General features: G+C 38.7%; 3 protein-coding genes and 2 pseudogenes across 5 annotated transcripts in view; 4 read left to right on the top strand and 1 right to left on the bottom strand.

The window, feature by feature from the left end:
- The window catches only part of KBTBD2 (kelch repeat and BTB domain containing 2), a 19889-nt gene extending 6665 nt beyond the window's left edge, over window positions 1-13224 (top strand). For both annotated transcript variants that reach the window (XM_039862704.1, XM_039862705.1), the window contains exons 2-4: window positions 2652-3166; window positions 8737-8902; window positions 10515-13224. In XM_039862704.1, the coding sequence (XP_039718638.1) occupies window positions 2997-3166; window positions 8737-8902; window positions 10515-12050 (1872 nt within the window). In that variant the 5' untranslated portion in view covers window positions 2652-2996 and the 3' untranslated portion in view covers window positions 12051-13224. The remainder of the gene's footprint in view (window positions 1-2651; window positions 3167-8736; window positions 8903-10514) is intronic.
- Window positions 13225-20555: 7331 nt separating this feature from the next.
- On the bottom strand, window positions 20556-59278 carry AVL9 (AVL9 cell migration associated). Of its 2 annotated transcripts, XM_039862689.1 has the most exons (16): window positions 58948-59276; window positions 54114-54234; window positions 52681-52766; window positions 50854-50925; window positions 47945-48034; window positions 47135-47201; window positions 45928-45968; window positions 45160-45198; window positions 41306-41375; window positions 40472-41010; window positions 34784-34918; window positions 33428-33647; window positions 29925-30042; window positions 27265-27318; window positions 26697-26785; window positions 20556-25031 (listed from the first exon to the last, which is right to left on the bottom strand). In XM_039862689.1, exons 1-16 carry the CDS (start codon window positions 59038-59040, stop codon window positions 24916-24918), a joined length of 1950 nt encoding a protein of 649 aa, XP_039718623.1. In that variant the 5' UTR covers window positions 59041-59276; the 3' UTR covers window positions 20556-24915. The 2 variants fall into 2 exon arrangements, with proteins under 2 accessions (XP_039718623.1, XP_039718624.1); XM_039862690.1 differs by lacking the exon at window positions 34784-34918 and having other exon boundaries at window positions 58948-59278.
- LOC120602527 (uncharacterized) lies at window positions 48846-48964 on the top strand (annotated as a pseudogene).
- Window positions 59279-64457: 5179 nt separating the features above from the next.
- Window positions 64458-67706, top strand: LSM5 (LSM5 homolog, U6 small nuclear RNA and mRNA degradation associated). Its single transcript, XM_039862687.1, has 5 exons — window positions 64458-64662; window positions 65846-65941; window positions 66235-66262; window positions 66986-67058; window positions 67447-67706. The coding sequence occupies exons 1-5, from the start codon at window positions 64473-64475 to the stop codon at window positions 67477-67479; spliced, it is 420 nt and encodes a 139-aa protein (XP_039718621.1). The 5' UTR covers window positions 64458-64472; the 3' UTR covers window positions 67480-67706.
- A 3160-nt stretch (window positions 67707-70866) lies between these two features.
- LOC120602670 (uncharacterized) lies at window positions 70867-70949 on the top strand (annotated as a pseudogene).
- The last annotated feature ends 1140 nt before the right edge of the window (window positions 70950-72089 follow it).

Genomic DNA, 72089 nt, shown 5'->3' with positions numbered 1-72089 from the left:
ACAGTACGAACTTTGTGAAATGTTTCAGAGTATTTAGGATATTGATTTCAAATTTTGTTTTTAGGAGAGAAGGAATCTTGTAGAAAATGTTACAGGCATTTGAAGGCTTTTGGTTGATCATCATAAGCTTTGCAACTTTTCACATTTTTAGTTAATAAATTTTGAAGGCCGTGTTTCCAGAGAAGCAACATTTGAATTGTACTAGACACAGATCTGTTTAAATTATTAAGTTTATTTGCTTAATATGATATCTGAATGACCTAACTTTTTATGCTTATTTTAATGTTAAGATATCCTAAATAAAAGTTATCAGGAAGAACTTGTACCCTACATTACAGAAGAAGAGGATGGGAAATAAAGATGTGTAAATCAGTGGTAATGAGGATTACATAAAGTTGGCTTACTGTAATTTTCTAAAGGCAGGCTTCAGTTGTTTTAACAGTTTCATGCATGTGATTTGAAAAATCAAATCTAGTAAAACCCGGACATAAATTAAGTGGGGCCCAAAAAAGTCACTGCAAAAAATCAGATCATAGTATGAGGTTAAAGAAATTAGCAGAGTGAACCTGTACAGCTAGCCTGCAAGGAATTCTGGGGTCTAGGTGTGTGATCCAGATCTCTCCCTGCCCTGGCCGCTAGTTCTTTCACCTGGTTTAAATATGGATGGGGACGATTTGGGGCCCTGTAGCTGGGACAGGTTAGGACTTTCAGTTTATTAATGCATGCATTTCTGTAAGATAAATTTCTAGAAGTAGAATTGATAGATTGACTGATTAAACATTTACAGTGCCAGATATGCCCTCTATAATGTCACTTGCAATTCTGAAATTCAGAAAGCTCTTAAAATCAAGTTGTTAATAAAACTGCCTGCACAACCTGATCTGAAGTAACATGAGGCTATATGTAGTATTTTCACAGTTCTTATTTTCTGCAGTAAAGATAGTAATATGTTTAAGGAGTGCTGCCTGCGACTCTTTGCAAGAGTCTTGTAATACATGACATATGTGCCATATTACCTCTATAAAATGTGAAAAATTCAAAATTCCAGAACATGTCTAGCTCCAGGAGTTTTGAATAAGGCCTCGTAGTTGTGTATCAACTTACACTCCAGTATAAGAATGTTCGTATCCCCACGCCCTCACTAACGCTGGGCCTTGCTGCATTATTAAGATGTGAAAATGGCCAGTGATATTAGGTATTATTAACCTTAGAGGTAGTAGATCTTAAATTTATAGTGTAACTTTGAGATCTGGAAGAGCGTAGTCATTACCTTGCATGACCTAAGGTCTCACTCTGCCTTTGCACCTGTTTTAGTTACTTCCATGGTTAACTTGGCTGGAAATTTGACAGTTTATATCAGGTTAGCAGTTCCTGTTATAGTGTAGTCGGGCAGGAAGTACAACATGATCTCTTTGACATATGGATATTTGTGAGAAAAAGTATTAGTGATTCCAGTGATACTCATATTTATAGGTTTCATGCCAACAGCACTTTGTGATTATGGAAACTGAGTCATCTAATTAGAAAAGAGTTAATTTTTAACTATTACTAGCATTCTACCTGGGGTTTCCTCTTCCTTATTTGTAATTTCTTTGCCATGTGTTGTAAATACTGATTTCCAAATAACATTTTAAAGTTAAACTTTAATTCAGCTGGAGTTTTCTTTTGATGAACCATATGCAGTCTGACTGAAACCTAGGTTTTTGTTTCGAGTGGTTAGCCAGTTGTTCCAACATTATTTGTTGAAATAAGCTAGTCTTTATTTGAAATGCCATGTTTATATTTATTGTATCTCATTTTCGTATGTTTACTTGGGTTTGTTGTAATTTATAACACATTTTAATATTTGATAAGTCATGAGGAAAAACTTGACCTCCCCCCCAAATATTTTGGCAACTCTTTTGCATTCTTTCAAAGGAATCTTCTGCAAATAGGGTTTAGATTGGATTTGTATTAAATTTACATATTGTGAGAGCATTCATATTTGTTTAATATGGAGTCTTCCATATAAGAACACAAGTCTGTTTTATCAAGTTTTGTTGGTTTTTTTCCCTGTATGCTTTTATAAAGATTTCTAGGAAGGAAACACTATATGAAGTTAAGTTTACTATGTATACTTCCTTTGTAGAATTGAACTGCAGATTTTAAAAATATATAATTTATACTTTGGAAATCAATTGAGTCTACCATGTAGTTTAATAATGTAAATTAAATATAAAGCTTTTGTGAATGCATTTAAAATGTATCCCCAAAATGAGAATTTCTGCATGAGAAAGGTTTTATTTCCCCCACTTAAATCATGGTCGTGGTCATGTACTGCCACTAAACAACTGGGAGATATGGCTTTGTGGTAATTTAAATTCTTTCTTTTAAAAATGTATGCCTATTATGTGCTCCTTATTTTCTAGAATGTTTATATATTGTATGGAAGGCAAAAAGTTAAAAATACAAATGTTAATTTCCTCCAGTCTGTTTTTTATTTTAAATGTAATAGACTTTTAAAAATGTTTCTTTTCTCACGTTTCATTTTTATGGTAACGAGTAAAGTTGAACTTCATATAAATATAATTTTTATTTAAGTCTGCCATTTAAAAAATGTATTCTAAAATACACTGGCCTGGATGCTCTAACTGAACTTACTTTCTTTTTAGTTACTTCAGAAGATTCACGGAACATAGGATGTTGCCACGAAATCTACCTCGTGTGTTACTCCCTCTCGCTCATGAGCTGCACAACAGTTGCAAATTTGAGCAAGATGTCTGCAGACTGTGTTGAAAAACTCTGAAGAACCTAATTAACACAGGATGACCTAGGAGTGATTTTAAGTCTCTAACAAGATACTATTCATTAGTGAATGTGTCAGTCTTGGTTCTGAATGCTGCAGATAACAGCAAGCAGAGTTTCTCCTTTCTTTATTTCTGAAGCATTCACTTGACCTTCCATCACTAAGACTGACTTTTCTAATCTACTCCTGGAGATATTAATGGAATACAGTCATGTCCACTCAAGACGAGAGGCAGATCAATACTGAGTATGCTGTGTCCTTGTTGGAACAGTTAAAACTGTTTTATGAGCAGCAGTTGTTTACTGACATAGTGTTAATTGTTGAGGGCACTGAATTCCCTTGTCATAAGATGGTTCTTGCAACATGTAGCTCTTATTTTAGGTAAGTACTATAATCTTGATTAGTTTGTATTTCAGATGCAAAACATTAGCTTATTTTAATGTTTTAATAGGAATTCTTTTTTAATTTTATTGGGGGTGATATTGGTTAATACATTATATAAGTTTCAAATGTACAGTTATATAATACATCATCTGTATAACGCATTGTACGCTCACCACCCAAAGTCTAGTATTTAGTCCCCTTTAGGAATTCTTTTAAGCATCATTTAAATTAAAAAAAAAAAAATAGACGTCAATGTTTGGCTTAAATTTTCTGTTAGGGTGATGTGCTTTCTAAATCTCTCCCTCACGTGTATAAGTAAGGAACAGGTGAAAAAAGTTTTTACAACAGTTTAAATACAAGAAATTTGTTGAAATGGACTAGGGAAAAGCTTTAATGATGGAGGCAGAAAAATTCGGAATGTTATTTTACCTTTAAAAAAATGAATGGTATAATTTTTATTTACTTGAGATTTTAAAATAATTAAACTAGTCATTATAAATTAAAGTACAGTAGGCTCAATAATAACTTTTAGAGGATAATTCGTACTTTTAAAACATGTTAAAGACATTTCTTTTGCAAAATATTTCTCCCTTTTTCTTACTGTTACCACTTGTGATCCTTTAGCCTTACCAGACTTCTTGCCAGATTAAACTATTTAATAAATAACAACATTGTTGTTTTTCTCTATGCCTCAGAATTTAGAAGGTGATTTGGTTATTTGCTAATGACAAATAAGTAAAGCTTAACTTTATATGGTCTTTTGCAACTTTTAATCTTTTTAAGTGGATTTCTCTTTATTATGTGTTTCATGAGAGGAATAGAAGCCAAGGCATAGAAATTCCTTTATTTGTTTTCTACTTTTAGGTTGAATTTTTACTTAATACTCGAAAGGGACAGGGTGAGTAAAGGTGAATTAAATGTGGACCACTGTATTTCTCCTACAAATATTAGTAGTCATAAGTGTAGATCAGCAGTGAATGTTAATTTCTCCTGTTCTTTTTCTTTAATTTTATTATTCGTTTCAAGTATACAATACATTGGTTAGACATTTATATAGTTTATGAAATGATCCCCTTGATTTCTCTTTTTCCCTCTTCTGGCTCTACACACAGCCATTACATTACTGCCGATAGCATTCCCTGTGCCATCATTTATCAGCTACTAGTATTTCTTTAATCCTTCACCCGTTTCTCCCAGCACCCCCTACCCCTCTCCCCTTTGGCCATCACCAGATTGTCCTCTATATTTGTGAGTCTGTTTTTAATTAATTTGTTCTTTTGTTCCTTAGATTCCACATATAAGTGAAATCATATGGCATTTATCTTTCTCTGACTTACTTCACTCAGCAGAATAACTCTAGGTCCATCCATGTCGTTGCAAATGATAGGATTTCATTTTTTCTTTTTGGCTAATACTCTTGTGCACATGAACCATAACTTCTTTATCCAATTGTCCATTGATGGGTCTGCTGTTCTTTAATGGCAGCTGTGGAGAGGACAGGTTTAATCTTCATGTACATAGAAGGTGTAGAAACCTCACCTTCCTCAGTGCAACACACATCACGATGATTACAGAAGATAAAGCCCAAAGGCCAGTTGCCTTTGCTGTATCTGCAATTGTTTCAGGTTAAGCTACGGATTTTTCATGTATTTCAGACACTGATTTTCTTTTCTTAGCATGGCATCTTTGCAAACAGTGGTCCTTTCGGTTGCTTTTACAAAGAGAGATTCTTGGATTTCAAACCAAGAATTTCTGGTTCAGTGGGTCTGGCTGGGTTAGAGTTTCAGAATTTGTGTATTTAAAAGCTTCTCAAATGATTGCGATGGTCTTTTTTTTTTTTCCCCACCACATCTGTTGGTTTAGTAAATGGTGTTAGAAATTCGAGGTTTCGTAATCAGTCAATACTTAAGCCCATTAGCTTTCCCTTTATAATGGCCATTAATTATAAATTGATTACCCCTTATTGGAAAGAGCTTTATGCCTTAACTGTGGTTTTTCAGATTGACATTTATAATCAGTAGAATCTTTTGTGGTAGTAATCTTAGCAGTCATCTAGTCTAACTTTTAAACTTACGCAGAAATTCTGTCTGATATTTTCAGTATCATCATCTTTATCAGGTAGTAACACATGAGTTTATTTAGATGTCTTCTCCTTTTTTTCTCATTTAGTTTATTTGTGATTATATAAATAACACTTCTTTCAATTCTCTAGTTATGAGGTTATTATTTATCTTTAACTGATTGGGTTAGAATTGATTTTCCTTAAGACCAAGAAACTTAAATCTTTCATTAATGTTACAGTCTTAAAGGTAGCACAGTTGTTTTAAGGCTACTATTATTTCCTTTTCACTAGCTAGTTCTCTTCTTTAGCATCCTTCATCTTCTGAGAGAATATATTCTCCCTAAAGCAAAACAGATAATTCAAATAGAAATAATAATAAGTAAAATTGTTTAATACGTGTTTAAGATTAAAGTTACTCATCTTTAAAATCCTGTGCCTGAGCCAGTTTCACAATCCACAATACAAAAACACATTAATTTTTTTCTCTGACATACCTTTTCTCTGGACCGGGTAGATTATTATATACTCCCACAATAATAATTTGATCTTTTCCCAGGTATTCTTCAACTGGATTTTACTTCTAGGTTTATAGATTTCAGTATTTTTACATATACATAATGTTGCTATCAGTCTTTATCACTAGAAATTTGCTATTAGAAATTTTGCCTGTTGAACTAGATACATTCTTCCCTTTGTAGTTTGAGTTACCAGTTAGGTCCCACCAAGAATCAGTAGAACATATGAAATCAGAAGAACCACTGAAATAGTAGTTTCTACTTCTTGGTAACATTTACAGTTCATTTTAGACCCCTAATGAGAGAATTACTCAACATCTCTTTCATTGTGGTACTTTAGCCTATTATAATATGTAATTCAGTATTTTGTCTTAAAAACGTTTGTTTAAAATATTCATGATCAGGTTAGCTTTGGTGTTTAGGAAGCACAGTTTCCTTTACGGCAGTCCATTCTGGTGTTATAAGCCATAGCCTTGGATAACCTGTCTCAGTGTCATCTGTATAGTCAGCCGTTCCCATGCCCTACTTCCTCTTCCACAGTTACTACCATCTACTGGAATAGACATAAAAACTACTGTGACTCCTAAATCTTTTTTTTTTTCTCAGAGCTCTTAGAGTTCTTTTTCAGGTTTCTTTTGGTTATCTCCCATTCTCCCATGTCAAACAGATGAAGCCAGTAGCAGTTTTTAGAGGGTTTCTTGTCATGTCTTGGATGTTTTTCAAGAACACTTTCTGCTCTCCATTACTTGGTAGGGTTTATTTATGACCATCCTGTATTCTTCGGGAGGAAATCATCAACCACCCTGATTGATGTGGTTTGTGCCACTCTTCCACCCGCTGGCTGCCTGAAGCTTAGCTGTTGTCCTTCTGGACGACACTGGGCATCACCAGTGACTACCTAAGTGCTTTAGCAGTGATTGTTACCCTTGACTCCACGGTTGACACCCCACCTCTCTTGCCCTGAGTAGCATTGTACTGGTCTGGTGGTTATTTTTCTGATGAATCTTTCTCAGCCTTCGGTCATTCATTTTTCTTTTTTTATCCTAATTGAATTCTATTCAGATTGGTCCTTGGGATTCTGCCTGGGTTTTTCTTTTAGGTTTTAGTTTCCCTCAGATAACTTTTTCAGCTTTAACACATGTCATGTGGTAGATAATTCACAGTTCACCACATTAATGCCTGACCTCCTAAGTCTGGTAATGTTAAATAGTTAACTGATTATTGTATGAATTCCATTTGACTCAACTACTTTTACCTGAAAATAACTATCTAAAATTTAACTCGCCATTTTCCCAGGATTAACTTTCTTCCTTGATCTTACAATTTTTCTCTCAATAGTGAACAATATTTTTCAGGCACTTCTTTGAAAATGAAGAGAGACTTTTGATTCTTTCCTTGTCTATTTCCTACTTTTTCCTATTCCCTTTGTTGATTAAATGACCAGATCTTGTTGGTTCTTTGTCATATGTAGCTTTTGTATCCATTTCTGCCACTGTAGCTCAGGTTCTTCTCATTTAGGTTATTGCAATAGTAGCCTCAGGACCAGTTTTCCTGTCTCTAGCCTATGGCAGTTGAAGTCTATCAGTATATAAAGTACTCATCCTAGAATACATTTTATTATGTAATAAATCCATGTTCAAAACCCTTTGGTGTGCTCCACTATCTACAAGAAAAAACTTAGACTGTTATGTCTCATTTTGAGAGCCCTCTGTGATCTGATTTCCTCTCATCTTTCCAGTTCACTTTCTAGTCTCCTGTATTAGCCCTTATTTTCAGCCATGCCCCTGGAATAATAAGTGGGTCTTATGTTCTCCCTGGAGTCATGATTTTATCTGTTTTGGATGCCTTCCTCATCATCTTCATCTTCCTCATCTTCTGAAGGGGCCCAAGCTAGTGACTTGTGAAACCGGCTTTTGATCACTATAGACACTTCTCTTCTTTACATACAGTAATAGTCTTTGCATTGTTATTCACCTGTCACCAATAAATGGCCATTCTACTTTGTATTCTCTACAATGCTAATTCCTTTTCCAGCATAGTTTCCTCTATATAATAGATTCTGCATATTTTTAGGGAATCATTTGTGTAAATTAAATTTTTAACAGCTTCATTGAGATGAGTTTACATACCATAAAATCCACCTATTTTAAGCCTATAACTAAATGAATTTTAGTAGATTCACAGAGATAGTACAACCATCTCTACAGTCTAATTTGAAAGTTCCATCATCTTGTACCCATTTACAGTCACCATTCTTACCCATAGCCCTCGGTAACTACTAATCTCCCTTTTGTCCCTCTATGTATTTGCTTTTTTTGGACATTTCATGTAAATGAAATCATTTAATATGTAGTCTTTTGTATCTGGCTTCTTTTACTGAGCATAATGTTTTTGAAATTCATTTGTGTTTAATGCATATCAATAGTTCCTTTTTATTGCTAAATAGTATTTCATTTTATGAACATAAGGAGTTACAAACATACTGCGGAGATGTCATGGGTTTGGTTCCAGACTACTGCAATAAAGCAGATATAATAAAGCGAGTCAGACGATTTTTTGGTTTCCCAGTGCATAAAAGTTACGTTTACATTATACTGCAGTCTATTTAAAGTGTACAGTTGTGTTATGTCTAAAAAAATTGTACATACCTTAATTAAAAAAAGCTCCATTGCTAAAAAATGCTAACCATCACCTGAGCCTTCAGCAGGTTGTAATCTTATCGCTGGTAGAGGGTCTTCCGTTTGTAAAAAACAGAATTTCTGCAAAGTGCAATAAAACAAGGTATGCCCGAAATGAATTTTGATGATATTCACTCAGAACGGCATGGTGGGATGGTTTGGTATACCTGTCTCCCTCAAAAGTTTTCCTAATAAGTTTTCCAGTAGCAAATATCCTAAATAAACATCCCATGTTGTCTACTTTTTCTTTTTAGCTCTAAATTTGTTTTACACTAAACCATAAGCTTTGTTTTTTCCCCCTCTCTGCTGTAGGGCCATGTTCATGAGTGGACTAAGTGAAAGCAAACAGACCCACGTACACCTGAGGAATGTAGATGCAGCCACCTTACAGATTATAATAACTTACGCATACACGGGTAACTTGGCAATAAATGACAGCACTGTAGAACAGCTTTATGAAACAGCTTGCTTCCTGCAGGTAAGCAGTTTTCTCTGTTATATACATTAACCGTGGTTTATTTATTCAAGAAATATTTCATCAGTGATTTCCCGTATCTGTGTAATTTTCTTGTTGCAGATTTTAGTTAAGTAAAAGTTTTCTTGTCTTTTTAAAATGTGTTAAGGGGAAAACAATAGGATTTGATCACCCAGTTATCTCAATTAGTCTTATGATGGGAATGAATTTAAAAGATAAGTGAAAATTTCATACTAGTTTCATATTCTGCCTAATATACCTGAGAATTTAGATTTCAAGTAAAAGTAATTTTTAACAGTGTTCATTAAAGTGCTTCAGTTTTTTTGCTAAATGCTTAGATGTACTAATTTTCAGTGGTATAGCTTTTTACGGATAATTTCAGGATTCTTCTGGAAATTATCAAATTTAAATATGTAGGATAGCCATGTGCCCATATTGATCTCTTAAAGAGAAGTATTGAAACTAAGCTAAAATACTGTACCTATAGTAGATACCTATAACTGGGGAAACTGAGGCCATAGTAGGTAGCTTCCTGGTGCTTCAGAATCAAAGGCATTCATGTCATAAATCCAAACTCAAAACGGAAATGCCTACTATGTAAGCGTTGTCTTTCCATAGCTTGTAAGTTTTCGTTAACTTTTTTAAAGCCAGGAACTAAAAGCAAGTGGTTTTTTTTAGAATTGCTAAACAAATTGAGGAATTTAAGGAAATTTAGATTCCAGAACACTTTGTTACTGTAAATAGTGACACTGTTCCTTATAATTGTGTTCCTACCATGTTAATGAAACCCATATGCATATTGTTGGCCACATACAAAATAAGACTGCCTCATGGACTGGGTTGCCCTGGCTAGACTTGGCTGGTTCTATGACTTCCACTATTAACCACATGAAATGTTACTGTACTTTGCTTTATATGGGTTTTCATCTGAGCTTTACAATAATCATTTGTAAGGATTTCCCCATTTTATCCAAGAGAAAACTGAGGCTGAGAGAAGTGGAGCCACTTGTGTAATATTGTACAAGTACTGAATGGCCAATCCAGGTTTTGAATCCGTAAATTGCTTCTAGTTGACCACTATGATGTGACTAAGTATAGTAGGTAGCACTTAAGACTCAACCGAGATCTACTTTTCCTTCGTAAAAGTAGATAATTCGTACATAATTTTCTGGTTTTATTTGACTATCTTGTCCATGTTCATAAAACCAGATTCCAGCTATTCAGTAATAATCATTTCTTGTACTGTGATTTATTTCTCGTTTTCATTTGGTTCTCTTAATTATATATTTTTAAAGCCTAGAAAAGTGTGTAATTTATAAGTGAATTTCCTGACCTTTTCCTTAAGTCCATTTAGTTTTTTGAAAGCATATTTAATGTTATACTAATACCTTGTAAATAGGGCAGTTAGTTAAGTAGGCCACTGCACAGGAAGAAGAAATGCAAAGCAATGCATAGTCTTCTAATTTTATTACTATGAAGACATTATCTCTTAGCCCAAACATACATATCAAAAAATAAAGACTACAGTATTGGGATCTGATTAATACATCTGTGTGTTACACAAAAATAAAATTTGTCTTTCCTGCCTTTATCCTTTTTTGTTTTTTCATTTTAGGTAGAAGATGTGTTACAGCGTTGTCGAGAATATTTAATTAAAAAAATAAATGCAGAAAATTGTGTGCGATTGTTGAGTTTTGCTGACCTGTTCAGTTGTGAGGAATTAAAACAAAGTGCTAAAAGAATGGTGGAGCACAAGTTCACTGCCGTGTATCACCAGGAAGCGTTCATGCAGCTGTCACATGACCTACTGATAGACATTCTCAGTAGTGACAATTTAAATGTGGAAAAGGAGGAGACAGTCCGTGAGGCTGCTATGCTGTGGCTAGAGTACAACACAGAATCACGATCCCAGTATTTGTCTTCAGTTCTCAGCCAAATCAGAATCGATGCACTTTCAGAAGTAACGCAGAGAGCTTGGTTTCAGGGTCTGCCACCCAATGATAAGTCTGTAGTGGTTCAAGGTCTGTATAAGTCCATGCCCAAGTTTTTCAAACCGAGACTTGGAATGACGAAAGAGGAAATGATGATTTTCATTGAAGCATCTTCAGAAAATTCTTGTAGTCTTTACTCTTCTGTCTGTTACAGCCCCCAAGCAGAAAAAGTTTACAAGCTCTGCAGCCCACCAGCTGATTTGCATAAAGTGGGGACCGTTGTGACTCCTGATAATGATATCTATATAGCAGGTGGTCAGATTCCTTTGAAAAACACAAAAACAAATCACAGTAAAACCAGCAAACTTCAGACTGCCTTCAGAACTGTGAATTGCTTTTATTGGTTTGATGCACAGCAAAATACCTGGTTTCCAAAGACCCCGATGCTTTTCGTCCGCGTAAAGCCGTCTCTGGTTTGCTGTGAGGGCTACATCTATGCAATCGGAGGAGACAGCGTAGGTGGAGAACTTAACCGGAGGACTGTAGAGAGGTATGACACCGAGAAGGACGAGTGGACAATGGTAAGCCCTTTGCCTTGCGCTTGGCAGTGGAGCGCAGCAGTGGTGGTTCACGACTGCATTTATGTGATGACACTGAACCTCATGTACTGTTACTTTCCAAGGTCTGATTCGTGGGTAGAAATGGCCATGAGACAGACTAGCAGGTCTTTTGCTTCAGCCGCAGCTTTCGGTGATAAAATTTTCTATATTGGAGGGTTGCACATTGCCACCAATTCTGGCGTGAGACTCCCGTCTGGCCCTGTAGATGGGTCTTCGGTAACTGTGGAAATTTATGATGTGAATAAAAATGAGTGGAAAATGGCAGCCAACATCCCTGCCAAGAGGTACTCAGACCCTTGTGTCAGAGCTGTAGTGATCTCAAATTCTCTGTGTGTGTTTATGCGAGAAACCCACTTAAATGAGAGAGCTAAATACGTCACCTACCAGTATGATTTGGAACTTGACCGGTGGTCTCTGCGGCAGCATATATCGGAACGTGTACTGTGGGACTTAGGGAGAGATTTTCGATGCACTGTGGGGAAACTTTATCCGTCCTGCCTTGAAGAATCTCCATGGAAACCACCAACCTATCTCTTTTCACCGGATGGGACAGAGGAGTTTGAACTGGACGGAGACATGGTTGCACTACCATCTGTATAGTTGGGAGTTCAAGGACTGCACGCCTGATTTGTGCTTTGTCATTTTCTTTGCTAAACAAGAGAGGCTATGAAAGGACTAAATATGAGTACATAAAAATCTATCTTTGATAAATTTTATTTTTATGCCCTACTTAATATTTGCATCAGTATAATATATATCAGTGAGTCTTACAGAAAGATATGCTTCCATAATATGAAATAGATTATCCAATAATTGAGAAACTTTTATGTGTATCACGAGAACATAGAATCTGGATTATCTAACATTGTTAGCCCTGTGTATGTACAGTTCAAAAAGTTCACTTATTAAAATAGTTTCCTGTTCCTAGTGTGGTATATCACAAATTGTGCTGAGGTTTTTTTAGTATATGTATTTCATTCCTGTGCTTCTGTTCCGAAGTCCTGGAATACAGTTTTTTTTTTTTTTCAGTGTAATTAATTCATCTGCACTTAACACTAATGTCCATGTTGGTATAGAAATGTCTAAATCCTATACTATAGTCGAGGAAGATCTTCCACTTTATGGTGTTGCACAGGGAAAGCTGTGACTGCAGGATCAGTCTAACTATACTATTAGGTGCATGTATTCTCTTTTCACTAACTTATACTTGTCTAGAATACAGGTCTTCCAATCAGCTGGTCATTTACCAGATGTGGACTTAAGTTGCTGGGCTTGCAGTAAGGATTGCTAGTCCCTCGTTGTGCGGGTCTGAGTGGAGCTTTAATCAGTAAATGCCTCCACTTTCTGTATTACATTAACATGGGCTCATGCATTTAACTACCTGCTGCTGTTGTATTTCTCCATCTTAAAGATTTAGAGTGGGTTAACCAGGTCATTACATCTTAATTTAATAACAAGCATTACTGTAGAGTGATTGTGTATAGATACCCATTAGCTGTCAGGGTGTGTTTTTTTTAACCTGTTGTGTGTGGGGGGTAGGATTAGAAAGGTGAACTGTTCAGGAATTCTCTGCCCCAGCTGTGCAGATGAGCAGCTAGCCAGTGCTGCTCTGGCATTAATCCCAGGAACCACTAGCAGGAGCGGGGCGCCGTCAATCTACCATGAGCACAGGTGCTTCATGACAAACATTACTAGCATGTTCAACTGCATAATGTTCTGGCACTGTATTTTGAATGACATTAATTTATTAAATAAACGAATTGTATATATTCAATATTTGTTTTCCTTTTGTGATGGGAATGGTGTAATGGTGTGCTTTTAATTTTACTGGGTCAGTTTAGCTTGCTATTTGTGATTTCTTCAAAATTTTGTTTGAGGTCTGTGTATGTATATACACACAAATACACGTGTGCGTGTGGCTTTCCTTTTTTTGTGTGTGTGATTTGAGCCTTACTGTATCAACATAAACTACAGATCAAAGTCAAGGTTATTCAACCTTAGTTGTATATTGGAATCATCTGAGGTGCTTTTAAAAGCTTGGGGTGATGCCTGAGCCTCATCCCAGACAAAACAAAGCACAATCTGATGGGTGGACCCAGGAACAGGATCTTTCAAAGCACACAGGTGATTGGCTTATGCAGTCCCATTGAGAACCATTAGTTTAGGCCTTTGATACATCCATACCTCAGAGAGACTGCGGGTTTGGTTCCAGGCCACTGCAGTAAAGGGAGCCAATCTTCCTGCTAGTGGAAGGGGTTACCTTCGGTTTATAAAAACTGGAACATCTGCGAAGTGCAATAAAACGTGGAATGTCTGTACGTGGATTAGCTTCTGGACCACCAGTCTTCCTAGAACACATCCTTGATCATGTGTACAGACTTCATCTGCTTTCCACTGTCTACTTAATGAAGTCCAAATTCTTAGCACATTTAAGGCTCCCTTGTAATCTGGCTTTAGATTACGTTGTTTTCCCACAAACTTTAATCAGGTTTTTGTTATACTTTTCTGCCTTTACCTAGACCGTTTGCTTTAAACTCAGAATGGTTTTTTTCATCCCAACTCGGCCTGTGGCTATTATCCAAGGTGTGTTTAAGGTAGTTTTTAAGTGCTTCCCTGATGACTACTTACCCTGTGAAGACTCCCTTCTCACATCCTCAGTACCTTGTACTTGACCTGTTTGTAGGTCATTCTGTTGAGTATCTTTATGTATAAAGTGTCGATGTTTTTGAGAGTAGGAACTTTCTCGTGTAGGGTTGCATATCCCTATAGTGTAGCATAGTTGGTGATAAAAGTGTTGAATGTGGGGTGGCTCCATAGTGTAATGGTTAACACGTCTGCTTTACACACGGAAAGTCCTAGATTCACACCCCCAGGTGGAGCCACGGACCATGCCCCAGGGGCGGGTGTCAAGGCTCCAGGGGGAGTGGGGGGGTTGCGGTGTCAGGCCCCGGGGGCACCAGGCCCCAGTGCACACCGCGAGCGTGTGGGAGCGTGTGGGAGGGGACGCCGTGCCTTAAGAGATTCAGTTCTTAAGGGGAAATGGCAACATCCATAGGTCAAGGGTGGAAGTGTGGGGGACGGAATTAAAGAAGGGAATAATCAGGTATAGGCAAAGGGCCTTGGAGAGTTTGAGATACTCAAACCCCATATACGAAATTCTCCATTCTCATTAGAAGTTTCATTAGTCACCTTTTTTTTCACTTAACTCTCCATCTGTCTTAGACCTAACACTTCTGCCACTCTTGGCAATATCCTTTGCCTTACTATTTTATTATTTTATAACTGTGGGAAAACTTGTGTCTTAGATAAGTATGAAAGGTCTTGACTTATTTGTAATAGCTAAACTTCAGTTTCCCTTCACGTGAGTTTCAGTGCTCACATGATTCTGAAAGTTATTTCTATTGGAGGGATTTGATAATGGAAACCTTGTTTTAGGCCTTGAATGCTGGGTGAACATGGGGAAAACTGACTGAGGTTGGTCAAGTTCATGGAAAGGGCATGGGAGCCTAGTTTCTCTTGAGGCCTGAGAACTGTTATTTTCTCGCATCGGAGTGTCCTCACGCACGGCACCGCAGTGGCTCTTCCCTGTTTCCTAAAGGCTTACGTAGTTATGCAGATCAGCATCCTGAGCCTCCTTTTTGCCCTTGGACAGAACTTTCTGAACTGCCAGATCTCCAGATGAGAACTGTTTATTCTGGATCAGACTTAATTTGGTCAGCTGAATTCTCTTGGGTATGGGGAGTTTTTCTTACCCTTGGCCTACTTTTCGTGGTGCTAAATATCCTTTTGCAGCTTCACCCTGCATTCTGTAAAACAAATAGTTGAAAGCACTGCTTTCTGTTACTGTTTCCGTATGTCCGTTCCATCGTGCTTCTTGGAAAGCTGTAGGCACAGAGCCTTGCGTTAGAAAGGAGGGTTTCGTTCCCATCGTGACATTCGTCAAGTGCCTGTGGTGTGCCAGGCTCCCTGTCCTCACACACAGTTCATTATAAAACCAGTTCCCCCGAGTCTGCTTTCCTCCTCAGTTCTCTAGCATCGCTCCCTACCACTTCCTAGAGGTTCACTCACTCTGTATTCCTCTCCTGCATCACAGGCATGGGGCCCCCTACAGTGGGTTCGAAATCTGCTCTCATCTATTCTGCCTCTTCCAAATTTTACCATCTTCACTCAAGGAGCATCACAAATGCCACCTCCTCCTGGAAGCCTTGTCTGATTGTTCCAGCTGAAAGGACTGCCATGGCACTTCACTGGACCTCTCAAGACACTCATCGCTTTATATCAAATTTCTGACCAGGTTTCTTGTCTTCTGGACCTCAGAGAGTACCTCACCCACATAAGCAGCTTTGTGACTGCGTAAAGGTGTACTTCCATCCTGGGGCTGGGGCTGTAGCTGAGGCGAGCTCTGTTTTCACCTGTCGGGTTGTGAGGTGACACTCTTTTTTTGTCTGTTGCAGAGCATTTCAGTTCTCTAGCACCTTTATACGATGCTTTCATGTGTACTCTGGCTCGGATGTGCAGAAATCTGTGAGTTGAGACACAGCTCGTGTAAACATTACTCACATAGGAACCCCCGTTCCGTGTTAGGAATTGTGTTAGAAGCTTTGGAAACAGCCTGCTCTTCAAGGGAGCATCGTCACAGGATTTAACTCGATAACTTAAAATAACACTTTTTCCAACCAGAGGAGGAGTGACTAGTACCCTTCGTTTCCAGCAAGTCCCCAAAAGAAAACTTCTAAGGCGTCATTAATCCCAGATGCCAAGGAGTGGAATTAATGGCATTCACTTCGAGTCTCAAAATGAGGGGACCATTACTCATTAAAAAAACACACTTTAAAGGTTGTAAAAATAGGTGAGATTTAAAGATTCCAGGCCCACTGGCCTGGTGCTTTTAAATGACCATAAAGTAGGTGAGAAAAAAAATTCTCATTCGTCTTCATCTGTTAAGACTTTACCTGGGAATTTCCATTCTGAAGGCATTTGGGGGAGTGAAGATCGGGCACGGAGGCTTCGGTGTCTGGTGGATGATCTTGTACAAAGAAGTGATTCAGGGTCGCCTCACGGAGGACGGTGTAGTTTCACTTCTGTCTCCGTGGTTTCTGGGAAGTGCTGCTGAGTGTTTTCTAGGGCACATAAAGCCAGGAGGGGGCAGATGGAAAGGCTACTTTTAAAATTCTCCATTGGCCTACTTGGACCTAGCCATTCCCCAAAGTTAGCATACGATTTGTCTGGCAAAGTTTATCAGAAGAAACTCCATGGGTTGGATCGAATATAAGTGCAAATCCAGATGTTAACTGCAGATGGCCATCTTCGATATACAAATTACTCCCTTCCTGCCTGTAAACTACACGAAGAAAAAGTGAGTTTTCCCCACGTTTAAACACATCGACACAGCCCCCGATGGCACCTGTCTCCTGGGTTCTCCACTCTGACAAGTAATTTAGATGCTAACGTGTCCTCCAAGGCACTGTATTGCCCCAAATTACTTTCTAGTCGCTTTTCATTGACAAGCCCCACTAACCTAAGCTCTGGCCAGATCAAAGGAAAACACATGCTTTTTTGACTGAGGGCCCAGTTTTGTTCTTGGGTCTATGGTTTGGGACTAAGGTGATTTAAAGTCGGTGGAAAGCTGGGAGACTGGGCCATTGAGGAAAGGGAAGGGGCGGCTGTGGAGTTCAGAGAAACATCACTGACTGCATAGCGCACGGCAAGACAAATGCAAGGGTGCCATGTCCATAATGAGCTTTTTCAAATTCTGCACCCAACCTGCCTGTGGGGAAGCCCTTCGAGGGTTTCTCTGGCCTTTTAGATCAAGTCCACACCCCCTGGCCAGGCTGACGGGGCTCTCCCCGTCCTGACCTGGCCTCGTTTCCCAGCCTCATCTTTTGCCCATCCCTCATCATTTAGGTTCTAGCCACACCAAAGAACATGTGCTGCTTCCAAGTCTTTGCCTATTCTGTTCTCCTAGGTCCCAGAGACCATCAGATCTTATGACCTCTTTCTCCACCTCTACCTCACCCCGAAAACTATCACTTAAACTTCAGTGAGTTTAAGTGAACTTAGGCTCTCAGGGGAAGAGACACCTACTTGTCCCTCTCAAAAAGAAGTTAGCCACCGTGACGTGACCGAACTCACCCCGCCTTACCCTTGACCCGGCCCTCTTTACCTTCTGTGGTAATTGTCCATCTCCCCTGTGGAACAGCAAGCTCTAGGAACTGCGTATATGGCATGTACTGTGTGTACATATAGGCACTTGAATATTTGATGAGGAGAAGGCGGGGCTTAAAAGGTAGTGTGAGGGACTTGCTTTAGTCTTAAGAGTGACTTCCCAGCACAGGTAGCCAAAGACATGCAAATCTTGGGTCTCTGGAAGACAGTGTGAGTTTCTGGTGTAGTGTTGAAAGTCCTGAGGGTTTGTGGCTGTCCAGGACAGTTCTTGAGACACTGGACACATATGTGATTGTTAGACTTGGGGAACATCAGCTCTTCAGAGTGAAAATATAAGGTTCCTTCATCCATCTCCATGAACTGGTGCTGAGGCAACGCTTTGCACAGGACCTGTAACAAAATGGGAAAAATAAGGACAAATTGAACTAGTACAATTCAGTTATTTGATTTAAAGGGTTCTTCATTACTCTGACCCTGTACTCTTCCCATGTTTTGATATTAAAATGTCATTGTGGGAAGTGAATAGGAGAATGTAGTTTAAAAAAGAGTCCTTTCTTGGCTAAATGAGAAATATCAAAACGTTCTAACTATATTGGGGGTGGGGGTGGAGAACTTTGACTCCTACTCCACACCATTCTAAAAAAACAATTCCAGGTAGATAAAGTCCTAAATGTGAAAGTCAAACTAAAAAACTTCTAGGAAATTACAGAAAATATCTTCATGACTTGGAGGTATAGAGGGTTTCTTAAATAAGACGCAAGAAGATATTTCACCTAATCATAAGAGGAAAGATAAATTTGACTACATTAAAAACCATTTATCAAAAGACGTCATAAAGAATGAAGTCACAGAATGAGATATTTGTAACACATAATTAATGAAAAGTATGTAGAATATAATAGAAAAATGAGTAAAAGACTTGGATGGGCATTTTGTAAAAGTAGAAAATCTAAATGGTCAATAAATAAATGAAAAAACACTCAACCTTATTGGTACTCAGGGAAATGCAAATTAAAACCCGTAGTGAGATACTATTTCACACACACCAGATCAGCAAAATTCAAATTCCTGGTGATACCAAAGCATTGGACACAATGTGGGAACAATGACATTCTGATGCCATGCTGCTGGGAAGTAAAAAGGTAGCATCACTTTGAAAAAGAAGTTAGCATTAACTATAAAGGTCGAAGATGTACATATTCCTGTGACCCCGCAGTGTCACCTCCTCCAGCATGATCGAGGCAGCACTGCCGTTCACATTAGCCCCAAAGTAGAAACAGCCTGTGTCTACCTGTGGCAGGCTGGATAAATGATGGCAGAGTGTACAATGGGGACAGTAAGACAGGGGTGAAAAGAATGATAGCCTAAAAACCAAGACAAACCAGAAAAGACATAATACAAGTGGTGTGATTCCATTTATACGAGTTCAAAGACAGACAAAAAATAGACTGCTTTTGGAATACAAACGAAGGAGGAAGGAGGTAAAATTACAAAGAAATGATGATCTCAAGTCAGAGTACCAAATAATTCTAGAGGAGGAGTTATGATTTGGGAGAGACACAAGGGGTGAGGTTTTTTAAGGTGCTGGCACTATTCTGCTCATTCCCCAGGTCCTGGCTGCATGAATTGCTACTTTATATTTATTTCAATGTATACATTTCTTGCTCTTTATGTGTTTTTTACACTTAAGTTGCCCATCTCCATTCTCAAAAGTTTTACAGATTGTAAATCTCGAAGACTGGGATGTGCCTATTCATGCAGTGCTCAGTAAGGGCTGAGGCCGAGGGTTTCAGAAAGGACTCAAGGCAGCCCTGGGGGAGACCTTCGGGAAGAGGCTGGAGCTGGTCTTCCATTGGCGACTCTTAGGGTTCTCTCCATAATGCTTCTCCAACAACCAGAGGCAGGGAAAGCAACAGCCACAGCAAGGGTTTCTGGTGGCCAGGGGCCCATGGAGTCCAAGGTGTCAGCAGAGAAGCCAACAGGGTGCAGGTTACGGCATGGTGGCACCGGAGGGCCTGATTTAGGAATCTGGATTTAATCCTGTGGACAGTCATAGATGCTGAGGGTTACTGTGCAGTGTGAGTGAAGTGAAAATTAAAAATAAGGACAAATTTTAATGTTTTAAGATGAATCTGGGCAAAGAAGGTAGGGTTGACTGGAAACAGGGAAACAGTGAAGGGTCAGGCAAAATACCCTGGGAAACGATGGAGCGAAGCCAGGAAGAGATGGGACTGAGACATGTTACCCGGGAAGAGTGAGAACTTAGTGCTGAGTAACCAATAGCAGGCCCCAGAAAACAGGGGTGAGGCCCGTGGAGCTGGGCTCTGGGACTCCCAGCCGCCTCATCATCAGCTCTGGGGTTAACCGTCCCAGTCAGAGAACACCAGCACCTCAAATGAACCCTGCACTCAGAAGCACGCCACCTCAGGGGACAAAGAAATTTGCCCATTTCTTCTGTGAGGCACATCCCAAAGCTCCTGGTTCGTAGAACAGCTGCGAGAAAATCTCAGTGCACAGAGACATAGATATGAATGAAAATATGCCAGGAGTCAAGGAAGTCAAGGGCTATTTTGACTTACCAGTCTGGGTGGAAAAATGGCCTGCTCGTGACAATGTCCTATTATTCCCCCGGGGGTCTGTCAGTGAGCATGCGATGAGGTATTATCGCACAACCAACTCCCACTGTGTGGTGTGGCCCCATGCACTTAGCATTCCCTAGAAACCAAGGGATTCTTCCTGCGGGGGTCACCACCTTAAAAACTGAGGTGCCATCGCAAGCAACATCAAAATGAGAGATTAAATCAGCAGTGAGTCCTCTGCTTCATTCGGCGTGCTGCTTCCTTCGAAGCTGGCACAGCTGTCCCACTGCGCAGCAGGCTCCAACCCCGCAGACGACAGACAGTGTGGAGGGCGCTTCCAGAAGGATGGGTCAAGCACAACTGTGCGCGGGATCATTTTATTCTCATTTTTCTTTAAAATAAAGTTACAGAAGTTTTACAATTCAGTTCGATTAGACGTGATTTATCCATTTCACATTCTTTTTAAACAAATGACAACAGAAACAACTAGTACAAATCATAAAACTACCGGAGCAAAGAGAAATTATCTTTCTGATCAAAACATGTGCCACAGATAAACTTCCTTAGAAAACTTCTACTATTTCTAAGCTAAACTTCCCGAGAAAGGGTTCGCGGAAAGCCTTTTATCTCAAATATTTAAACTATTTTTGTAACCACTAAATTCTTTTACCAACTTGTTAATCAAATGCTTCCTAAATTTAGGAACCAATGAACAAGTGTCCTGAAACATAAGTCTTGATCCTATCTTTCCAGTTATAAATTATTAATGTTTCAAGAAAATCAAGTATTTTCTAAGCACAGAAGCTTTCTAAAAACTTCAATTACCTTTTCTGGCTCAGTACCTGACTGAAATGTTCAAATGTTTATATTGCACACAAATTTGAGCAGCATACTATGTGTGTGTGAGAAGCTGATGGAAAATAAGATCGGAAAAACCCCTAAATTGTGTCCCATTTACATGATTTAAATATATAGTTTCTATATCTTTAATTAAGTAAAAAGGTAAACTTTAGGACAGCACAGAAATACAAATGCATTAGAGTTTTACAAAATATATTCAACCCCTTATACGTGCACAATCTTATAATGTCAGAGTTAGGATACGAGGGAGCTAGATTCTTCCTCTTCATGTGAAAGCAGGAAGTCACGTGTACAAAGTTATTCATATGAAAAGAATAAAGGTCCACATTCCTTTCCTTTGTCCTTGACAAATATTTATGGAATGTTGGAAATTATGACAAAAACAATCCCAATGTTATGAAGTCCAAAGCCTTGGAATGAGAAAACTCCTAATGGCACATTGTACTCCATGGAATGACGACCGTCTTCTAGAAACCAGAGCTGCGTTCCCCATCATTTTGAAAGGCCACCACAGAACCGGGTGGAAAGGCCATGACTACTGTGCCACCTCCGGCCAAAGAATCAGAGCATGCAAACGTCGATGACATTTCAGGAGTCTCGACCAAATCCCCCCAAAATAACAGGCAACGTTCAGCAGCTACCAGGCTACTTTCCCAAACTGCTGAAGCAGATACAAGTTCGTGTGGCTGGGGATCAGTCTACTTACTGGCCCCTTACAGGGCTGAGCACCCCCAAACTCATCGCCAGGCCTGGAGGGAAAGGACCGCTGGCTGTCACTTCCACAAAAGACAAAATAAAAACAAAACCTGCCTGCCAGGAAGAGGGCGTTTTACCTTCATTTTAAACTTGTAACTAACTAGCAGAATAAAATTCTAACTTCTTTGTAAAGAAATTCTTCCTACCTTTAGCATATTAAATACTGCTCTCAAAATACTTTCATTCAGGTTTTTAAGTACCTTGCTCCTCAGCCTCACGACAACTTCTCACTTCTCTGCTTTCCTAACTTGCTTTCTCCTTCCCTTTCCAAACTCAGTTATTCCACAAAAATTCCAACGTTTAGTAGAGAACAGACAGCAAGGTAAGGGCGAGGAAATCACGTCATACGCTCTGGCTCGCTGCTCGAGGGGACTGCTATGTTTCTTAAAGCAAAAGTAGATGGGAACTGTTTTAAGGCTGGGGGACTCAAATCACTAATGGGTTTGGAAATAGACTAGTCATACTGGTTAAATGAACCAAATGCATCTGCAAAATGACTCTAACCTGCAACTTCTTCTAGTCACCTGATCCAGAACACAGCTTTAACTCTTTTCCTCACCTATGCCATTGTCATTACAGCGCCTAGTAGGAAGTAAAGTATGCCAGGGACTTTTCCTAAACACTACTTTTAAGTCACCTAGACAAACGGTGAGACCACCAGCGGGCTATAGATGCAGGCTGTGTGGCTGCCACACCTTGAAAAGGCCTGGCTGACCCTCGCTCCCTCAGACCTACTTACAAATACACAATGCTTAGATGCAAAAGCACTGGAATGAGCATGGCCAACCAAAACACACCTTTGCCGGCAACAAGGCCGAAGATGGCCCACTGTTGGCTCCTACAGCTCACAGAACCAGTGACCGAAGGGCTGGACCCCAAGCCCGAAGCACACGGGCTCACAGGACGAGGGGCCAGGCTTCCTGCCCTCAACCACTGGCTGCCAGGGGCCCCTGCCAGCAGCGTCGCAGCCTCCGCCCCGAGAACTCCTGTGCCTCCCAGAACCTGAAGGAAAGTTACGGTCTTTTGACCTTTTCTATGACAAAAGTGCTATCTTCTGAAATATTCATTCTGTGTTGAAAGCCAGTTAACTGACTGCTTTAAGAGTTGAACTCTTCATTGGAAGCTCTACTAGAAAGTTCAGTTAAGGTTCATGTTAACATGGGGACAAGCGGTCCTAGAGCAGAGTGAGACGTCGTGTAACCACTTTTACTCGAGCGAGACTCCAAGTGCAGCCTGGGCAGCTGGGGGATGGCGAGAGGCGAGCTCGCCCAGCGCAGCCCCAACAGCTGGCCCGCCTCTCACGGGGCTCTCAGCCCGTGCACGTCTGGCACTGAGGGTGATGTCTGCTCACCGATGCACCATCACTCCAGCTAGCGATGTGGCCTCATGAAACAGTAACGTGTTAGAATGAGTTCTTTACTCGCAGAGTGCCTGGCATGACTTCTTCTCGAGAAATAGTTCCTGAGAAGGTTCACTTTCCTAGCAGAAGTGGGATGAATGGAGTTCTCACAATAAGCCCTTTAGTTTATCATCACTGAATTCTTGCGTTATTATGCTCAAATGGAAGTATGTTTTTAGATTTGCTGGACTTGTGTTAAGACACAAATTAGAAAATTTAGGGAGATTTAGATTATGTTCCTCTGACCATTTCACATACCCTAGAAGGATTTACTTTACATAAACATTTCTTAAGGGATAAATCAAATATAATCAAGTGTCATCCTTAATTAGGCCCCTTACTTTCCCAATACTCTTTATGTCTTGTGCAGATTATGCTCACTATGTACTTTCCGACTATCTTTTGTTACTGAAGCAGTCTTACCCTGTAAGTACTCCCTGAGAATGCCCATCTAATGTCCCCATGAAAAGCAAATGAGAGCTGAGCATGGCAGATACATGAGGTCCAGCTGTATAAAAATCTCCAGTAGATTGCACACATGTGCGTGTGTCTAAAATGAAACCAGATGTCCTTTATGAAACCTGACTGATGTCATGGCTGTAGTTTTCTTCTGCCTCTTGCTTTTCTAAATGTGACCTAAGATGAAATTTCTATTTAATATTTACAGATCATCTCGCTTTTCTTTAAAAAATACTTTTAGAAGGGATTGATTACAGGAGGATTTTCAGTCAGGGAAGTAGGAAACCCAAGCGCCTTGAAAAGTTTTATGAAGAATAAGACTAAGAAAAAACCTGTAAGGTCTGTAAACACCCAATGGAAAACTGTTCAAAAGAAGAAATAGAAGGCACAAACTGTGGGTTAAAAAATGCTTGTAAAAGACTGCAATAGGACTAGAGTTGACAGAAAACCAAGGTCTTTTAAAGTCTGCCCTAAACACGTGCTCGTGGGAACTGCTCCAACATCGCTACAACCGCCACTATGCCATTTCTCTGCAAACCTATTTGAACAGTTAGGAAGAGGAAGAAAAAGCACAATGGTGTCCTTCGATGCCTCAAAACAAGCGCTTAGGATTGGGAAAGAATAAATTAAACATGAGACGAAACACTCTATCCTCGGAACTACCACCCATGACTTCCACATTTCTGGGAGGAAGTGAATTGATAGTTTTGCAGGTAGAAAACCAGCAAACAAAAATCATCATATAACTCAGCAAAATAATAACAAAGGGTTGGATCGGATGGCCCCTTAACTTTATAAGCACATTTTAGGGCCAACTTTAGAGAAACTAAAATAGTAATATAACTTAATTTTAGCACAAATAAATTTCAGTGATCATCTAGATATTCGAACAGCTAAACAGAACAAAATTTACATAAGTAAAAACTTTTCTAAAGTAAACAGATGTATACTATCAGAATTCAAAAATTATTAGAAGGTACACTGCGTATTTTAATCAGGCTCAGACTGAAATAAAAGTAGTCAATTCAAACCCCAACCTGGGAGGCCATCCCTGCTATGGTTGTGATTTCATCTTTCCAGCATCCTGTGACATTCATTTAGACAGAGGGCAATTGTCCATGTAAACAGTTCGACATATCGGTCCCCTGCTGTGGGCCTGGCCAACGAAGAGGAACAGTCTGGGAGCAGCAGACAGACAGGGAACACTTAAACCGAAGAGCGCAACGGTGGCCCCTGGACACCTTGCTCAGGGCTTCCCATCGGGTGGCTCAGTGAGACTCTGCGGGGCGGGAGTGGTGAAAGTGGAAAGCCACGAAGACATTGCTGTCCTTGCGCTGGAAAGAGCTCCTCCGACGGACTGGCCTGGATGGAGGGGAGGGGGAGGGGAACACAAGAGGAAAAACGCCTTCACTTTCGTTCAGAGACAGTGAAAGACCAATGCTAATTAATAAATGTTATACCAATATGTCAATAGTTTACTAAACTGCCATTTAAATTTCTAATTTCAAAACAACCCCTTTCCACAGGAATGTCTAATAGGAAATTGGACAATTTCTGGGCATAAGTGCCCACTAGCGCCTAAGCATCCTGAAGGTATGCAGCGAACTCTTTGCTAGGCCGGCGGTTCTCAGCACTGGCTGTGCGTCACAATCACCTGGAGAGCTGGAAAAGTCTCACATGCTCTCTATTTTGGGAGAGCGGAGCGTAGAAGAGGAGAACTGACCTTATAATTTAAATATTGGCAGAGGCACTGCTAAAAATTAAGTAACAACTAACATCTATAATGAAGAAGAACTTTTCTTACTTAAAAATAAGAATTAAAAATAAGTCAAATGCATGATATTCTATGGAAGCAAACGTTTATATATCAAATTCCATTCCTTTGTAATAAAACGAACCTCGCAACAGGCTACGTGTTTCATCTTCGTCTTCTAAGACGAGTCTGTAGAGTGGTTTTCTCATGCTGTCTATCTCTAATTACCCACATGTTAGAGCTACGAGGACCCTGCACAGAGATTACCCAGGTCTGGGACTTCTGAACTGTTCAGTGGGGGTTAGTCAACCTCTCTCAGGAGCTAAGTAAGGAGACGGGTCCTGTCTTTACATATTGGTATGGCAAAGGGAATGTGGCAAATGTGAATAATTGGTGAATCTGAGATGATCAGGAGTTCCTTGTGTATTGTTACATCATTTCTTGAAATTTGAAATTATATAAAAAGTTAATATACAAAATCTTTAAAATTCATAAGTAAAGCCATCTGGGCCTGGATTCAATTAAAAACCTATGGCAAGGTTTTTAATTTTTTAATTCAATTTATTTAATAGATGTAAGGCTATTAAGATTTTCTATTTTGTACTGAGTCGGTTTTGGCAATTTGAGTCTTTCAAAGAATTTGTATATTTCATCTAAGTTGGTAAGAAACTGGCATAAATTTATTTACAGTATTCCCTTATCCTTCTAATTTCTGTAAGATCTGTGGTGATATCCTCTCTTTTATTCCCAATACTGGTAATTTATACCTTCTCTCTTTTTCTCTTCATTAGCCTATAAATGTTTTATTAATTTTGTTGATCTTTTAAAAAAAACAACTATTGGTTTCACTGATTTTCTTTACTGTGTGATACCACCTTAGAAGACAGCAGTTTCTAACGCCAACTTTATCATCACTCTCTACCATTTATAAAGAACTGTGGGCAGCTCAGGCAATGGGGGGAAAACTCCAGGAAAGCTCAAATCCTGGTAACAGAACAGTGAACTCATCAGAAGATTTTGTCACTCTCCATCAGATGTGGCAAAATTTGCTGAACTTTGTTTGGTATTATCTGGTGCCACAACAATTTTTTTAATGAATAAGACAAAAATTAAAACAATGACGACAACAAACAAATCTCTATTCAACCATGGGACTATTCTTGTATTATCATGGGATACACAGATCTCTATAACTTTATGTTTTTATCAATGACATATTGAGGACAGAGAGATGTGTGTTATGATTCCGATCTGTTTCTGGCTAAAGGCCTTACCAACAGCTTTTCCTGTTTGTACAACATTCCGGCTGGTTGTGACCATGACGTTTCCAAGTTTTTTGCCACGTTCACTGTTTTGAACGGAACTGAGTAAAAGAAAGAAGTGTTAAGTACAATTAAAAAAAAAAAATCTCTCTCACACACACACTGCTCTATAACCATCCCCCAAATCAGAATTACTGAACAGCTAAATTATTCATTATTTGTTATGCATCAATTAATTTATTAACCTTTTAGGCATGTGTCTCTTTAGACAATACCAAGTGGTAAGGACAGAAGGAACGTACACATATGGTTAATTCCCCCTAGTCATGATTTGCTAAAGTGACTTCACCAAAATAAAAATGGCAAATCCTATTATTAGTTCACACCATTCTTCATGAAACAGCAGTGTTTTCACTTTGAAACGTACACACTGCTGAGCTAGAGACTGTTACGCACATATCTGGTTACTATTCAAAGCACAAGTCTATCAAGTGGAGGAAAACAATTCCCAATTAGCGATGGAACACATGGCATAAATTCAGACGTAAGAATTTTCCTAGTATTTTCTCGAAATACTCACTGTGAGAACCTTAACTTCACGTCGGACACTGAGTACTGGCCTTGAAAAGGATGGCTGTAAAACAAAATTCCAGTTAGACTCTGAGTGCCCCAGCAATAACGCTGAGCAACAGAGTTACCACAAGGGCTGATTTATCAGTAACCTCACTGGGCCACAGTGCTCCGAACATCTGGTCAGTGGGGCTTCGACTGCTCAGTGATGGGAGCCTCTCTGAGCTTATTTCCTCACTTGTGAAAAAGGTGCTTTTTTTTCGTGGGCGGGGGGGTGTGATGCTCTTATTTATTTGGTCAGGGGTGGGGTCTAAGCATCAACATTTTAGAAACTCTCCCCAGGACAGTCTGGGTTTGAGTCACTGACTTAGGCAATGACCATGGATTGTACCTTGATTCTGGTCATCTTATCATCGTGTGCCATTGGTCATACAAAGATTTGTACACAGACTGGTGAAACCTCAATTTTCTATTAGAAAAGCAACTCAAAATGCAGGTATTAAAATATACAAAAGGGAGAAATTCTGGTTTAGTTACCTGATTTTTACATATATATATGTAAAAATCATATATATATGTAAATATATATATTTTTACATATATATATATGTAAAAATCAGGTAACTAAACCAGAATTACACTATAAAAGGAGTCAATAAACATCCTAATTCCTATCTCATACCCAGGGGCCTGTCAGTGTCAAACAAAGAAAGTGCCCCTAGTGGAATCAATAGCAACTTACAAAAACATCAAAATATTATTTATGGCTTTTCACATGACAACAAATTTCTCTTTTGGCCATATGAAGCATATTAACAACTTCTCTCTTTTTCTGGATTTCTGAATCACAGGTTGAAAAATTAAAAGATTACTTAATCATTCTCGATATTCCTGGAAAGGCTCTGCTTAAAGGATGAAATATACCTGTTGCTTAGTAAGAGAAGTCGGAGGACTGCCTTCTCTGATCTTTAAGAGTTGAAGAAAGGGTTTCACAGATCTCAAATCTTACAATTAGTTTGGAATATTTCTAAATTATATCCCCTGATAACAAATAAAGACTATCATTTCTTGTTTTGAATTTGGAGAAAATATTGAAAATCTGCTCACTATCCTACTTGCGTAATTTCCCTACCTATATTTTTCAGGTCTATATATTTCTTAAGCTTTCTCTTCAATCTAAGTAAGCTCAATTTCTTTACACATTTAAAAAAGTACTGTTTCACAATCCTTTAAAACCCATTCCAGCTAAGCTTCTTATGGACCTGCATTAAAATCCGTAGAGCTGGTTCTACAGAGTTAAAGTCACTACAGTGGATGCAGTGACTGGGTAAAGATGTGACCAGGTTTTCAGTGCACAGAGTGGAGGAGACTGGACGTCCCTGAATGCTGCGCTGTGGACAGTCATGGCACCCTGCCTCCACCCCAGCACTGCCACAGAGAGTCCCACCAGGCAAGCCAACTCACATCTGTTTCTCTTCATCATGCTTTAGAATACAGACCTTGTGGTTAGTGAGGGAGAATACTTTCAACTCTTAGCCCTTTCATTTAATACTATTAAAACATCTTTGCCTTTTAATTCTGTTGTTACCACATTCATATGGCAACACAGGTTTCTGCTATAGCCCAATATGATGATTAAATTCACCAAAATTGGTCCTGAACCTAGTCATTTTTCTTGATAGATGATATAAAGTTTAACAGACATACTCTCTAAAACTCTGCTATACTACCTCATCCTTGCAGATGCTCCCTCAAGTTACTATGACATAAACATCTGGATTTTTTAGGGGGGCAGGAAAGGGGGAGTATCCTTTCTAGCATCACTGAAATCACATCCCCAGTCTAGCTACATTAACCTTAGCTTCCAAATAATATGGTAGTCAGTACAAAGTTGATATTTGTCTGATTCTCACCAAGAAGTAAAAGTTTAAAATGCGAACGAGAACATTTAGTGTATGCTTGTATGATAAAAAAAACAAAAACAAAAAAACCCCACATCATTTTAATCTTTTAAATTAGAAATAGTAAGTTCCCAGGATGTATGCGCTGTGTTGGCTGATCTCCTTAGACTCTACTGTTCCCTGTCACACCCAGATGGTCTTGTTCCTGACGGCCCCATTCCACGACATTGTCAAATGCCTTTACGCCTGCGTGGGACAGAGTCTTTGCCCAGCTGACATTCAATACCGTGACAGGCATTAAATTTTGCTGAGTTTTAGAATCTGACATGGGAGCTAGGTTTGACCAGATATCTAGGAGTTCAAATATCAACTTTAGTTTTTTATACTTCACACTGTAAAACAACCTCTCAGTTTTAATCAGTGGTATTTCCTTTGAGACTTCTATTTTGTTGGACCGTCCTGCTGAGGTGCAGGCCCAGGAAAAGGGAGAGGAGAGCCACCCCGTTCTGAGCACCAGCGACGGCCAGCGCTTCCTCCTCACACCCCGACCTGGGAGAAACGTCGGTGCTTCTGAAAATGCTTTGTGCTTTTTGTGCAGTGTGAACAGGTATGAAGTCTTCAGCTACTTCTCTGTATTTGGGGGCCTTTTCTAATCTATTTAAGGAGATTCTTGAAGATCTTCACAATATCACTAAAGTTATGGTTTTATTGGGGCACAATAGTAAACCAACCAGTTCATGTTCTATCCGTCTTCGGAGGATGTGCTTACTTGGGATTTATTTCTGCAAGTGCCGGATGCTTGTTGCTGTTCCAGACCCTGTAGTTGTGAGTGCTCTTCCACGCTGTAACAAAGGTTGTCCCATAGTCCGATAACATCTTCTCGTTATCTGTCAAGAAAATATTTGAAAGTTGAGCTGGACTGTAGCCAGTCAGGGATGTGAAGACTAACAACCAAAAAGGGTAAAGCAACAGTTTTACCTCCTCTGCCTTCCTGCTTTTTTGGATAGCCTACAGATGTCAAGAAACATGGATCTAATTCCAGACATCCTGTAAAGAAGCTATGTGGCCTTTGGTGAGTCATTTAATCACTCAGAACTTCATTTTCCTAACTGGAAAAGAAGAAGGTTGAGCCAGATATTGTCTACGGTTCCTTACAATTTCAAAATATGTGTATGTTCTCCTTACCAAGGTTAGCATGGCATTGTTTATTAAACAAAGTAACAGCTGGACAGTGAGTAAATGTACTGATATTTACATATGGAGGCGGCAATGGGGTATCTTTCTACCTTTTCGCAAATGTCATATTTTCTACAGAAAAAGATTAGAATGAAAATATGAATCCATTCTTTTAGGCACTATTTTCTCTTTGGACTTTGCCTTACTATTTGGTGAAACTCAGTTTCTTTGCATTTCACTGTCAAAATACTCAAAATAACAATGGGATTTTCACAGTTAATGTTGAAAACTTTTCTACTTTATGAATACCACGGGGAAGCTTTAATACAGAGCATTTCTTCTACTTGGAAAAATAGAAAAGGTTTGGAGAACTGATTCCAATGGCTGTTGCTCCATATTTTAATTGTGAGCTGCTGGACTACATCAAACTAAAAAGCTTCTGCTCAGCAAAAGAAATCGTCAACAGGGTAAAGAGACAATCATCTCAACAGGAATGCAAGCAATGCCTCCCATAAGGGCCTAATATCTAAAATATACAAAGAACTCAATACGATTCAATAACAACAAAAAAACCCAAACGATCCAATCAAAAAATGGGCTAGGACCTGAACAGACACTTCTCTCTAGAGGACATACAAATGGCCAACAAACATATGAAAAGATGCTCAACATCGCTAGTTATTAGGGAAATGCAAATCAAAACCACAATGAGATACCATCTCACATCTGTTAGAATAGCCATAATCAACAGAACAAGTAATAACAAATGTTGGAGAGGATGTGGAGAAAAAGGAACCCTCATACACTGCTGGTGGGACTGCAAATTGGTACAGCCACTATGGAAAACAGTATGGAGGTTCCTCAAAAAAATAAGAATTGATCTACCATATGATCCAGCCATCCCTCTACTGGGTATTCACCCCAAAAACTTGAAAACCCATATCCAAAAAGATTTTTGCACATCAATGTTCATAGCGGCATTATTCACAGTGGCCAGGACATGGAAGCAACCGAAGCGTCCTACGATAGATGATTAGCTAAAGAAGCTGTGGCATACATATATATATATATATATATGTACAACAGAATATTACTCAGCCATAAGAAGAGATGAAACACTGCCATTTGTGGCAACATGGATGGACCTCGAGATAATCATGCTAAGCGAAATAAGCCAGACAGAAAAAGTTGAAAATCACATGATATCACTTATATGTGGGATAGAAACCTAAAAGCAACAAATGAACAGGACAAACAGAGACTCAAGGACATGGACAATGGACTAGTGGTTACCAGAGGGTAGCGGGTAGAGGAGGAGGAGAGAAGTAGACGGGGTAAGAGGAGTCAAATATAGGGGAGTAGGAGGAGGGTGAAGTGGGTAAAGGGGATCAAATATATGGTAGCAGAAGGGAAATGGACTTTGGGTGATAATCACACAATAGAATATATAGATGTCAAACTATAATGTACACCTGAAAATTATACAATTATATTAACCAATGTTACCCTTTGGTTAACATTGCGAGCTGCTTGCTTTGAAGGTGAAACATGACTTCCATTGCTGGGAAAGGAACAGAAGGATATGCGTGGTTCCACATGCGGCATAAGGAAGTTCTTCTACGAACATATTCCTCGAACAGTTCATTGGGCTGAATTTTCTTTAACGGCATAGACCTGAGCCAGACAACTTGGGTTTAAATACCAGCTCAGTCTCTTACCAGATGGATGAGCGAGCTAGTTAACCTTACCGTGACGCATGTTCTCTTCTGTAAAATGAGGATGACAAGGCGTCTACCTCCAGGATTATTGCGAGGATGACATGGGTTTGTTGACGTAAAGGGCCCAAATAGGTTCCTGCACATTTTACATGCGCCCGCACCCCCCGCAAACCTTTGCCCCCCTGCCACAAAAATGCTAGCTACTATTATTCTGTGCTTCTAGCTACCTGGGCAAATATTTTTTAAAAAGTAAATTAATTACTCATAAAGCTAAAAGATAGCAGAAACGGGTTTTCTTACTAGATCACTGCATGCCTCTGGGTTAGAGGATTCAAATTTGGTGTCGCAGCTGGTATCTTTGTAAAAGAGGCAGAGACATTTAAAAACATCCCATCAACAAATAAGAACCTGCTCGGCAGCTTTCCCTTGTAAATGAAAAACGTCTGAAGCCAGTACTTACTCCACATACATACACTCTGTGAAGAACTAAGTTGGGAGGTGGCAGTGGTGGGGTTGAAAAACATTTAAGTGAATGTACTTAAATGCCACTGGTGAAGACGATACATTTTAGGTTATATGCATTTCGCCACAATTAAAAAACACCACCGAAAACAGTGATAGAGATCACCGAAACAAAGCACAAACAAAAGCTCAAGACTCTTAACAATGACAACAGCAACAACAAATCTACTGAATCTCTGCTAAACGTGCAGGGTGACAAGCGTCCCTGGTGCAAAAGCTCACGGCAGAGTGTCACTTTCCCTTCTTAGATATTTTCTCCTATGGGGAATGAGATAGTTTTAACACAAGATGATTCTACGTTTACCCGCTCCATTTTAACCATTTAATAGGAATCATATTAATTCTGCCACAAGAATAATATTTCTATTAAATGGTTAAAATGGAGCGGGTAAACGTAGATATATAAATATGAAGCTTTAATCACTCAGAATGTGATTTCCAATGATTTCTATGTTTTTATAGTTCTCTTTTCTCCTTTTATATATCTTAAAAACATGGAAGCACTGTTTATAAATAGTTCCCAAATACTGATATATTCTTTCATACGGTGGGACACTAAACAGCCATGTAAAAATGACAAATATCTTGATATATGTTTATGTTTCTATCATAAAGAAAAACTCAGTTTAGTTTGAAATCCATTTTGGTTAAAGAACGACCACAAATACCACAAAACTAAAGTCTAAAACATATGCAGAGAAAAAGGTCTGGAAAAATATAAGTACTCAAAATGCTAAGGGTAGTTACCTCTGTATGACGGAGTAACAGGTAATTTTTCTACAATGACAATATATTTCTTATGTAATTCAAAGCATCATAATCATTACAAAATGGAAAGTGCCTATGTGCTCCTTACCTAGCTGCAGCGTGGCAGCCAGCAGCGCGTGGATGTAGACTGCAAACTGGGCTCGGATCCACTCGTCACCTCCCTCCCAACCCGTGCCATCCAGGAAGACGTCATCGCGGTTCTCAGTCACGTGCTTCACCAGATAATCTGCGAACCTAAGGTCTGCAGTGGTGGGGTGAAGCAGCTTCCTGAGTTCTGGGTCATGAATCTGGATCAGAGCTTCTTCTACCTAGAGGGCACCCAGGTACAAGTCAGAGTGTGGGCATTCACGCAGATACCCATGCCACATTTCAAAGAGTAACTACTGGGAAGTTGCAGCTGGAAATAAAAAATATGAATAACAGCATACTCAAAAGGTGAGTCTAAGAAACAGACAGGTGTTTCTACTGAAATTTTTATCTATCTTGTAAAAATGTTTTTTTTAGAAAATATATGCATAAATATTTTTGAATTATAGAATTCATGTCGACTGTAAATATGTCGGAGAATATTAAAAAGTATAGTATTACCTTTATTACACAACCAGAAATGAATTAATAAGTATAATTCCTAAACATTTTTCCTCTGAGTGCACAGATACTTTGGAGTATTTCTGTTATATGATATTTGATGTATTAAGAAATATATGTAACTTATGCATTAGTATTGAAGCATAATCATAACAAATACCCATGAACTTGGCAACTTCAGAACTAGAACGTGACCAATCATATTGAAGCAACTCCGTGGTCCTCCCACCTGTATCTGCCTGCCTTGGAAGGTATGTATATATTTTTTCTTCCTCAAAATTGGGATCATCATATATACAGATCTGAACCCCAGATTTTTCATTTACATATTGCAAACATGTCCCAGAAAGCAGGTTTTATAACAGAAAGTACCAAAACCTTAGGGTGGTTTAAATTTCCCTTTTTTTAAAAAAATTACTTTACCTGTAAAGTTGAACAAATAATTTAAATTTCTTATATATTGATAATGTCTAATTTTATCTCTAGCTTCTTCTTCTTGATATCAGAGGCATATTAAACAGGCTAGAAGGATTTAAATTATCTAAACGATAAACGCATTTGAATCGTTAACATCCTAGTAGGACCAGCTTGTCAGGGCTGAAGTCCTGGCTCGCCCACTACACTCGCTGTTTGATTTCTCAGTTCCTTCACTGCCACAAGCATGAAAGGGAAATGGTAACAATCCAGGTTGTTATGAGAAATCAGATCAGTTAATGTGCTCGAGGAGCTTAGAATGCCTGGCATGGGAAGCGATGATTACCGTTATGAGTGTAATTACCATGCCCTCATAATTCCATTTAAGAAAGAAAAACAGAGACCAGCAGTGTCAAGGACACACACTCACACATAAACCTACTTCCACAATGGCATCACTGAGGTGTTTCTGTTGCCGAAAAAGGATGTTAGTAGCTCCAGCAACAAATCCCCGAACGGTGACATCAGAGAGAAGATGATGCTGCTGCAGTGCCATATAAGGCAAACACAGATATCCCTACGAATTACGAAAGTGACAGAAAATATTAGAAAAGTGATGGAATAGTCACCTCTCATTTCAAGCCTAGAGAGCTAATAGTCGGAAAAGAAACCTCCAAATGTCTCCCATCTCCACGCCATCCCTAATGCCGCTGATCACTGATTTGCAACAATATTTCAAGGGAACCTCAGGTGTCGAAGGCGGTCAGTCAATCGCTAACCTTCTTCACAAATGTTCAGTCTTAGCAAGGGGGTCTACCATGAAGGTGGTCTCACTTGATCACTGTGTTCTCTGTTCAACATAAAAGCCTCCACGGTAGCTAACAAACTGGACTTTTTCCATTTAGAAAATTAAGTACTAAGTTCATTACAAAGCATTTTGTTAATTATAAAGCTGTTAGTTCTTCCACTAAAAATTTAACATGCACGTGATCTGCACACACAACCCCGATGTACTATTATGAGAACTGCACTATATAGCATTTGTTTTAGAGCCCCCTTGTTAAAAATCATGCAAAAATATTTCAAGATCTCTCCGCCTAAATGTTTAAGGCAAAAATGACATTGGCAGTAGTGTATTTAATTAATTTCCATTTGAACTGTATTTGAAAACACCACTGCTCTGAAAATTAAGAGGTGAATTGCCAAACCTCAGCAGGCAGTGAAATACACAGAATGCCCTGAAGGAGGAAATGGAATTTCTGCTAAAAGATTCTAAATCAAGACAGATTTCCCACAAAGTGGCACAATCTGTGTGTGAAGCCAAGAGGGCAGACTTGCTGAACCCGCAAACTTGTTTTCAATTTCAAGTTCTATGACAGTTCCATTAATTAGTAAATTAATTAATTATCTCCCATCACTTTTTAAAACAACACTGAACTACCGTTATCTGGATGATGCCTTGTTTATAGCACAAGATGAGTCTCTGAGGGCAGGTGCTATTACTCCTTCTGCTACTTCATGTTCCTCACTGCATCTCGGATGTGCCTTGTACCTAACAGGTGGCTGTTTAAACACTTACTATGGAGAGAAGACTTTCAAAAGCTGGAATACAGGTCTAGCGATTTGGTTTTATTCTTAATTTTAACATGTCTTCCTCTGCTCAACAAAACGCTAACAGAAGCAGCAAAGAGTAATCCCCATCTATACACTAGAGATGCTTGGTATACTACGTCTCGACCCATGCCCTTTGTGACTAACGGCTGGAAGGACCCCTGCTCCTCACTCATTCAGAATCACTCAGTCAAAACAGCTGGTTGCTTTGCTTTGTGTACTATGAATTTAAAAACAACAAACCTCCTTTTCCCAATTACATGTTTCTAAATATAAATGTTACGATATTAAATGTACTTTCAAACTTGACGTGGCCCCTAGAAAACTTACTACCCCAGAATTGAGAAACCTGCCAGTTGTACAAAAGATTTCTTTTGCAAATTAGTAAAAAAAAAAGAATTTAATTGCTCATAGTACTACATGCATCACTGATACTGTTAGAGAGGGAAAGTCTATTGTCAACAATGAAATCTTTGCTAAGTCTATAAAATCGTGAAAACTCAGAAGTATGTTTTTAAAAATCAATAGTTCAAAGTTTTTTTAAAATATGAAAAAATGCATTCCTAAAAAATCACGTGTGAGATTTGTAAAAAGTTATTTAGTGCATCGTTGTTTATTATAGCAAAAGACTGGAACCCTAACTATTCATGAACAGGGAACTGAATAAACGTTCATCTCTATAATGGAACACCCTGCTGTGTCAAAGAGTAAAGTTCACCTCCACGGGATATTTTGTAAAAAAGAATAAGGGGCATAAAAACAGGTCTAGTCTGCTACTATTTGTGTGAAAAGGGAGGGAGAACATATCTATGCATGTATTTATGCATAAAATACCCCCAGGTGGAAACAAAAGACATCGCTAATGATGGCTGCCACTGGAGAAGGCAAATGAGTAACGGGAATGAATGAGAGGCAGACTTTTTATCACAGACGTTTTGGAACCATTTGAATATTGAACCGTATGAAAGTATTACGTGTTTATAAAATTATTTACAATAGTAGTTCAAAATAGCTTTAAAATGTTGCCATCATTGCTTTTAATGATGATTGGTTTAGCCTAAATCCCTTACAGGTCCTTAACATACAACGACAGCAGGGGCGTGGGTCTTTTCGTACCCTTCACACCCAGCCCACCCCCGATTTTCCATTTTTGTAGGGTACTTTACCTCTCATACTTGGAAGCAACCTGAATGTCTACTGAAGGATGAGTGGATAAACGAAATGTGGTAGATACATACAATGGACAATTATTCAGCCTTAAAAAAGGAAGGAAATCCTGTCATAAGCTCCAACATGGATGAACCTTGAGGGTATTCTGTTAACTAGGCCAGTTACGAAAAGATAAATTCTGTATGATTCCATTATATGAGTTACTTGAAGTAGTCAAATTCATAGAAATAGAAAGAACAGTGGCTGCCAGGGGCTGGGGTAAAAAGAGGATGGCGGTTGTCATTTCATGGGTCTGCAGTTTCGGTTTTGCAAGATGAACTTCTGGAGATCTGGAGCACAACAACGTGCACGTAACTTAACACCACTAAACCGTGCACTAAAAAGGGTGGATTTTGTTCTATGCCACAATTAAAACCCACATCTCAGCTTGGTAGATCTGGGAGACACTGTGTGCCTTCTTCTCTGCCACTTGGAAGGGCTGCGACATGATCAGGACCAAATGTCATTTGCTCATCTTGCCTCTGGTCAAGGATGATGAGCATGTTCATGAATCGAAAGCCTCCATATCATAGGGATGCCAGTTCTCTCCAAAACTGATCTAGAATTTAAAGGTAATCCTTATCAAAATCTCAACCCGTGTGATCGCAACTTAGGAACTTAAGTTGATCCTAAAATTCATGTGGAAATGCAAAGAGCTGAAAACTCCTGAGAACAGTAACAAGAGGGGAAGCCTTTTCTCCGCCTGACAGTGTGGGACTGCCCCAGGGACAGACACGCCCATGGAGCAACAACTAAAATCCAGTAACATGATCATACGCAAAAATTAATTCCAGGTAGATAAAAACCAAAATGTAAAAGTCAAAACTATAAAGCTTAAAAGATAATTTAGGAGACTTTTTATGGCCTTGACGTAGGGGAGGATTTCTTAAATTTAAGACCGCCAAAGCAGTCCCCATAAGATAAAAGATTCATCAACAGAAAAGATATCTGAAATATATGAAGTCCGACAAATCATTAACGACAAGGGAGACAATCCAGAAGCTTTGAACAAGTACTCCGAAGGGAAATCCAAATGCTTAACAAGAATAGGAAAAGACGCTCAACCTCAACAGTGATTACTGAAAAAATGCAAACTAAGCTACCAGATACCATCGGATTGGCTAAATTATGTTAAAAAGTCTCACAACAGCAAGTATAATGAGAAGGTGGGGCAAGGGGGCACCCCCATGCACTGTTGTGGGAGTGGAAACTGTCACCACCACTTTACAAACCCCGACAGTAGCCAATCTCCTCTCCCTCAGCACCCCAGCTTCTTCCTTACACTTCCTAAATCAGCTCCCTGGAAAGGCTCAAGCACGTTTTAGAATCGGCTACCGACAGCATTTACATAGTAAGCCTAACCTCTAAGACTGACATGAAGGCATCATCCTCAGGCAATTTCAAGTATCAGAGAGCCTGGAAAGCTGGAGAGACAGGGAGTCTCCTCCGGACATAACTGTTTTATCATGCAGAAGTCTGTGTCCATTTATTCATATACCGAGTCAGGAGACCAGTCGGCTTATTATTCTCTTCAAGGCTCACTGTGCCACTTCGGCAGTATTCTCCAGGCACCCAAGCTTCTCTCTGGCTATTTTTGAAATTACTTTTCAAGCTGTCTGCTAACCTAATCCCTTCTGTACAAGCATTTTAAGATCTTCAAGAAAAAAAGAGTCTGAAGACTATTCACTTTTAAGAATATTTCATATTCCGAAGTTACCAACATGAAAGAATCGACATGTGTATTTGAAAATGTGATTAAACAACAAATTAGATTTTAATCAGTACATAATAAAACATACAGAAAAACGTTTTATCTACCATCACGATGGTGGTAAGCCCGTCATATATTTAGTACTGGTATAATGAGCACAAATAGAATATTCAGTCAACATGGTTTATTGACAGCACAAAATGTATGTTTACAATGCTTTAATTCAGCAACCTCACTGACAAAAACAAAATCCCTCCCCAGTTAATCTCTCTCTCGATAACTCCACAATGATAACCCCACCATGATAACAATTAGAGGTGGGGGAGTCCAGGGGGGACAGCAAAGTAAGGGCCCCAAAAAGTATAGGTAGTCATGACACCCACATGTGACTTTGGAAAACCCACAATTCATGGCTACTGTCTATACCTGGTCTTTTGAGAACTCTGAGTTCTTTGCCCAGGTTCCTAAATCCCAGTTTTCAGAAATTGTGCTTGGGTTCAATCGTGTAACCGATTAGGATAATTCAGAGTCCCCCAACAGGCCATGAAGTGAACAAAGACAACATTCTCTGTTAATTACTTGGCGATACTAACTTGGAGCAAGTACTTCTTTGCAAAGCTGGATAAACCCAAAAAGAATTAATCGTAGAGTATGGTGGAAGAAGAAAGACACGGTCCAGTCTATACTCCCCATCTTCCTTTTCCCTATAAAGTTTTACTTCATGCATAAAAGATGTTATTTAGAGAAAAACATAAGACTTTGCTCTAGCTCTTGGAAAGATGTACCTGTCTTTCATGGTGGAATGCAAAATCACGAATGCAAGAATTTAGAGCCTAGGACGGTGCCTGGCACAAATAAAGACAAGAAATACTCGTTGACTAAGGAATGAAATGGAATTTCTATTTTTCTGCTCCATTTTGAAAAATAATTCAAGAATGGCAATAAAATAAGTAGTGTTTCCTGAATAGGATGAAAACAAAATCCAAATAACGTAGCTTCTATAATCATAATGTATTACTGACATTAACGAATGATATCCTGGGATATAAGACCCCGAATTAAAGATTCAAATTAATTTACCATGTTGTGTTTTAATTTATTTTAAAAATTTACAAATACATTTTGAATGGGTTTTCATAAAAAGATTAAAACAATTTTAGGGAAAGTTAACCAAAGCACTCTATTCCATGTTATAAGGCATAATATTTCAGTTATCCATCTCAGCATTTTTTTCCTCATAAATTTGTAGCTTTTGGAATTGTAGTATTTTTATATATTCATTAAGTGAAATTAAGACTATCTGGAGTTTCTCAATTCATCCTTTTTCAAAAATAAACCTGAATGATTAAAAACAGACCCAATGTAGTGATGGCTGGTATCTACTAAGCTTCCAAACTTTTCCAGTGAAAACTCTGTGAATTAGTGTAACCCTAGAGCCTTACACTATGGGCACAGACACCACAGCATGATACATTTGGTATGTATTTTAGTTTTCAAGGAAAATTTTCAGACCTGAAAATGTGCTCAACACTAACGGTTAAATTCTAAAAGGATTCTGTCAGATTCTTTAGGGGCTCAATAAAGGACATTACACTTTACCTTTGTGAAGATGGCTAGGGGCATGCCATACTGGTCCTCTTCCAAACCGGAAATCAGCCCTGGTATGAGGACCACCTGGCCCGTATTAGCTTGAGGCTGTACAGTAATCGGAGGGCTGTCTGAGGGCACTGACTCCTTTGGAAAAGAGTTTGTCTGTTCTGACCCCACTTGTTCTGTTTCCTTCAAGGTGGGGTCCTCTAAGATACTCGGATCCAAGGTCTCCCAGTCACTTTCTGAAGACTCTGGAGATGGACGAGAAGGAGGTTTCAAATATTGATTGGTATCACTGAGTTCCTGTCCTTTGCTGCTGTCAGCTTCTACTTGGAACAAAGGTTCTTCAGTCTTGATGGCCACATCTCCTCCGTGGTTTCGTGTCATAAATTTCTTGACAGTTTCCGAGTTGGTGTTTGAAATGTTAGGAGCAGACACAGAAGCAAAATCATCCGCAGGGGGATTACTTTCATGAAGTCCAGCATCTTCAGACATACTCTTTCGGGGTCTGTACTGAGAACAGTCACTGAGACCATGTTCGATCATGCCTAAAACATAAAACATTGGAGAACAGCTTGGCTTCTAACGAGGTGGAAGCAAATAAGAGTTGTATATTCCCTTCTAAATAGAACTTTCCAATAAAAATTTTAATAAGTTATGCTTGTACACATTCTAATAAAAAAAAAAGAAAATCTCAGATAAAAAAACTATTGTCAAAATGAAAATGTCATATTAAAACAGAAATGTTAACCCTAATGAGTTTATCCTTGAAAACGTTTTTATTATTGAAAAGTTCCAGTACTAGTCAAACAAAAGAAACAGTAGATACTGCTACTCGCTTACCTGGAAAAAGGGATAACACAGTCATCAGGGCACCCACCAATTTATTCACTGGAGAAATATAAAAGAGAACCTAAAAGAGAGCCCATCAAAATCAAATTAGAAAACCTGAGACCATGTGATACTTAAAAAAGAAAAAAAGAGGGGAAAGAAACTTTTCTTTATAGAAGAATAACAGCTATAGGTACAGATTTAATGAGAGGATTAGAAAATCACCAAGCATCCACCCAGATTCAGGTAAAAATTACCAACGGATGCTAAAACTACTGTGAAAGGTTGTTGGGCAACAGAATATTCACACAGATGCAAATTTACCATCCCGCAGATTACCTATTAATTGCAAAGGGCAAAACAAGTACTTTAATATGAAGAAAGTTGGCAACCACTACTTTAATCAAATGATCAAACAATTATGGGCCTCCTGATGTGATGCCTGAGGACACACCAACACCTCTACAGCATTCTTGCCAAAAAAGTTTAATCTAAAGCCAGCCACAAGAAAACAATAGGACAAATCTAATCTTATAATGCAACTAGTCTGTATTCTTAAAAAAAAAAAAAAAAAAAATGAGGTGGTAGAACTGTTTGGCATTAAAGAAAGCTAACAATGCGATACATGATCCTTGGTCTCCAGACTGAAAAAAAAACAAAACAACAACTGACTTAGAGGACATCATTATGACATCCGGGGAAATTTTTAAATGGACTATACATTAGAAATCATTCACTGTATCAATGTTAAATTTCTTGAGGGTGAAAATGCTGTTTAGGTTATGTAGACACATATCCTTATACTTAAGAAATATATCCTAAAGTATTCAGGTATAAAGTATTATGATATCTACAAATTTCTTTAAAATTATGATTCATGGGGAAAAATAAACATACAGTATAAAGCAATGTAATGCAAAAGCGGTAAAGTGTTAACAGGTAAATATAGATTAAAGATGTGAAAATGTTCCTTATATTATTCTATCAACTTTTCTATGTTTGACATTTTTCATAAATAACAATTGCAAAAAAAATCAGAAACAGGATTCAGTTAGATATGACACTAAAACTAACACGGGTAATAATCACATTAGTTGAAAAAACAAGCATGAGATTTGCTTAGGTGAGATGTCTTTCCTTTTTTAACAAATCATTTAGGGACACTAAACTACTGTTTGACAGCACAGCACCCATGTATAGAAACCAAGTGTTGCGTTAAAAGATGTCTTTATCAAATCAACATTCAAAGAATGTACCCCTGATTGATTTGCCACATTACATAAAGTTTACTTGTTCATAAATGCCACTGCATGTGTCTAGGCTAAAGCATTATTTTGCAGAGCTTTTGTTTCAGATACGTTGCTCTATGTTGCAATGTAAAACATTTTTTATTATGGATTGCAATAAAAAAGTTTGAAACCTACAACTCGACAACAAAAAAACAAAGCACCTGATTAAAAAATAAGCAAAGGACCTGAACAGACATTTCTCTAAGAAAGATATACAAATGGCCAACAAGCACATGAAATGATGTCAGTGTTATTCATCATCAGGAAACACAAATCGAACCAGGAGACACTGCCTCACCTGTAGGATGGCTACTATCAAAAACTAGAAAATGGCAAGTGTTGATTAGGAAGTGGAGAAACTGGAACCCTTGTGCATTGCTGGTGGGAATGTAAAACGGTGCAGCCATTATAAACAGTATAATAGTTCTTCGAAAAACTTAAAATAGAACTACCATATGATCCAGCGATCTTACTTCTGTGTTTCTATCCAAAAGAACTGAAAGCAGGGTCTTGAAGAGATATGTGTACACCCATGTTCATAGAAGCATTATTCATGACAGCAACACAAGTGTCCATAGATGAATGCATGGATTAAAAAAATGTGGTACGTACAAATAATGAAACATAATTCAGCCTTCAAAAGGAAGTAAATTCTGACACATGTTGTATGTGGATGAACCTTTAGGACATTATGCTAAGTGAAATAAGCCGGTCACAAAAAGACAAGTATGGTATGATTCCACTTGTATGAGGAAACTAGTCATAAAGATAGGAAGTAAAAGAACAGTTGCCAGGAGATGGCGGGGGAAGACCGGGGAGTTATTGTTTAATGGGTACAGAGTTTCGGTTTTACAGAGTGAAAAGTTCTGTGGATGGTGACGACAGCACAACAAGGTGCTTATTACCACTGAACTGCACACTTAAAAATGGTTAAGATGGTGAATTATGTTTGTGTATTTTACAACACTAAAATATTTTTTAAAAGGTTAAACATTGTACTAGTATATGTTAGATTCATTCTTTTTTTATTTTTTTTCTGTTAGAAGGAATACACAGTCATTACAGAAACTAGAACACAGAGAAGTATCTCCTTCTTAAAAATATAACCTCTTTCTCACCAAACTATTGATGTCTTTCCTTCTAGTCTCTTTTCAAAAAATACACATTTATTTATGAAATTGGGATCATGGCTTGATATGTAGTTGGACAAACTTTTTTACTTAATATGACATAAAACATCTTTACAACAATTAAAAATCACAGAATCTGTTGTTTGGAATTATATACAGTATACAATATAAACCATTACTTATTCACTGAAAATTCATTCTTAAAAATGATTCTGTGATAGAATCTCTTAGATAGTGCTTTGCGTCCAACTCAGATTAATTCTGGGATAAAACTCTTATCTAAGAGGAGAATTATTGGGCAAAAGGAAATAAAAATTTTAAGGTCATGAACCATACTGGATATTGTGAATGGCTGACTTTCCAACATTCGTCCCACCCTACTCCACTGAGCACAGTAATATGGGATATAAAACTGGCTGGTCCCAGATACAGGGAAGCCTCTTGATTAGTCTAAACCAGAGGTCAGCAAACTTCTCTTATAAAGGGTCAGATAGCAAGAGCTTTTCCTCTGCTGGCCATATGGTCTCTCGAGCACTACTCAACTCCGCCACTGCAGTGCAAAAGCAGCTGTCTACAAAAGTGTTCGAATGGGTGTAACTGAGTTCCAATAAAATTTTATTTATAAAAATAGCTTGGTGGGCCAGATTTGGCCCTGGGGCTTAGTTTGCAAACCTTGATCTAAAATCCTTGATACAAATCTGGTCTAAAATCATGGCAATCCCACCCTTTGTAGTAGAGAGTGGTCTGGAACCCAAGTAGAAGCCAATCACTCTGGGAACAGTTACTGCTTCAGGGTAAGCAGATGGCCTCAGAGGCCCCGAACAAACTGAAAGGAAGGGTTCTTACTAAATAGTCTGGAAAGAGTTCTCACTTCTGCCACTAGGTATAACTGAGGAAGTATATAACCGGATTACTCTTGACAGTTATCCGATACCACGAGGGAAGCCAGGCTTAGGAAAAAACTAGCACTGTGAATTGTAGAGCAAAGAGATGGGAAAAATCTACGTACTTAATTACACTGTTGAACCATTCAGTCAACCAACCCTGAAGTCTGAAAGAAGCCACTATATTACTTTGTTATTTAAAGCAGTTTAAACTGGGTTTTCTGTTACTGGCAGTCAAAATCATTCTGGAGAGCACGTGAAATTTTGCTCCCGGCATATGTCTAGCATCAGTTTGGCTCAAATAAACTCTTTTAAAATTAAAAAAACAAACAAATAAAACAAAAAAACCCAACCAAACACCATTCTGATAAATGAATGCTGTCAAACTTTCCCCAAGATTGCATGAATTTATACTTCTATAATAGTGAACAAAAACATGGACTTCAGTTCACAACAATTTGATAGTCAAAAAAGTTAATTTATACTTTACCATTAGTTTTAGTTTTATATAGTATTTAAAGAATGTCAATAAATGTGAAATAGTCCATTCCTTCAAATCTCACCTTTTTTTCGAGAAGAATTAGTTTAAACAGAATTAAGACCTAATGAAAAAAAATAATAAATGTTATATTAAAACAAGAAACACAAGCCTATTATTCATTTATTTGCCTTTTTTCCTCTTTGAACATAACCATATATCATTTACTCAATAAATAAGTGCTTAAAAAATACACTGAAAATTATGAACTTATACTCAGAAATATTATGTGTCCTCTAGAAAACGTGAGAACCACTCAAATCTCTAAAATGTGCTTTCTGGAGGAGTTGTGCCATTTTAGCCTGACATAGTGAAAGCTCCTTTAAAGGGGCAGGAACTATTCGTTTATTTCTGAATCTGTCCAGAGCATTTGTACAGCAGATATTCAGTAAATGCTCATTAAATGAATGATCAATGTGTATATGCCAAGATATGCTTTAGTAATAAAGGTCAGAAGGCATAAATATAGATATTTCGCTGGAAAGTTTTTCCGTCTCAGGACAACATATAAAACATTCTGCAAGATTACATGTTTCTTTCCATTCTAATTTCATGGTCTCCGAAATTACAAAGACAATAGAAAAAGTATCTTGTCCTGCACAAAAATAAACAGGTGATAGAAATTTCTATCACACAAGCACTACCGACACTTTTGACTGTATCATTGAGAGATGTCTTAGAAGAACTAAGACATGGTTATGCCACAATCTGCACTTGACCGCGTAGCACATGGAGTTCGCCCAGTTAAATGAACACAATTTTAGTAGATCATAAATTAAATAAGGTATCATACCTTGTGTCGAAAATGAAGCACAAGATCTCGAGGAGACAGACCTACGATGTTAACAAAAAAGCTAATCTATAACTACAACTTACTGTTTTTGGCAAACAAAGGTTTTCTACTCTCAAAGGAAAGGCAATAAAAAAAAATGTGGGAATATGGAATATGCAAATATTAAAATATTTATTAGTATTTGATGTACTTGGAATTTATCAAATTACTATTAATAGTTAAACATAGCACTGTCCAGCAGAACTTTCTGCAATGACGAAAGTGTCTAAACCTGCACTGTCCGATCCAGTAGCCACATGTGGTCAACGAGCACTTGAAATGTGGCAAGTGTGACTGACAGATGGACTTTTCAATTTTATTTAATTTTTATTAATTCTAATCTAAATGTAAAGAGCACAGGTGACTAGTGGCTACTGTTGTGGACAGTGCAGCTCTAACACCTTCTCTGCAGTCTACAAACATTTTACAAATTATACAAGCCTAGGATTATGAAAGTTATATGCCAGTGGCAATCATTTAAACATGGTTTTCAGTCACTGCACTCCATAGAATGGTATTTCTGAATTGCAGTCTTCTCTGACTATTTGCCATGGGACAAGAGAAGATAATTTAGAGAAAATATGTCCTCAGAATAGGAGGTTTGTAACCGGCTTACACTGCACACAGGATTGCAAAAGTCAACTACCAGTTCGGCTACTTATTGAGTGAGTATAAATCACTACGTGATTAAAATTTTTTTTTAATCATGAAAAAGTTATTTACTGAGTGCCTACTGAGTACCTTGGACACCAATATATATTCTGGGTTGTCAAATAGTATAAATTCAACAAAACTCCCAACTTGATAAAATCTTAGCATAAAAAGAGCTAAGCAGATCTCTCTCTTGCTCCCCCCACTCTATTATGACAAGAAATTAGCCTGGTCAGCACTAATGTAAGGAAAAGCAAAAGACTTCGATTACTATTCTGAAAAGAAGAAATGTGCCTCACATAATAGTTGGGAATACTGGCACAAGTAGGTTATCATCTTTGTCAATAGAAATAAATACTGTCTAAGAAGATATTTAAAGCAGCAGCAGCAGCATCAAACGTTGAAGGATTTAGATCCTATATAGAAATGTAATTCTGATCATGAAGTTTTACATGTAATTCAGTGTGCCAAACAACAAGGAATGAAGGTACTTCTGACTTGTAAAAAGGCTACTTACCAAGATATACTTGGGATCCTTCTAAAGAAGTTCCTCCCAAGGAACTATTCATGTGTTCGTAAAGCTCCTATAAAATACAGAATCAGTTTAGACATTTAACTATCATTTTACACACTGAATTAGAGATATGATGATCAGGAAAAAAATGGTTCTTTAATTGAGACGGTTTGTTTTGCCAGGCCCTAAATTTAGAAACTATCAAGGTCTCTCTGGAACCCTGCCAGCTGCCAGCACTCCCTCTAGCTCTTCCTCTACGTTGTACATCTTGATGTACTCACATGGTGGTATGGATTCCTAGGATAAATTCCCTCTACTTCTTGGCTAAATAGCTAACTGTCCTACCCTCACTAGAATCCAGGGGAGATTCACGTTCTATACATTCATGGAACCCTGAGAAAGCATGTTATCCATCTTCAGTAAAATAGTCATGTAGTTTTTCTGTTTTTTTCTGCTATGGGGGTTAGGACCAGAAACTTGATACATAAACATACTGTGCAGTATATTAAGAAGATAAGCAAATTTAGAGAAGCAATGCCATTGCAAAAGGGCCATATCTATTAATAGAAACATCTGTAGTAATTATAGTCATTTGTAGTCATTATTTTCTAATAAATGACAGTTTGGTTAAATGCAATAAGTATGAACTGTACATTTTAGGCAGATCTCTGGCCTCCAATGTTATTTCAAAGAAGAATGTCTTTCTTAAGTTAATAAATGACTATCTTTTATCACAATATTACTGAGATTTACTTGACTCACAAATCTGTCTTCTTTGTGGCCAAACACATCTATAGAGGAATATAAAGTTACCTTTAGAATGGAAATTTGGGAAAAATCCTTCTCTTCAAAATACGCATGTGTAATGAGTTGAAGTTTTGCTTGAAGTAAGCCATAGAGAGGCTTAAAGAAAAAAAATTACCATTAGTTTGATAATAGTAACATCTCACAACTTCTTAAAGAGAATAGGAAGAAAAAAATAACTCTCAATTTTAGTATCTTATTATTCACAGCTGAAAGCTATTAAGTCACTTGTTCTAGCTCTTTGGCTGCAGTTGAAAAGTGTCTGACACGCTCAGAGTGCAGTGGTTGAGAGTGTGGGCACACACCTCCTGGGTCTGCTCCATCACCCAGTGCGTAACTCTGGGCATTTCGCCTCTCCACACCTGCCTGCTGATGTGAACGTGGGTATATGAAGAGACAGAGCATCTGGCCGAGTTGTTTTCAGAATTAAATAACACAGGGAAAAGCACTTAGTGGAGTATCTGGCACACAGAAAGCACTTAAACATTAGCTATTATTATTTAAATAATTTAAAACATATTTTAATTCTGCACGCTGTTCTGCTGACTTGTAGAGGCATTTAATCATCCTTATAGCAGCTAGTTCTTATATCTAGTTCAACATTCATAATTAAATTTAAGTTCATTTCCCTTTTTTGTCCCCTACAGAGGCTCAGAACAATTAGTCTGTGTCCTCTATCATAATATTCTTTTGTATACTTGAACAAAGTTATTCCTTAGTTCTTATTTTTCCTATTTAAGGCCTTCTTCTACTGTTTTTATCCTTTTATTCCTAATCTTCTTTTCCCGATGTTTTCTGATTTTTATGTCCTTTTTAGAATGCAGAGACCAATGCCTTTATAGTCTAATTAGTTAAAACAAGTCTAACCAATGTACTGCATACCTGAAACTAACATAAAATTTAAAAATAGGTTTATGGGCATGCCACCCTCAACATGCCCGATCCCATCTGATCACGGAAGCTAAGCAAGGTTGGGCCTGGTTAGTACTTGGATGGGAGTCCACCTAGGAAGACCAGGTGCTATAGGCATTAAAAAAAAAAAAAAAAATTAAAAATAAAAAAACCAATGATGGAATATTTTCCCCTCAATATTTCTGTTAATATATCATTATTATCATCTAAAGATAAAATCAACATATTTTATACTTGAAACTACTTTAAAATTTTAAAAATGAACATATTTTAATATATAAACTACAATGCACTATGAACCACCAAACCTTTCTGTGCGAGCTAGCTCTCCCCATCCCCCATGATAAATCCAGATAAAACTGGATTTTTACCCCAGTTTTATCGCTTAGTGGTTACATGTCTATGAGACTTAGATATTTTTTCCCTGAAATATATTTATAAAGTGAGAACAGTAAATACTTGTTATCTCACTGCTGTTATGAGGAGTAAAATGACAATTCTATCTAAAAAGTATCTGGTTTAGAATACCTAATACCTAACATATAGGTACTTGATATGTGGCATTTATTGTTATTATAATTGTTCTTTTAAGAATGCTTCCTCGGTAAGCCTTTCGACTTGTTGCATTTGCTCTAATATCTAGTACTCCTATGCTTCCTCTTCTTTGGTCATCTGTCCCAGTATAAAAAAAGTAATTCACTGATGTATATGTTTCAGGTTACCCTTTTAGAAACTGTACAGGGATCAGATTAGCAATCTTATCAATTTTCTGATATTGGGGTCCTTTATAAGCCCTTTCTTTTCTAGGAGACTACTCTTGCGCTATATTTAAAATTATTATCTTGGAAGAAATATCCTTATCCTCAAAATCTTATTATTAAGGCCCATGGTATTAAATTATTATTATTTAGAGTTTTGTATTTTTTTAAGCTTCGCAATAAAATCCCAAATAAATCCTATTTTGCAAAGCACAACTTATATTAAGCAAACTACGTTTAAATTGTCTCTGGATATAAGAAATTTGACAATTGCAGAAGAAATAATTAAAACCTACACACATTTGGTGAGTAGGCTAATGAAATATTCTCAATTTTGGTTTAGGTTAACTGCAGAAACACTTGTATTCAGTAATCATATTGATCTATGGTACTTAATATGATGGAGATCAGGATTTTTCCCCACAAAGAGATTTTGGGGTACTATATAGTACACGTAGAATTATTTGGTGTTACTGGTAAAAGTGTTATAATCCAATTAGTAATAAAAATGGAACATCACAAATAATTTAATGAAGAGAGCTATGAAAAATAAGAAATGTTATATATTTCTTTTCAAAAATTAAAGTTAAAATTGTACATTTTATGATTATGCATCTGAACCAAATTGTACATAGAAGAAACAATTTTAAAGTAGTTATAGTACAATTGATTACCTCATTTCCTTTCATCATTTTAAGTTTCTAAAGATCAAGTTAAGGCTACAATTTTTTTTTCAGATTTTGTTTTTAAAAATTTTTAAGTTAATCATTATTTTTTTTTATGGTGACATTAGTTAATGAAATCCAGTAAGTTTCAGCTATACATTTTAACAGTACTGTATGTTTAAGGCCAAAATTTTTTCAGTATTAAGAGCCATGTACTCCTTTATCATCAATATAATCTGAGTATAATTATAATATTTTGATTTTTAGTGAAATATTTATTCAAATTCTTGAAAACAAAAGAAAATGGATAAATGAAATATGTCAACTACCTCATTTTGGTCAAGAGTCAACCTTTTCCCCAAAAAACCTATCCATTACATCTCCTTCCTCTTATCTAGTTTTGGGACAAATGAGAGCAAAGCTGCTCACAGACAACGAGGAACTGCAAGAACACAAATAATGAGCGCTGCTGAATTTTAATGTAGTATTGTTTTCATAAATCTTATCCTAATGCCTTATCCTCAAATAAAAATCTGTCATGAATGTATAGTAAACACATTAACGAGTACATTTGGTCTCTTACCAGCTTGCTTAGGACACAAACACTTTTCTGAACGGTCTCTCTGGTGACGTCTGCTTGTCGTACTTTCAATGCCTGTTATAAACAGTTATTAGAAATATTAGAAATATTTCATTGGAATATTGAAAAATCATTATTTTTTCAACATAAATATAGCAATTCGATAGAAAAAATTTCTTGCACTTGGTTAATTAAATTCAAGAGCTTTTATTGACAATCTCAGAAAATATTTATTGAATGAATAAGTGCCAGTTGGCCAGGGCACCTTGTGCTGGAATCTGGGAGGGAATGGGAATGTAACAGTGAGGGACCATCTCTACTATCGAGGGACTTAAAGTCTGATGGAGAATACTTTAGTGTAAGCTGCCACACTAATAATGCAAAGCAACCATCCTCAGTTCTGGTTTTAAGGTGGGCAGCCCTTTCAGAGACCACAGTTTCTGGGGAGAAGTGGACAGTTTAAGAGATGATAAAAACAGCCTGTTTCTCCAGAGATGGAAGAACTGTCAGCAATTGTTCAGGCGGGTGTTCTGTGCTACCTGGAGTCTATCCTGCCTCCATGATTCATAAGATGCCCATGTGAGATTTCGACAGTTCTCTGCTCATAAAAAACAAGTCTTCATTTAATCAACCTCAGGTAAGACTGTGAGGGAAGTAAGAACGACTTGCCCCGCTCTAGTGTATTATCTGACATCTCCTCAGATCTGTCCTGAGGATCAAGGGGCCTCAGTGCCTTCAACTGACTGATGTCTAGTCATTAAGTCAAGTCAGCCTGTCTTCTACCTCTCTACATTGACAGGATTCATTCACCAGGTTTCATCTTATTCAAAGGGAACTAAAGTCCTTCTCCTAGGCTCTGGATCCCTCTGATATCTGGCTTATCTGTCTGGTTATCAGATGAGGCAGGAAAGACTTGGAGAAATGGGCAACACCAATATACTCTGGAGCAGGTCAGACCAGGGGTGAGGGAGATGGGTAGCGTGAAATGCCATTTAAAGGCTATGCAGACCATGAGAACTGCTGTTAACAGCAACAGCTTTAGAGAATTAATTTTACTAGTGTTTATATACACTGGAGGGCATAAAAGATGGTAAAAGGAATAGATTTCCAAGAAAGGGCAACAGCTCAATTCATCTCATATAAAAGCATGTAAGGTAACAGTTTATGAAGAAAGCAAAGCTCTAAGCTACCATGCCGAGTATCCTCACCATAAAAACAACAACAACAACAATAACAACAACAACAAAAAACTGCTGCTCAGAAGCACACAACGAAAGGGGGGTTACCCATCTTGGCTTATATGAATTTATTCATTAGTGTTATTATAATAATTCAGGCATTAAGCTGGCAGGTTAAGAATTATCAAAATCTTAGTTATAATTAAGATAACTTACGAGTATTCTGAAGCTACTATAAGTACTTTCTACTACTTTTAAAAAAGGCTGCTTAAAATAAAAAAACACTCATTACCACTCCCTTTTTCTAAGTTGTGCACCAAACACTAGAAATACAAAATTCAAAGACATCTTGAAATTTAAATACAGTATTTTGAAGACAAATGTATAATTTAGGTATCCCTATCTAAAAACAATGTATAAAACATTATATGATATAAATGTAATTATAATCACCAATATCAACTTAAAAAAACATCCATGTGAGTGAATTGGTACTATTAGAGAGACAGCTACAAACTGTTCGCAAAAATTTAAAATACCACAGGCACCACATTAAAAAAAGACTATTTCCCCAAATTTTACACTTTAAGTGGTCAATACTTAAAAAAGATTTTTGAGTGTTTTTTGTTGTTGATGATCGTAACTACTGTACCTTGGCTTCAATCTGTCGATAGCAAGAGATGCCATAGACTGTAGCTCCATTTCCATTTCTGGGTGGCAAGTGAAAAAACACAGTATCTAAGAGATACAGAGAAAAACATAAATACCAGTGTAAATTACTCTTATTAATAAATAATGAGATTTAAAGTTATTATAATGAAGTATTAAAACAAAAATGATATGTAACAAGGAACCCATACCATACTTATTTCTAGCACCACAATCACTGGTTTCTTAGAGTTCCCCTCACAACTTTACAGTTTACTCATCAGAAAAGCCCAAAAGGCTGATTTATAACAGGTCAAATTCAGACTATAATCACTTATCTTAGGAAATACTTTACACAGGATTACTCTAGATTAAAAGAAAGTAGAGAATCATAAAAACCAAAGGCAATACAGGAACCTTGAATAGGTACAAGAAATTCTTGGGACAACTGGGGAAATCTGAACACAGACTGGATATTAGGTGGTAATATAGAATTATTGATATATCTCTTTCTCTTCGCTGTGATAATGATATTGGAAGTTATCTTGGGAATGATATCATTCTTAGAAGATGCATGTTGAAGTCATGATGTTTACAACTGACTTTCAAAAAGTACAGGTAAAACCATACACATACACAAATATAAACATTTGTGGAATATTTGCTCTATACTATTCTTTCAACTTTTTTATAAGTTTAAGAGCTTTCAAAATAAAAAAGTTAGAATAAAAACATCTGCGAGGTTAAAATAATATATTTAACTTTTGTTAACCTGCATAGTAACATCTGCTTCATTTCAGCGAAAATTATTAAATATTAGGAAAACAGGTAATCAAACCAAGTTCAACCCGGTGTTTTGGTAGAGCCTCTAATACCATGCTAAGGCATAGCCCTTCGTTAAGCCAGTCAAAGCCCCCGCTTCTAGGGCGGGAGGAGACGCAGTACTGACTTCGCGGCACTGCCTTCATTGAGGATGCTCACACGCACACAAGCAGAGCGCTGTCATAACAACGGCTCTGGGAGTGGAGAAGCAATACCAGCTCTTTGCAGGTGAGCGCTGGTGTCCCAACCTAGTAAGTGTGCAGGCACAGCCTCAATCTGCAGCTGGTGCAGGTAAGTGCTTCAGTTTGCCTCTGAGAGGAGCTGAAGTATAAATGCAGGAAATGCTACCAGTGGCAAACGTCCTATTCCCACTAATCACTTACTTTGGCCAGGGTCCTGGCGACAGTGGCTAAGGTTCACCAACCGTTACCAATATAAGCCTGGCACCGCACTAGAGATCTTCTAGTGCATGACTCGTCGTCTCCAAACAAGCATTTAAATATTTTATAAAGTCACAATAGCCCAAAGTTCTTTCATTTACCAAAGTACTTAGAATCTAAGATGTCTTGGCAGATTGAAAACTGACACGAATTGCTCCTCTCTGTGTTTACACACCTTCCTGGTAGTTGTGTGCGCCATCTGGTAAGGCAAGGAAGGGCAAATACTTCCATTCTTCAGGTAAAGTGTGACTGTCATGTCCATCTCCTGGAATCAGGGGCGGGTAAGAGAATTCAACCTAAAATGGTAAGGAATGTTAGCCAAAGGTTGTTGATCAAAGGGAGCATTTTATCATGAAAGGCAGAAATGCTTTTCAACTCTGGACAGAGGTGAGGATAAGCCATACTTGCTGACTGACACCATGACATTATCAACAAACCCACGGTATAGAGAAAAAGAAAAAAGGAGGAAAAGAAAGATTTATAAGCCTATTCTTTCTGATTTAAAGGTTGTTAAATTGTAATGTGCATAAGAGGGTCGGGGGTGGTGATGTTGGTGAATGAACTGGAAATTTACATTTGGGACTTGTCATCAGATAGATGGTAAGTGACGTGATGGAGCCCCGAAGAAAATCAACACCCTACTGAACTGAGCAGAAGAGGTCCGACAGAGGAGCCTGAGAAGTTGAGCCAGGGTCTAGGTTGGCCTCCCATCACTTGGCTTCCGTGCTCCCACTACCTGTAGCTTTGAGTTTACGGTTTGCTGGAAGGGGGTAAGGGGGCAGGAATCAACATTTCAGGATACCTTTTTTTAAGATTGAGAATTGATCAATGAAAGTTCAACGAAATCTCTCTAACAGTGTGTCTTCTGGAAAGAACAGTTTTTAGTATGTGCCCCCAGTTCCTGGCATTCTCCAGGTTTTTACCATTTCATCTGTGCTTCTAATATTTTCTGTTATTTCAATAAGACTTTTGGAGAGGGGGCACAATTAAAACATGGAACTTGGGTTATCACGCAACTTTAAAATTCTAGCTGACTGAAGTAAGATCTGTTTAGGGTGACTCTGGTTGGAACGTAAAATGTGGTCAACTCATAAAGTTGCTCTCAACATAAATACGGATACTATATATACGCCAAGAATTCTCTGGGTAAAATTAAGGCAGTTCCAGGATGACTTGGGCCTAGAGTATTTATAATATTGTTTTGTGGAGGAAAAAGGGGTTCTATGGAAAGTACCCTCACAGGGTGATCTGTCACAAATCCTTAACTGGACAGGTCTTGGTGGGCAGTCACACCCCAGGCCTGTAACTTCTTTAGTAAAGGGTTGATCTTGGCCTTAAGCAAGTGCTGTCCCTTGTTTCTATGCATCTAAATTAATACATCTTTGAAATAAGCCTAACCACCCTGAGGAGAGCACATAATCTTAACTATCACGTGATCCAATCCCCGTCTTGCTTTCTCCCACCCTCATGCAATCTTCCTTACTTTCCCTCCTTAATTACAAATGCATAAAACAAAGTTATTCTCAAAAGCATCTGAGGTCTTGTTTCCTGGCAATTGTCAGTTTGGGCTCAAATACTCACGAAAATTCTCTACAGGTTAAGATGTTTCTTACACAGACAGTTTGCGAAAATGTATTCAGAATTTCAAACAGCAAACTTTTGGGACACGACTATTTCATAAGTTGTACACTGCCTGTATTATGCTGACAGCTTTCTAGAATTGTGTTGACAGTTTTCTAGAATTTTATTCTGCTGGTGTATTAACTACTGACAAATCTCCCTGCATTTGGAAACTGCTGAACTTGCTAATCAAGTTAAAAATGGTTCACACAAACTCTTTTCTATGTCTACACATATACAACAATTGTAAAGGCTACAGAGCATTGTCTCATATTAATCAATCCTCTATTGTTGAACATTTCTTTCTAATTTTTCTTTTCTTTTTTTTACATTATAAACTATTCAGTACTATTCAAGTGTGGTATAATAAAAACGTGTGATCTTTGTCCCTGGTCCTGGCTCAGAGCTCCTAAAACCTCTGGAATTTCTCAGAGATGGGAGCATCTTTTGTTGTTCATAACAAGATCCTTTCAACCCTACCAGGGTTTATGCTAATGAGGTGACTCCTGGTGGTGCAGGGTGCTCAATTAGCTTCAGGATAAGGGCCTGGTCCCCAGAAAGACCAAACTTTGAACTCTCTGAAGGCCCATTGAGTTCACTAGTGGCTAATGATTTAATCAATAACACCTATGCAATGAAACCTCCATGAAAACTCCTAAATGATGGGGTTCAGGGAGCTTCCAGTTTGATGAAGACACTGAGGTGCTGGGAGGGTGGTGTGCCCAGAGAGGGCATGGAAGGGCCATGCCACTCCCCCATACCTTGTCCTATGCATCTCTTCCATATGGCTGTTGCAGAGTTGAACCCTTTATAATAAACCAGTAAGAGTTAAGTGACTGAATCCTTTTATTTCATTCACAGTTCTAATATACCTTCAGTAGATGTGGTCTCCCAGTTCATAGAAAAAGCAGTAATAAATGAAAAGCAGAGAGGAAGCTAAAAACTACACGATGCTTCGGGTCAACACTAAGAAGTAACTGCTAACTGCTCTGTCACCTCCATCTCTCTGACTATCAAAAGCCTAGCTGAGTCAGAGGCACAAGAAAAACACTCTATGTTAAAATAAACAGAGAAGCCAGAGTACAACATGTGATATTTGTTCTGAAGGCAGAATCATCCAGACTAACTTAAACTGTGTTCAGTATATTCTGCTTCACAATCCATGTCTGCTTCTTGGTTATATATTCCCATTTTTCTTGTTGTATCTGGAATTGAGCCCAGTTCTGTACTGAGGTCTCTTCTCCCCTATTTCAACAGCTTTTCTTAATAAAACGTGTTTTTATCACTTAAACTATTGTTTAGCTCTGGTTTTTCTGATAGTGCCAATTAGCTGTGTAAGGATGCTTAAGTCACTTAACATTTCTGGGTTTCAGTTTTCTTGTCTGTAAATTTAAAAGAGCTGGAGTAGACGATCTCGAAGGATCCTTGCCAGGTCTAAAACTGTCATGAAGAATTCTGGTAGAGGGAAATGAAGTACAGAAAACTAAACGATCTTGACTTGCAGGAAGTCTGGGAGCTGTGAGGCCAGGACATCAGCCAGGTCTTCTGACGCCCAGCATAGTGTTTATTTCATAATAAACCTTTACCTCAAACCCAGTCATCTTTACCTCAGTGCTGAAACCAAAAACCAGATGCATCTGGAGAAACACCAGGGTGGTACTTCTGCCTAAAGTGCCTCTTTCATCATACAATCTGTTGTTCAGTTTTCTTTAATGTCTAAGCAACATTACATTTTGTTTTCTAAAAACTTTCCTTTCTGGAAATATAAATTATATTACTTTAGCCAATAAAACAGATACAAAACAGGATAATTAATCTTGACTTTAGACGACAGCAAAAATTAAAAGATTTTATTCTATCTCCTACCAATATTTCCTTCTTTTTTGTCTTAAAAAGTCCCACTCAGTTTGGTTTGTAAGTAGCCCCCACTTTTTACTTTACCCTAAAAGACTCCTAAATGCCACATGGCCCAGCAGAACCAACACATGGTGCCAGAGCAATTCTTACTCCCGGGCTGTTTTGCAGTGTGACCTCGGCAAGGTCATTTTATTTCCTCCAAGCGTCAGTTACCTCACCCACAACCAAAGGAAGTTATAAAGTGACAATTAAGATCAAAGATGTTAAAAAAAAAAAGAGCAAAGACATGAAGTTTTAAAGAATTAAAAATCTAATGATGATGAATGCCGTGTTTGCATGCCATTATACAAAATGCAAATATCTATTCTCTTAGCTCTAAATATAGGGCCACATTTAAAAAACATATTCTACAGCTGCTTGGAATTTTTTTTAATACAACACTGAATAATGTCACTTCCTCCTTGGGATCTTCCTATGCCATTTTTACCTGAGGGACAAGGACTTTGATATATTTTAAAGTTAAGCAGTCTTTAAAACACATGCAAACACAACCATCTTTTCACTTCATCACTTTTTTGTTATTATTCTCCAACGAACTTAAATTTTTCCAAAAAAAGTCTTCTAAAGTGTTACATTTTCTGTGAAATATCGGAAGCAAAATGCTACATTACCTAGTGGTAGAAATCGGTATTTTTAATATTTAAGCAATTCAGTTTCCTGTTCACTAGCACATTATGACATCATTGCCTTCTAGTGTTTACTCCCCTTAAATAATCCTGTTTCTGTTTTGTTCCCTGGCCTTCGATACACAGACTGCAAATGTACCATTGTTCCCTTTACCATTTCTATGAAGCAGCTTACAAACGACTTTGTAAAAAAAAAAAAAATGACATTTCTTTGCACGGTAAACACACCTTCTCTTACTGCAACTGAGCTGGAGAGGTTAACCTCTCACCAGAAACAAGATCTGGACGAGATCGAATAGCAAAACGAAGCCCAATGGGAAAGGCGGGGCGGAGTCAATACACCACCCTAACGCGACGGATTCTCGGGCTTCCAAAGATAAACAAAGGAAGTGGATTTTCCCACCGCGCCACATGTGCTTCGACCAACCTTAGGCGTTGGTGTGGAAGCCCACGGAACTCATGACCTCGAAAACGCAGTCCAAGTGCTGAATTTTCCTAAAGGCTCCCGTTATACGTGGACATGCAAAGTCAATGGAGACAGAGATGGACTGGGACGAGAGTGGGGCCGATCTTCCCCACTCTCTCCCTCCACCAAGGAACCTAAACACCGACCAACCCCAACACACCAACGCGCAGCTCCTCCGCTGCTTGGAAAGCAATTTTCAGGGGCAGGAGAAAGAGGGAATTGCGGGCATGGGCTGCAGGTGGGGCGAGCGCGAGGAGCTGGAGAGAGGAGTCGAGCTGAGGCGACTGGCCGAGGGCTCTGCGGCGGGGATGGAGGAGGGTGGGCGCCGCCGGCGAGGGGACGCCCGAACGGCCGGGGGCAAGATCGGGTCCCTTCCTCACCTGGCAGCCCTTCTTGTGATGAAAGCCAACCACCACGATGTGCAGGACAGGCCCCCGGGGGGCGCCATCGCCGCCCCGCCCGGCCTTTTCCATGACAGCCGCCGCGGGCCCGCACGACGACGACTTCAACCGCCAAGGGCGGCGGGTCGGGCGACCCCGCGGTCCCCAGGAGGAGGGCGATCAGCGGATTTCGGGTGTCAACTAGGGCGCCGCATGAGTGCCGCGCAGGGGGCCTGGAGGCGGCCGAGGCTGCTGCAGCTCCGCCCCGCCCCCCCCTCCGGGCCGCCGCCGCGCTTCCCGCATCCGCCTGGGCGGCTTCCGGGCTGTCACCTGACGCGGCGGCCGCCGCGGGCAAGGCGGAGCGAAGCGGGCCCCGGAGGGAGGACGCTTGGGGGCGGGGCCTGAGGGCATGGGGGCGGGACCTACGGAGTGGGTGGGGCCTTGGAGGGGCGGGTACTTCCGGCACGCTTGTCGCCCCCTTTGCTCCCCCGCTGTGGCCTCTACTCCCTCCCTCCTTCTTTGCCCTGTGTTCTGTCTTCTTAAAATCTCCGCTCCTTCGCTCCTCTTCTCACACCTTTACTTATTTTTTAACGTCTTTTCTATTCATTCTCTGAGTATCCAATTCTTTCACTTCATTTCCTTGGACTTTCTGGCTTAGAGTCTCTCTGCACTTTACTCTTAAATATTTGATAACACGAAGGAATATTGATGCGGAGCCCTTAAGTAACTTGCTTACCCAGAGTTTCTTCCAAGTTTTTACTTTTCTTCCCATTTAAATATTATCTATAGGAGTTTGGAAGCGATTTAAGGCCTGAAGCAGAGTATCCTTGACAACAAAGGAAGTTTACAGGGACATCTATATAATGAGTAGTCTAGTCCTGCTGTTTAAAAAAGAACGATATTTTCATTCTCTCTTTTTTCTGGGTTTAGTACTCCAGTCAGGACAAACTATATGAGATCTTGTCACCAGGGTTTTTATAATTTCCTAGCTGATTGTACTACTTCAATTTTTTTTTTTTTTAGTATTGATTCTCATCCTGTCAATTTAAAGTGAATAATGGAAGTGCTAACATTTAACAAGTCTTATCCAGGACAGTTTTGGGGTTAAATGAAAGGATAGGTGTCTGCTTCAAATAGAATTCGAGATTACTACAATAATTGGCTGTGAAGTTTAGGACTACTCGAATTCTATTTGAAGCAGGCAACTACCTTAGTTTAAACAACTTTAAAAGTTGATATTTTCCTCTCCTGGCCTTGAAATTTAAGGACATGCATTCTAATCTAAGTATAGCTGAGAAAAACAGGCATCCTATAATCAAGTTTAGTTTCTGATTCAGTAGAACTGTTTTAATGCTACTAAAAATACTGTAGAAATTTTTAAAGATGTTTCTATCATTTATATAATACAAAATTCTTGGCGTTGGCTCAGACTATGTGTGAAACTATAGTATTCCCTGTTTGCAGAATATGTTACTGTTCTTTTCCATCTCTCATATTTTCCACAATTGATGTAGCTAAAATTAAAGCCTAATTGAACATCTTTTTAAAAGTATGTAAGGGTAGGGCATTTTAGAACTCTGTATCTACAATGAATGTCAATTGTTTAATTCATTGTGCAGGACACCCAGTGAGGGCTTTATAAAAATCTGTATCACTTTGCATCCTAGAGCTGACACTCAAGATTAAATCAGTTATTCATAACTATTATGTTGCTTAAATGTTTTAAAAATATATCATTTAAAATAATGCTACAAACAAAGAAGATATGTTACTTGGAAAATTTGGAAGAGAAAGTAAGCAAGAAATTTCCAGATTTTTTTCCATCTCTAAATATATAGACTGGTACATATAACAATTTAGAATAACAACTTTTAAGTTAGTTTTTTATGAGTTGTATTAATATAATAAATTCATTAACAAGATATTGTCTATAAGAACAAATATCTTGAGAAAAAATAGAAATTTTTATTTAAAAAGTGTTGGAAGGAGATTATCAAGATCAGAATTAACAATTTGAGACAATCGAATACTTTCTGAACATTATTCTGAAAAAACTTTTGCTTGTATTTTTATGATCTTTATCTCCAGGGAAAAATAGGAAATGCTTTTATGAACCTATGATACATCGAAGAGGCTCTTCTAGTTACGTGTATTTTATGATGAAGATAAATTCTATTTTATGTCTGCCCTGTAAGTAAGAGCTAAAGGGAGAAAACTCTGGAGACATTGAGCTATAACATGTTTTCAAGTTCATTAAAAATGAACTCTCCTTCCGGAATTGGCCTGTCGTTTCTTTTTGCATCATGCCTCAGAAAACAACAGGATAAATAAAACCACCCCCTTCCTGCAATCTCCATTAACTCTACTGTGTAAATGAACTATATCTCCTTTTTCAGAGTACAGTCATCTCCCCTTAATTGCAGGAAATAGTTCCAAGACCCCTATGGGAAACCTTGGATAGTACTTAACCTTATATATGCTTTTTGTTTTCCTTATTGAGAACGTTCACCTCTTCACTTAAAGGAAGCACTGTATAGCTTCTCTTTGGCATATCCGAATTGCCAGCATCATGACTTTTTCACGTTGGGGTCATTATTAAGTAAAATAAGGATAATGTGGACACAAGCACTGTGATTCTGAGACAGTCGATTTGATCACCAAGATGGCTATTAAGTGACTAACGAATGGGTGGAGAACATGTATAGTGTGAAGAAACTGGACAAAGGGATGATGAGAGATTTCATCATACTACTCAGAATGGTGCACAATTTAAACGTTATGAATTATTTATTTCTGAATTTTTCCATTTAATATTTTCAGACTGTGGTTGACCAAGGGTAACTGAAACCATAGAAAGCAAAACCACAGATAAGCAGGTGCTGGAGAGGAATTCCCCACTTAAATGGCCAATATTTCTCATCAGTCCTTTGTTCTGCTTCTCTAAACATGCTTGCTGGCATAGGCCAAAGATCTCAGGGTCAACTGAGAACTCACCCTCCCCTTAAGATATATTGCTTTTAGTGTTTAGACAGATATGTCCCCTCCCTTTAAGATATATTGCTTTGGTGCTAGAAAAGATGTATTGCTTTAGCGCTTGTGAGAAAATCCCATGCTCTGTAACTGCTTGTAGCCCGTAGCAATTTCAGGGGTCTGTGAATCAGCCCATGCCAACTGTAACAACGCGGGTCTAAAAGTGAAATTACCCCTAAGCTCTGGGCCCAGATTTTCAGAGCACTAGCTCTTCTGGGACCGCCAGTATAATAAAACTGAGTTCTCTTTCTCTCTGGGTTACTGCTTGGATTTTCGCTGGCCTGACTTTTGGAGCTTTTAGGATTTTCCCATAACAGTACTACTATATAAAGAGATGTTATTTTTCACTAATAGTATTGAAAACTGCTAGTGTTCATTTTGTTCTTGTAGTGGAAAACAAAGGATTGACTTTCTTAAATCTAATTTTTTGGAATTTTTAACTCTATCAAGTGGCAACAATACTCAGATTTGGTCCCTGCTCTCATTATGGGTGGTAGAAATAAAACACGAATAGAGATAGAAAAGAAAAACCAGGAGAAGAAAAGGGGTTCATAAACAAATTTGGCATTAGTCTTTAGAATCTTATGAAGATTAGGGAGGATATTGATAGGTATGAATGAAATAGTGAGAATCAACTTAAAGAACATTCACTAGACTGTACAGTACACCTGGAACTGTGTGTGGTAGGTACAGTGCGTTAAAAAAAAAATTACTGCCTTAAAGTGGCTTATGTCTAGCTATAAAAATAAATGTGAAACTAGCTAGCAGTGCGAGCTTTTGTAGCACCTACTCTAAGCCAAGCATCATGCTAAGCATTAGGAAATAAATAAGCTATAATAGCTCACATTTAATAAATAAGCACTCTGTGCCAGTCCTCTACTAACCACTTTTCATGTATTTTCTTATTTAACCTTCACGACAATTCTATAAGTAGACACTATTATTCTCATTTTTTTCCAGTGGGTAAACTGAGATTTAGAAAGGTTAAATAACTTGCACAAGGCCAAGTAACTAGAAGAAACTGTGGTGGAGATGAAGTTTGAACCAAAGTAATTTAACTTCAGAACTAATGGATTCAATCACTATGCTGCTTCTCAAAATTCTTGACTTTGAGGAACTCAGATTTTTTGTGGGAGGTAGTAATCCCTATGATAGATAATCATAAGAGAATAAATTGAGAGCATTCTGAGAGCAATTTACATTGTTGCAGGATGATGAGAGAGCCCACCCAGTCTGTAAGTCAGAGAAGCTTCACAGAGGTGGCCACCATTGAGCAAGGCCTTGAAAGATGAACAGGATTTCTCAGGGGCAGAGCATCCATAGCGCAATAAAGCAAACTCATGAAGGACTGAGGTTGAGGGAAAACATTTGGGAAGGGAAGCCAGACTTAGAAGAAGTATGTAAGACTTAAAGTGCAGCCAGAGATGTTGGGAGGTGGACACATGCCAATTGCACACGGTGTTCTCTCTACTTGGAATGCCACTCTTGCCCCTCTTCTGCCTATCCAATACTTATTCATCCTCCAGGACTAGACTCCTGTCAATTCCTACCTACTTCTCTAGGATTCCAGAAGCTAGAAGAGGTCTTTTTGCTTTATATATTTGATTTCATGGGCCTTGTACTTCTTTATTAGCTGTCTTTCTCCATTTATCTTATGCTCCTACAAGGGCAGAAGACCTTGTAGTTTTGTTCTGTACACTGTTTCATACTCAGCAAAATTCTGGACAAATAGTGACAACTAATATTTATTTGTTCAATAAATGAATAATGGGTGCTTTACAACCATTTGTTGTATGACTGAGGTTATTTCTGGCTTCTCCTGTTTAGACGTTTTAGCTTTAAGATCTTAGGGTATAAATGTAAAATAGACTAAGGCAGAGAATTTGTTTGCTTTTTATTCAAAACAGAAGCACAAAAGCATTAGGGTTCTTAAAACGTGATGACATTAAGATAGAGTGACATCTGGTGGTGGCCCGTTAGACAATGTGTTTAAGAAACAGTGGCTACAAAAAGCCAAAAAATCAGATTCCTAGATATAAGATTAAGAACAATGAATTAAATACCGTAGAATATAAAAAGAAAACATTTAAATCCCTACCCTAGAAAAGCTTACAAAAAAACGCTGGTTGTGGGTTTCTAATCCACTGGACTTTTAAAATAAGCGGTAGATTCCTTAAGAAAATGAATAGCTTTTACGAACATTGCAACACAGTGAATCGGTGGCGGGAAAAACAAATCGATTCATAGTGGTCTGAAGAAATATCCTGGCTTGACAAGAGACGCAAGTGTATAGAGAAAAATAGGAGGACTCAAAGTTCTCCGTATTTTGCAACGTCTGCCAGGTTAGAAGAGAAATTTATTCACAAGGCAGGATACCTTTAACGTCTGTCGGATACTTGGAAGGGACTATCGGTACCTACCCAGCCCGCTGAATGTTCAGTGGCCAGAAAAATTTCCCGGAATCTCACTGCGGGGAAAGGAAGGGACCGCGCGCGATGCGCGAGCAGCAGCCCAATCGCACGCTCGGCCTCCGATTGGTCGAGCCTGCCCGGCCTGCGGCGGGTTGGGGGGGGAGCGGAAGCGCGCTCTTTCAAACGCCGTTCGAACGTCGATGGACGCAGGCCACTTCCGGTGCAGCCATGGCGGCCAACGCTACCACTAACCCGTCGCAGCTGCTTCCTCTAGGTAACCGTTGTCCTGTGGGAAGAGGAGTCGGGAGCTGAAGCTCAGGGTTGGGGGCCGAGGGCTGCGGCCGAGGCAGCTCCCGGCCGAGTGTCAGGAAAACGTATGGGACCAGCTGCTGTCCCCTCCGCGGCTTGCCTCGAGGCTCCAGGTCTCTGCGGGCCAAGGCCGCCCGTGTCTCTTTACATTGTTGTAGGGTCCTTTAGGGGAGGGATTTGTGACTCCCCAAACCACACCGGCACCGGAAAAGGCCCACACTTAGGGAATGCGTCGTCAGCCTTCTTCGTTGTGAGCTCGCCTCTACAGTAATGGGTAGCGGTCTCATTCCTCAATCGCCTGGCGTTTAAGGTCCCCTGTCACATATCTGGCCTGTTACTGACAGAAGCACCGGGGTCTGGAATGAACCTTAAAAGAGGAATCTGGAAACGAGCTCTGTCATTCATTCATTCATTCATTCATTCATTCAATAAGTTGAGCATCTGCTCACCACCCGCCCCCCAGACTCTAAGCTCTGAGTGCAGAAACTGTGGTTCTTTTTCCTTATCACTGTATCCCAACGGACAGCGGCATATACTGAGCCTTCAAAAAGTTTGTCAAGTGAAGGGAAATTTTTCAGTCACAGCTACATCCACTAACTCAGTCACTCTTCAGCTACGAAGTATTAGGACAAGGCATACCTGCCTTCCCCAGAGATCCCTTCTTGTCACTACCTCCCACACCCTGAGAAGTCTATCTTCTAACAGATAGCAGCTTGAACATCTCTTCAGCCGTTTTAGCGTTATTTGTTATGTTTATTTGTCCAGTATCCTAGCTCCTCCACTGGTTTGTGTGCTACTTGAAGGCAATGGGCGTGATTTAAATGTGTTGACAAGTGCCCAGCCTGGGGGTTGGGGGTGGGGAGTGGTTCGTATGTCAATCAGATAACCTGAAATAAAACCACAACCGCGGAAATTGCTACTTAAGAGAAGTAAGTGGAGAACAGGGAAAACTTTTAATGTAATGATTGAATAGAGATATATAATATAAGATATAAAGTTTTTGAACGAATACTTTTTCTGGTTTATCTTTCACCATGTGCAAGTAATAAGTGCCAATAGGCACGCAAATATTTGTTGAAGTAACGAATGGGTAAAATCATCTTTTCCCTCTCTCCTTTTTTTGTCTTCTAAAAAAAACCTATCCATAGAGCTTGTGGACAAGTGTATAGGATCAAGAATTCACATTGTAATGAAGAGTGATAAGGAAATCGTTGGCACGCTTCTAGGATTTGATGACTTTGTCAGTATCCTTTTAAAAAGGTGATGGTGGTATGGGTTTTTCTACAGTATTTAAGAACAGAAGTAAGAACTATAGACAATTGGTACTTACTGATTATTATAATAAAAATCAAGATATTCTCAAGGAAGTTGTGGTAATATTTTAAGTGGTGTGTGTGCTTAAAGGAGATTAAGTTTCAACCAATCACAGGCATTTTGAATTTGAGCCATTGTGTTAAATGTTACAATTAAAACTGAACAAAGGCAGAAGCCAGAGTAAATTCAACCTGATATTTATTTTCTTAACATCAAATTTCAGATATGGTACTGGAAGATGTCACCGAGTTGTGAGTAGTGTTAAAAATTAAAGAATTGGGGGCGAGGAATCTTTAAGGCAGTTTAGTACTGTTGAGTCAGTAGAATGATGAATGAGAAAACATTGCCTGTTGGAATTACCGTAAAGATAGAAATTTAACTATTGAGGCAAAGCTAGTAAAATTGGATCAGAGGGTTATTACCTTAATGTAATTATTTACTAAGTTGCTAGGACATTAGTAGAGACAAAGCTTTAAAGTAAAAGATACTTAAAAAGCCAGGAATCTTAGGGCTCAAGTCAAATCAAGGAACTGATAGTAAGAGCATTTAGTGCTCTTAAATTCATTGCTTTGCATAGATGTATAAGATAAAATGTAAATGATAGCTCATATTAATTACAAAAATCACAACCAGTATCTCTGTTTTCAGAACTAAATTGATTACAGATTGGTTTAATGGATAGGAATCAGTAGTAAGTAATAGTAAAAAGAGTGAGCATGTAAACATTTTATGTCATATTTGATCTCCTTGGCAAGTTTCAGCCCTAGTGGATGTGACTTTTAGGTCAATCAGGCCACTCTGTTGCTTTTGGGGAAGAATGTTCATGACCCAGTGGATCATCTTTGCCTCTGAAAGCTGTTGGTGTAATTGCCTGACCTCATGTTCACTCATATACAATAATAACCTTTTTTAGAGATTAAAACATTGGCTTTGATTATTTGTTTATCCTGATTCTTTTTTATCTGTTCATTCAGTGAAATCACACCAGAAGGAAGAAGGATTACTAAATTAGACCAGATTTTGCTAAATGGAAATAATATAACAATGGTAAGACACAGTAAAGCTGTTTTGTCTCGATGCTAGGCCATTTTTGTGGGGCAGGGATTACAGAGCTAAGCTTGGTTAAACGTTCGCAGCCCAGCGGTGCTCAGGATGGGAGGGGACGCTCTAGTGATCCGGGCTGTAAAGCGGAGCTATCTTAGGCCTAAAGATAAGCTTGCTTGTGCTTTTTAATCTTTTATTTTACGAAAATTATCATTGAGACACTAAGTAATGATTAGCGATGTCGGAATTGTAAACAGGTGCCATGGAGAAAACGGGAGTGGGTAGGAGGGGCAGAGGGGCAGAGGCAGAAGTGGCTTTGGTGGATGAGGCGCGCTCAGGCGTTTTTAGGTGATGTCGTGATGGTGTCATTAAACTCTTTCTTCCTTTGCAGCTGGTTCCTGGAGGAGAAGGGCCTGAAGTGTGAATGGATTCCCTTGACTTTTGCTAGATTCTGTTTTGTCTTCTAATGACAACAAAATATAATTTTTTTTTAAACCTTTCAATGTTTGGATTCTGTGAAGCTAAGTTTCCCGTTAAAGGGGAATGCTTTGAAGAGGCATTGTAAATGCCATTTTTGTAAGTTGATTATCATTATCTTGGAAAAAAGAACAGTTTGTTCTTTGAAGATTAAAATAAAAATGTTTTGGATAATTGTCATTTTATTTCTTATACTGCAGTAGTCAGTGGAACAGAGCTTGTAGTTATTTTGCCAATTGCTTTCTTGTCATTTCATACCTGTTTGCTTCCTCATTCACGTGACCATTTGATTCTCAAACGTCGTTCCAAACAAAATGACAAACTTTGATTTCCAACAGGTGCATTTAAAAAACCTGAAATGATTAATTACACAGTTCTGTTCAAACTGTGATGCTCTGAAATGAGGATTTTTCTACTGAACTCATTAATTCCTATTGAAAACAAACAAGCAAAATGCACAGATAGTGTATGCACATTGCAGAAGTATAGATAAGTAAAAAGAAAAATATACTTTGCCGAATATCCTCTTAGACTTTCTCACTCAGTACACATTTTATTTTTACAAAAACTTTTTCACCTTAAATATACCGTTTCATAGCTTCCATTTAAAACTTTTTTTGAATTTAAATGGTAAACGTTTTTCCATGTCAGATAGGTCAGCAACATTAACGTGCGCATAGTATTTCATTAAATAGATTTACCTTAACTTATTTAGCCTATTCTTGTTGCCATTGTAGTCTAACTAGGTCTTCTACCCATAGGTGCCGGTGTATACGTTTTTATTTTTCTGAGAATAAATTCATAAATGTGTAAGGTGAAAGGGCATATATTGTCATGTTACCAACAAAAAGTTTGTTCCAATGTACACCATTGCCAGCAGTTTTAAACAGTGCCCTTTACGTACGTAACACCATTGGCAATGTTCTAGCTTCTCTCGTTGCCGTTGTGATAGGCGAAACCTGGTATGTTTAAAATTTTTAAAATTAATTTTGATCTCATTTGTATTTTATGAATTGCTTATATGATACTTTTATTATTGAGATGCTCGGCTTGTTACTAATCTGTAAGAATTCTTAATGGTTACTCTTAGTCACATTTTGCAGGTAAATCCCCCAGTTTGTAATTTGCCTGGTAGTGGTACTTTTTTTTTTTTGACATAAATAATGTATTTTTATGTAGTCATATGTTGGTCTTTTTTGGTTTTCGTCTATGGTACACACGGATTAGAAAAACTTTTGCTGTGATTATATATATTTTTTGCTACTTTGTGTTCTCTCTGTTTCATTTAAATCTTGAATCCACCTTCAATTTTAGTGTTTCCACATGAAAAAAGGACTCGACTTAATTTCTAAAAACAAAGCCCTGGTCTGTGGTAGTTTTTGATTTTCATGGTGCAAATGCTCCTACAGTGGCTGATTTCAGGCTGCCAAGGGTTTAACAGCTGGTTCTGGGGAGCCTGTTGCCGCAAGTCACTGCTTCTGACCTTTGTTTGGGGGAATGCTTTTCTCCTGTTGTTTGTTTCCTTTTGGAGGGAGGTTAAATGTTTACCATCCTCCTTCCACCTTTTTACTCGCTGTCCAACCCAAGCTGAGCGTGAAATTTTTTCCTCCCAGGAGGTTGTAGCCTGCAGGGAGCAGTGTTCTTAGTTCCAATGGGCCGTGAGCGTTAGAGGAGCCTGACCTCACTTAGGCCTGTGGTTACCTAGTCTGTGGCTAGGTGACTGAGTTGACTTCTGAGGTTCAGTAGTAGGAAATTCACTTGTCTATCGATAAACCACATCTCTTAATCTAGTCTTTAACGGTAATAAAAATGGTGTGATGATCCCATCTGCTTACACTGTCTTATATTGCAATTCGTTCAGAGCAGGTACTGTTCTAATTAAGGGTTCTAATTAAGGTTGACACTCCTGTGCATTGTAGGAGGTTCGGCAGCATCCTGGCTTCTACCCATAGCTGCCGCTGGCATCCTTCCTCTTCCCTGCTCCCCCTCATGATGGTTGGTATTTGAGAGTGACTTCATGATAGACTGTGTTCTGGTTCTCCAAGGCTTTTACTGTTAAGCCCAGTGGGTGAAAAGAACAAGAAGGATGGGAAGAGTAAGGGAGGAATGCTGCTTTTCCACTTCCGGTGTTTTTTTTTCCCTACATGGAGGAAGATTAATGAGTGTAATAATGCACCTGGCCTCTTTTCGTCCCTTTGTTTCCTCCACCCCAGAAGACATGGAGTGACTTATCTGATTAAATATGAGAAGAGGGATACTGAGCATGTTTGCCAAAACCCCTTTTTCCTCTTGGGGTTGACTTGCCTTCAGGGAGCATATGTTATGCTCTCCTTATAGGGGCCTGCATGAAGACATGGAGGAGTCTGGTGTGGTCCAGCAGTGCCTGGGGTTTTGTGGGTACATCTGAATAATTTGGGAGTTCCATACTCAGAAGTTAACTATAATCCACAGATAAAAGCTATATCATCCACCTAGGGTCTGTCAGTAATAAAAATATTTTGACCCTTGTCTGTTTATCATTTTGCCTTTTTTTTTTTCATTTGGTTCAGAACTCAATCGTGAAAGAAAGATGCTAATTATTTGTCTCCTCAAAGACTCCAAAAGCCTCAAGTCTCTGCTGTACCGGTACAGTAACCTCTGTTTTCCTGACTGCCGCCTGTCTCAGCCCCGCACGTCTGTCCTCCGCAGCCATTAGAGCATTTAGTGAGCTAAAATGCAGAATGTGGTCATGGGACACTCTGGCTTTCAAGCCTTTCAGTAACATCCTCAGTACAACAGAAGTCCACATTCCTTAATAGGATACCGTGAGGGATACCTGTTGACCTTGTCAACCACAGCTAGGTTTTGCCTTAGTAAAACAATTCGTAACGCTGACTGTTCCCTCTCTTTGGATTTTTGGATTTACTCATGTTTGGCCCCTGTGGGAATACTCTTGTCTTTAAACTCTTCATTTGGTTTTCTTCTCAAGTGTTGCTTCCTCCAGGAAGTCCTACAGGATCCCCCACCCTTCTACCACTTCTCAGTGCTTATACTTGGCCAGTCATGGAGACTTCAAAGTACTTTTCATTATGCTGTTTTGAACAGCTGCTCCCTTCTTAAAAAAAAAATCCTTAAGCAGTTAATGGCATGCAAAGTTCTGGTTTCAAAGGAGACATCCTGCCACTAACATCAGCATCACCATCTGAATATCTTAAAAATTTTTTTTTCATTCTATAAGGTGATATTAGGGATATTACAGGATCTTATTGAATTTTGTGAATAATGTATTTATTATTAATGAATTAATGATTTAATCAATATAAATGTGGAAACGAACAAAGAAGAGACCCAAATATGGACCAATGGTGAAGACTGGTGGCATATGAGTCTGGTGGCATATGGATGATGAAAATACGTGTCTGACACTCTGAGGTCTGATGTGGAACATAACTAGTCTCTCTATTGGGACTTTCTACAGAGAGATGTTAGGAATACACAAAGGTGATATTCTTGTGTTGATTTTATAGACATAGATTTGGTATTAATGGAATAATGATAGAACCGTTAAATATTAATAAATGTATAAAGAACAGAGTGAAGCATTGTTCAACTATGACCATGTGTCGTGAGGCACAGTATATTATTGATAACCATCGAAAACCCTGATGGCCATTAAGATGTAGATGGAATAAGGTCTCAGCTCTGACTAAGGTGGTAAATATTCCGCTAAGGAATTTTATTGTTCTGGGTTAGCTTCCAGATTAAGCTTTTTCTTTTGTTAAGATAAAAATTATATACACTAAGGAAAAAACCCTAAATACTGAATGAAATGTAGAAACCAAGGATTAATGGTGATTAGGTGATTATCTGAATACCTTAAAGAGTTTGGCCGGCGTGGTTGATTAACTCAGTGCAGAGATGAAATTGGGTGCTGGCTGTTAGCAGGGAAGGTCAGAAGCAGAAATTCGGGGAGCTCCAGCAGGATCTGGTGCCTGCGAGTCCCACTTACTGACGTCTCTAAGTAGTATAGCTGGCACTTGATCTCAGGTCAGCCTGATGCCCCAAACTATGTTTTGTCTACGCCAGTCACGAGGAGTGTGCAGGTCAGTGGGCATGAGGCTGGAGCAGAGAATGGCCAGAAAACAGGCTTAATCTATTTAATCCTGGCTGAATCTTTGGTTATTAGATTTTGTATTCTTAAATTTAATAGGAAATCATGTATGACATTAGCTGGTCACCAGAGGGCGCTGTGGAACAGGCAGCTAGCTGCTAAAGCCAAGACTTTATAGTTTTTCTCCGAACTTCTTTAGAAGAGTTCAAGGGACGGTGGTGACCACTGGTTGATCAGAAAGCTGGACCTGAGCAGTCGGAGGCTCCTCAGCCCACCCCCCTGGCCTTGAAACGTACGTTCTGCCCACAGTAGGAACAGTGGGAACCGTTTCAAGGATGTAGCCTTGAAAGTAAGGTGTTGAGACCAACCATCTGGATGGATGATGTGACTGAAGCCAGGTAGGACCTCTATACGCACGTTTAAGATTTGGATGGATGGGTGCGGGTCTTCTCGTTTTTGGGTCGTGC

The sequence above is a fragment of the Pteropus medius genome, unplaced genomic scaffold (assembly GCF_902729225.1).
Source record: "Pteropus medius unplaced genomic scaffold, Ma_sr-lr_union100, whole genome shotgun sequence".
In the NCBI taxonomy this organism is placed as follows: domain Eukaryota; kingdom Metazoa; phylum Chordata; class Mammalia; order Chiroptera; family Pteropodidae; genus Pteropus; species Pteropus medius.
The sequence above is the reverse complement of the archived record's forward strand: the minus strand, read 5'-3'. Positions and strand labels throughout refer to the sequence as shown.

Coding starts and splice junctions, on each gene's coding strand:
- AVL9 (XM_039862689.1), bottom strand. CDS start 59,040: ATGGAAAAGGCCGGGCGGGGCGGCGATGGCGCCCCCCGGGGGCCTGTC. Junction 48,035..50,853: donor TTTGTGTCCTAAGCAAGCTG/GTAAGAGACCAA, acceptor TTTTTCTTTAAG/CCTCTCTATGGCTTACTTCA. Junction 41,376..45,159: donor TAATTCTTCTCGAAAAAAAG/GTGAGATTTGAA, acceptor GCTCTCTTTTAG/GTTCTCTTTTATATTTCTCC.
- LSM5 (XM_039862687.1), top strand. CDS start 64,473: ATGCGCGAGCAGCAGCCCAATCGCACGCTCGGCCTCCGATTGGTCGAG. Junction 64,663..65,845: donor GTCGCAGCTGCTTCCTCTAG/GTAACCGTTGTC, acceptor ACCTATCCATAG/AGCTTGTGGACAAGTGTATA. Junction 65,942..66,234: donor AGGATTTGATGACTTTGTCA/GTATCCTTTTAA, acceptor ATCAAATTTCAG/ATATGGTACTGGAAGATGTC.